The sequence below is a fragment of the Macaca fascicularis genome, chromosome 5 (assembly GCF_037993035.2).
Source record: "Macaca fascicularis isolate 582-1 chromosome 5, T2T-MFA8v1.1".
NCBI lineage: Eukaryota > Metazoa > Chordata > Mammalia > Primates > Cercopithecidae > Macaca > Macaca fascicularis.
This window is the reverse complement of record NC_088379.1, coordinates 194,526,040-194,598,128: the sequence shown is the minus strand read 5'-3', so window position 1 is coordinate 194,598,128 and position 72,089 is coordinate 194,526,040. Positions and strand designations below refer to the sequence as shown.

At 41.8% G+C, this 72,089-nt stretch overlaps 1 long non-coding RNA gene across 3 annotated transcripts; it reads left to right on the top strand.

Moving 5' to 3' along the window:
• Window positions 1-20,770: 20,770 nt before the first annotated feature.
• Window positions 20,771-53,214, top strand: LOC123573678 (uncharacterized). Of its 3 annotated transcripts, none has more exons than XR_010587114.1 (4): window positions 20,771-21,553; window positions 36,214-36,406; window positions 44,812-45,039; window positions 52,963-53,214. It is a non-coding gene; the product is annotated as an uncharacterized lncRNA (long non-coding RNA). The 3 variants fall into 3 exon arrangements; XR_006698416.2 differs by lacking the exon at window positions 20,771-21,553 and adding an exon at window positions 30,479-30,606; XR_012413525.1 differs by lacking the exons at window positions 20,771-21,553; window positions 44,812-45,039; window positions 52,963-53,214 and adding exons at window positions 30,479-30,606; window positions 38,350-39,807.
• Window positions 53,215-72,089: the final 18,875 nt, after the last annotated feature.

Below are 72,089 nucleotides of genomic sequence, written 5' to 3'. Positions count from 1 at the left end.
GAAATGGGGAAAATATTTGTAAACCATATCTCTTATAAGCAGTATACACATCAATACTAAAAATACAAATAACCTAATTTCATTTTAAGGCAAAGAACCTAAATAAATACATCTCAAAAGAAGAAATTCAAATGGCTAACAGGTATATGAAAATGTGCTCAACATCTCTAAACTTCAGAGAAATGTGAGTCAAAACCACAATGAGATATCATTTCACACCTGTTAAAATGGCTATTATCAAAAAGACAAAAGATACGTGTTGGTGAGAATGTGGAGAAAAGGAAACCCTTGTACACTATTGATAGGAATGCAAATTAGTAAAACACGGAAAACAGTATTGAGGTTCCTCCAAAGACAATTGAAAATAGCACTGGCCTGGTGTGGTGGCTCACACCTGTAATCCCAGCATTTGGGGAAGCCAAGGCAGAAGGCCAGGAGCTCCAGACCAGCCTGGGCAACATAGCAAGACCCTATCTCTGAAAAAAATTTAAAATTAGCCAGACATGGTATTGTACACCTATAGTCCCAGTTACTTGGGAGGCTGAGGTAGGAGGATCGCTTGAGCCCAGGAGTTCAAGGCTGCAGTGAGCTATCATCTTGCCATTGGACTTTACCCTGGATGAAGAGTGAGACCTGTTTCAAAAATAAAAAAAAGAACTACCACATAATCCAACAATTTCACTTCTGGATACACATCCAGTGAAACTGACAGAAGAATCTTAGAGAGGTACCTGTACTCCCCTGTTCATTGCAGCATTACACACAATGACCAAAATATGAAAATAACCTAAATATCCTTTGGCAGAGGAACAGATGAATGGGTAAAGAAAATGTGGCATGTATATATGAAATGAAATATTATTCGACCTTAAAAAAAGAAGGAAATCCTGCTATTTGTGAAAACGTGGATGGAGCTGGAGGATATCGCACCAAGCAAAATTGCAAGACCCAGAGACAAATACTTCGTGATCTCACCTACATGTGGAACCTACAACAGTCAAATTCATGAAAACAGAGGATAGGACAGTGGTTGCCGGGGGCTCGGGGAGGGGAAATGGGGTGATGTTGATTAAATTGTACAAAGTTCAAGTTATAATAATTTCTGGACATACAATGTACAACATGGAACAATGTTCTGCTAAAGGACTAGATCATAAATTAGTGTCAACACACACACGATGGTGAACGTGGAGAGAGAATAAATATGCTGATTTGCTTGAGATATCAAAACTTTAAGTTACCTTAAATTTATACAATTTTTAGATGTCATGTTATCATCGTAAAGCTGTTAAGAAAGGTTTAGTAAATCATGTCTACAACCTGGGAATTTTCTCATAACTGGGAGGGCCAGAGTAGGAAAATGGAATTTTACAGCAAGGACAGGGTGAGGGACACGGGAAATGATGGATGAAGTAGTTAAGAAATGACCTGGGTGGAAGCTACATCAAAGAATCTGAGCTTTAGAGCATCAGTCCTCAAACTTCTTGGTTTCAGGACCACTTTACATTTCTAAAAGTTATTAAGGACCCCAAAGAGTTTTTATTTATTTGGATTATATCTATCTATATTTATCATATTAAATATGAAAACTGAGAAGTTAAAAAATAATAAAATAATATACTTATATGTTTACATAAATCACATTTTTATTTAAAATTGTCATTTTTAAGCAGTAAAGTTGGTGAGAATGGTGACATTGTTTTATATTTTTATGTATGCCTTTAATGTCTGGTTGAATAGAAGAAAACTTGGTTCTCCTTTCTGCTTCTCCATTTAATTTCTTGTGACGTCCCATGTCAGGAAGCCTCTGGGGAAACTCCAGTTATACTTGTGAGAGCATGAAAGTGGAAAAGGTAAACAAAACCTGTGTATTTTTATGAAAGAGTTTTGACCTTGCAGAGCCCCTGGAAGGGACCCAGGGACTTCTCAGGGTTCTCTGGTTCATATGTTCACAGAGTAGAGGGTAAGTCCACAAGAGAAAGCAGTGGTTGGCTGTGGGTCTTGCTGAGTGGTGGTAGAGAAGAGGTTGGAGGTATATAGAAAGTATGGTCATTGCTGTCATTTATTTTCCCTTTCCTTTGGCCTCTTGTTGCTGGGATTTCCTCTTTAGATTATTGTATCATAAACTAGAAATGGATTAATGAACATTCTTGATACTGCCTAAAGAAAGTTTTTGTTGTCTTTCTGAGTCTTGATACATTTCAAGAAGTCTTCTCATTTATTTTTCCCACCCAAATTTGGAATTTAGGAAGAGTCCATATAGCTATATTTAGTTGAGTTATTTCCCTGAAGACATTTTGGGATCATTTGTAAATCTCTACAAGCAATGCTCTGATGTCCCTTTATTTTGTTTAGAGACTGGGTCTTGCCGTGTTGTCTGGATGGAGTGGCTCAGTCATAGCTCACAATACACAATACAATCAAACTCCTGGGCTCAAAGCGATCCTCCCACTCAGCCTCCACAGTAGCTAGGTCTACAGGTGTGTGCCAGCATGCCTAGCTTTTTATTACTATTATTATTGTTATTATTATTGTAGAGATGTGGGTTTCATTATGCTGCCCAGGCTGGTCTTCCAGCTCTTGGCTTCAAGTGATCCTCCTGCCTTCCGCCTTCTGAAGAGCTGAGATTACAGGTGTAAGCCACCATGCTGGCCCTGATGTTGTTTAAATACAAACATGATACTATATTCCTTGTAGAAAGCGCTACATAAACATATTTTTTTTGAGATAGGGTCTTGCTGTGTCACCCAGGCTGGAATGCAGTGGTATGATCACACTCACTGCAGTCTTCACCTCCTGGGCTTAAGTGATCCTCCCACCTCAGCCTTCCAAGTAGCTGGGACCTGAGGTATAAGCCACCAAGCCCAGCAAATTTTTGGTAAAGATGGGCTTGTCACTGTGTTGCCCATGCTGGTCTTGAGCTCTCGGGCTCAAGTTACCCTCTGCCCAAGTCTCCCAAGGTGCTGGGATTTTAGGCCTGAGCCACTGAACTGGGCCCTAAAAATTCATTCACTTTCTTTGTTTGTACACAAGGTGGTGCTGTTTCCCTTCTAATAACATGACACAGCTAACTTAAGAACACATTTTCTAAAAAATATCACCACAGTTCCTTTTCCATAACCATTAAGTTTTCAAGGTGTTATCAGGTTTATCTTATAGAAAGAATGTGTAAAATTTTTCATGTAGAAACGTAATCTTTTAGCAACGAGTTAGTTAAAAAATTTGGCATTGTCCGAATGATTTCCTTTTCCCTATAATTTTATTTATTATAATTATATTTTTAGTGATATCAATTGCTTTATAAAAACTCATTACATGGCCAGGCGCGGTGGCTCAAGCCTGTAATCCCAGCACTTTGGGAGGCCGAGACGGGCGGATCACGAGGTCAGGAGATAGAGACCATCCTGGCTAACACGGTGAAACCCCGTCTCTACTAAAAGATACAAAAATATAGCCGGGCGAGGTGGTGGGCGCCTGTCGTCCCAGCTACTTGGGAGGCTGAGGCAGGAGAATGGCATGAACCCGGAGGCGGAGCTTGCAGTGAGCTGAGATCCGGCCACTGCACTCCAGCCCGGGTGACAGAGCGAGACTCCGTCTCAAAAAAAAAAAAAAGAAAAAAAAAACAAAACAAAAACTCATTACATTATATACCCAATGACTGTGAAATCGTCTGCTTTGAAGCACAGGGAAATCATCAATCAGCAAACTGGGTCTAACACATTTCCTTCCATTTTAAGAAAGCTATTTACACTCCAATTTGCAAGTTGGACTTTTAAAAAATTAAAATATTTATAAAATATACTAACTATGATTGTTTAAAAAAGTAATGGTTTTTTTATGGTGAGGAAATAAATTGAAGCTCTGAGTTGGAAAGTGCAGAAAACAAATCAGCATTCTTTATAGATTTTACTGCTGGTTTACAAATTACCTTATGTGCTTTTTAGATGATGGAAAAATGAAATCAGCTGCAGTTAGCACTGTGCATGCATCGTACTTGCTGTGTCACTTTCAGAAAGATTATGGAATAGTGGCAGGTCAGGATTCTCAAAATGACAAGTTCTAAGAAGAGGCTAAATGAAAAAGAATTTTAAAAGCAAGCCTAGTTGTTTAATATATACATGGACGAGTTAAGAGGAAATCCTGGACTGGGAACTAGCAGTTCTATGTTCTGACTTACTAAGTCATTGGCTGCTACAGCAGGCGAAGCAGACATAACTGCCAAGACTGCCTGGGAGTTGGGTTGATTGGCAATTGGCACAGGGAGAGAGGACAGTTGCCAGAGTAATGACCAAATATTCAGGGTTTCGTGTTCAGTGCATTTGTATCCCAAGGGCAAAACTGATGCTAGAATCTGGGCCTCCTGGCTGAATCTTAGTCCACAGTCTGATGAATAGGATGAAGTAGCCTCAGAAATCCAAGCCAGCTAGAACCCATGAGGTGTGCTCTGCAGATATTGGCTGGCGAGCTGCATTTAGATGTTTCATTCCACTGAGCAAACATTCCTTGATTGGTTAGGTTAGCATCCCACAGGAGCAGAGACAAATTCTTCAGAATTTGTCCATGAAGCTATAGTCCCAGAGCTTATATTTCGAGGGAGGAGGCAGGAAACAGCATCTCAGGATGGTAGGCGATTACAGCTAAACCGAATTCTGAAAATAAAAGGACACCTATGTGTTTGTCTGCTCAGGCTGCTGTTACAAACAACTGTAGACTGAGTGGCTTAAACAGCGCATACTTGTTTCTCACAGTTCTGGGAAGTCAAAGATTAAAATCTGTGCCAGCAGAGCCAGTGTCTGGTGAAGGCCCCTCTTGCTGGTTTGCAGGTGTTCTTGTTGTATCTTCATATGGCTGAGAGAAGAGGCCTCTAGTCTCCTTCTCTTTTTACTAGGATGTTAACCCCATCGTGGGAACTCCATCCTCATCGAAACCAAGTTACCTCCCCAAGGTCCTCCTTCTAATGCCATTCAACTGTTAAGAGTTTCAATATGTGCATTTGTTGATGCAAATATGCAGCTCACAGCATCTTATCTAATCAAATCAGTTGCCCCTTGAATAAAATTCTAGCTCCAATAACATGACTTAAAACTATGACTTGATTGTTGCCAAAACCGTCTATCTGGATTTGCTAAAAACCAAGCATACTTGAATATTTCCTCTAAAGATTTTCTCATTCCTACTCTATTATGTATATTTACAGAGTTTTTAAATAATTACATACACAAGGCTTCTATTAGCTCTGACTAAAGCTTCTGTGAGCTTTGACTATCGCGTGCAGCTTTATAGCACTGTAGGTAAAAGCATGTGCTTTGAAATCACACAATAAAATTTATTAAATGCTAATGCTAAGCACTTTATATTTGTTATTTAATTTTATCATTTTGATCACCTTCATTATTACCTCCATTAAACCCTATTTGTTGGCTACTTACGTTATTCTGATTTTGCACAACTAAATTTGAGAGGCTTTCCCAATGTCACGTAAGTTAGTAAGTGGCATAGCTGGGGTTTGAATTAAAGTCTACCTGATTCCAAGACCTATTTACCATTGTTCTACAATATGTACTTTCTAGGTCCCTGAGAATGCTAACAGCCATTCTTTTGAAATCTGCCTTTTTTCTGGATATTAGCTTTATTAATATGTAATTAGGGCACCACATTTCAGGCAACAAATTCCTTGAAACCTTTCATTTCCATAGTGAGATGAGGATCAGTCCTGGCATGGTCAGTCAGAAAACATCACTTAGAGGTCATCTTGTACAAGAAGTAGAGGACACAGCAGGGGGCCTACAGAGGACAGAAAGCTCACAGCTTCTGCCCATACCTCCCTTTCACTTTCTCTTCATGGAGATGGACCTCTGTGGTTGGTCAAAAGCTGAAGGATCTTTTATGGGCCACAGCTAATGGTGAAATTTTCCTAACTCTAGGTGAAGATTTATGGGCAAGATGGAGAGTTAAGGTAGCTTGTGGCTGCTCCTTTTAGAAGAAAGTCTGATCATTGCTTGCTTATTTGTGGAACCCCTCTGTTCCCCCAAATGCTTGGTAAGACACACCTGAAGACCAATCCTGTGTCAGTAGACTTCATATCTACTCTCTTCTACTAATCACACAACTACAGACAAATAAGAAAAATAAAACAAAGCTCAGACACACTCCCCTGGCACGGAGGCCACTCTCTGGCTGGCTGCTTTTCTCTACCCTGGCGCCTGCTGGGTGTTTGGCTCTTTCTTAGATTAAACCAAGACATGGGTTTGGGATTAAAGAGAAGTAGGTGAAAGGGGTCTCTGGCCTGTTTTGGCATTAGACCATATAAATAATAGAGTTCTTCTGGCTTAAGCTCAGCTCCGTAGAGCTTTCTCTGTGTTTGGGGAAAATCTCCAGATAGTAGTGAAGTGGTATTTTACTGTGCTTTGTTTTCTGTATATATATCTCTTTCTTAGGTGTGTTGTGGGGAGGTTCATTCCCTGGACAAATATCATCTTAATCACCTTCATTATTACCAACTTTATTTTCTTTGCAGAATTAAAATTGAAATGGACATTCAGGAAACAAGTCTGGTGAGAAAATTATGTTATGAGGTAAATCTTTCAGCATCTGCCTTAGGGACGTTGATTATTTTCCCCCTTGTTTTTTTACCAAGCTCCAGGCTTGCAAAAGAGTCGTGATGTGGTCTGAGCAAACTTACCGATGGGCTAGTGGTAAGTTAAACCATGGCCTGTAGGACCGCTGGGAACCATTGCCTGTCACCGGCCAGAAATCCACTGTTTGCAGGTGTGCACTGGGAAGGCTATTCATGCTTACTGATACATGCTTTGTTCCTGGTACTATGTTAAGTACTGGATACATGCAACGATGTGGAATATCGTTACACTCAGCCCTCACAATAGTCTGATGTATATGTTATTAGTCGCAAATTAGAGAGGAGTAAACAAGACTACAGAGGAAGAGAAGCCAGAACCACGCAGGCAGCACTGGGATTGGAGTCAGTTCCGTCTCACCCTGGACCACCATTTCTATGCTGTGTCTCCACTAGAGGATCCTTTCTTAGTTTCTTCTAAGTCATTAGTCATCAATAATTTATCTCCAAACTGGAGGTTTCACAGGAGGAGATGCCACTGGAAGCTTCATGGCTTAAAATGGAGATGGAATGTGGCACATGGTGGGAAGCATGGGGGAGGGGCTTACTGATAAACTTCAAGTACTTCGTGGGGCTCTGAAAGGCTGGCTTCAAATTTTGTCCTGCTACCGCTTTCATATTAGCTCAGATGTCATATGGGTGTATCTTTTGGGTTAAATTAAGGAAAATCTCCATGATAAGTAAAAAAACAAACAAAAAAGCCCCTAAAGAATAGAAAGAGATACTATGAAAAATCAACTCAGATTTCTCAGAGTTTTGCTAACTCAAAGAAGCCTTGGTCCAGTTGGAAGAAGACAGAATTAATTTTGACAATCTCTAGCAAACTCTTTAGTGTTCAGTGCCCTTTAGACCATGAGTATAAAGAAGTTCACTCAATAGGTTCACCAAATTAGTTAGTGTGTGTAGTTCAAAGGGAAACAGATACACAGGACAGTGAGGTTTTGACGGGGGCAAAAGGCAAATCTGGGTCCAGTGAGCCCAGGCAGGTCATGAAGGGGTAGGGCAGGAGGAGGACGGTGCTGGGAGGCTATGGAACTGGCTACCTCTGTGCTGGCTGAAGATCACAAAAATCAACGCAGCTTTCTCCAAATGCTGCCCGTGCCTGATGGAATTAAACAGAGCTCTGAGAAAGACAGCACCGGGGCTGAGGATGGGTCCTGAGCTGCCTACACTCATCAATATCTTGGCCAGTGGCTATGCACTCAGGGGCAATTTGCCTAGCTTTCTTGATCCACACCAGAAAACTCGCTTTTGAAGTGGTTTGGGAAGCTCCGAAAGGGACGTGCTTCATGCTATTGGTATTGCTGCCAAAAAGAAAAGATTCTGCTTTTCATCAGCTGTTGAGTTTTGCTCTGTGTATTTCTCTAGCATCTATTGCTGGTGGCCCTGGTTATGCTAACAAGTAGATAGTGAAACTGCAGCAGCAGAACAGAAAAGACTCTCCTGGATTCTCAGTTCCAGGCTGGCCTGGGCACAGGCTTAGGGATGTTTGGATGCTTGAATGCAGGCAAGCTGGAGATCTGTGGCAATTCTTTTGACATGAGGCTGGACATTCTTTATAGCTTCCCCAGACACAGGAATTGGCAGGGCTTGAAAAAGAATCATTGGCAGGAAGTTCATTTTCTTTATTGCTACCTCCCCAGCCATAAAACTAAAAGCTTTTTACCTAAATCATGTTAGCCATCTCGTGGGAGTAAGAGATCATTTCCTGCAGAGTCTTTCCCGATTGGAGTCTAGTCTAGGATGGTTTGAATTGTCCGTTTGAATTTGAAGAGCTTTCTAATTGATGCTTCTCATCCCCTCTCCAACCAGGCTTCTTATTTGGTGTCACCTGCCTTTCCCCCTTCCTCCCTACCAAACCTCAGAGTCTTGAAACAAAAATCTTTGTATTGTAAACTTCATCATGCTAATTTCATCACTTCAAACGAACCTTCCCTTGTTTGAGTTTCCTCCAACTGTGTGACTGAGGGCTGTTTAATTCCTTCAAATACACAGGAAAATGGAAACCTCTTCTGGTGTTTAGTGTTCATGTAATAAAACATTTTCAGATGCTAATCACGTGCTTTGTGCTCTGTTAATGAAAATCTAAGGATATTCTTATTTGAAAGGTTTAAAAATATAATAACTGTCATTATATCTAATTCTGTCTACATTTTTGGTGTGAAATGAGAAGTCAGGAGCCCTGCCATCTACACAGTGCATGGTTCTACCAGCCGTTTCTGTGTGACTTCAAGCAAATCACTTCTTTTCTGCCTTTTCTTTCTTTTTATGTAAAATGTGGATAACTGTCTGTCTCACTGAATTCACAGGGTGACTGTATCATGTACAACAAAATTTATTGAAAAGTGTAAAGCTCCATAATTAGGTGGAATGTTATCTGTCATTTATAAGCTTTTTAAATCCTGGGGCAGTGGAGGAAGTATTCCTCTTACTGTAAAAGGACATCCCTCTAATAATCTCCCTTCTTTTCCTGACTTTTCATGGATTCTGTTAATTGCTTTTCCCTTTGTCATCTGCGTCTTCAATCTCTCCCCTTCTTGATGCCTTCTGTCAGCATTTTAACATAAATTTTTCATTTAAAAAATCTTCTATCTTGGAGAAACCTTACCTTTGACTCTGTGTGTCTTTCTAGCTATCAAGCCATCTCCTCCTTTCTTGGCAAATATTCCTCAAGGATTTTCCACACTTACTGTCTCCTCTTGCTCATTTTCCTTTCACTCTTTATTCAAGTCAGTTTGGCTTTCACTTTCACCAAGCCTATTAGACTGCTTGTGCTAAGGTCACCGTATAAGACTGCTAGGGGCTTCCCTCACAAGCTGCCACAGGTTGAGTGGTTTATCTTCTCACAGCTCTGAAGACTGGAAATCCAGGATGGAATGTCAGCAGGTTTGCCTTCTTCTGAGAACTGCTGCCTTGCAGATGGCTCCCTTCCTGCTGTGTCCTCAGGCTGTGTTGCCTTTGTCTCAATCTCTTTTTAGATGGACACCTGCCATATTGGTTTAGCCACCCATATGGCTTTATTTGACCTCACTTACCTTTTTGAAGACCTTCTCTAAATCAGTCCCCTCTGAGGCAGTGGGGATCAGTTCTTCAACACAGGAATCTGAGGGGACACAATTTAGTGCCCCCAGAATTGGTGATTCATAAACTTCACGAATACTCTCCCTCCCTCTCTCTCTCTCTTTTTCTTCCTTCCTTCCTTCTTTCTCCTTCCTTCTTTCCTTCCTTCCCTTCCTTTCCTTTCTTTCTTCCTTCCTTCCCTCTTTCTCCCTTCCTTCCCTCTCTTTCTCTCTTCCTTCCTTCTATTTATTTACTTTTGTTTATATAAAACTTATGGGATACAGGTGCAATTTTGTTCCATGCAGAGTGGTCAGTTCAAAGCTATTAGGGTATCCATCACCCAAGTAACATATATTGTACATATTATGTAATATATAAGTCCAGTGGGGTCTCAGGAACATTCAGTAGAGTAGACCTCTGACCTCTTCCTCTAGCTTGAACTATTTGCTTATCAGCTCCAAACTCTTTGCCCAAACTTTAAATGTTGAAGTTCCTAAATCCTGGGTCCTCTTCTGTTCTTATTTCATACTAAGCTTGTCCAACCCGTGGCCTGTGGGCCACATGTGGCCCAGGACAGCTTTGAATGCAGCCCAACACAAATTTGTAAACATTCTTCAAACACTATAAGATTTTTAAATGATTTTTTAAAGCGCATCAGCTATTGTTAATGTTAGTATATTTTATGTGTGGCCCAAGACAATTCTTCTTCTTCCAATGCAACCCAGGGAAGCCAAAAGATTGGACACCTCTGCCTACACAGACTCTAGACAAGGTTTTATTAATTCCTATGGCTTTAGATACCATTTATATGCATATGACTCCTACAGACTCTCCTCCCAAGCTCCAAAACATTATGTGCACCTGCCGTCTTAAAATCTCCACCGGAATTTTCACAGGCATTCCTAAAATCAGAACTCGCAACTCTTGAGTTCTGCCCCCAAATGTATGTTGCTTCCTCAATCATTTCCCTTTTGTTAGTTTATTTCTTCTTCAGCCTTACCATTCTTCATAAAAATTATCTCCATTTACCCATTTGCTTCTTCCAGAAAGCATCATCATCCTTGATGCTGTCTTCTTCCTGCCACCCCCTACCATCACAACTTGCAACCAAGTCCTGTTATTTCCCCTTCAAAGCATGTGCTAAAATAATCCACTTCTGTCATCCCCATCTTTCACCTGGTCTGCAAACATATACTCCTCTTTCCAACGTTTTGCCTCTCCAATACCTTCTCTATGGCACATTCAGAGAGGTTCTTCAAAAATTTCAATTAGATCATGTCTCTCCTTCGTTTAAAAATCTCTAATGATTTTCTACCCATGAGGTAATTCTGCTAGACCGCAAGCTCTAAAGATGCAAGGACTAGGTTTGCCTTATTTCTGTTTATGCAGAGCCTGGCCTTGCATTTAGTAGGAATTTAACACATTGACCTAGATCTTGTCCACCTTCTCAGCCTCACCTCTCATGGCAGCACTCATACACCTCAGTCCAGTTACTCTTTTCTCAGATCCCTGAGCTGGCCTGGTCCAGGGCTGCCTGGGCCGTGATGCGTTCACTCTTGCTTTGTTGACTCGTATCTGCTTATATTCTTGCTATTGTAACTGGTGCCCCAGGCAGTCACATAAGCATCCCTGGGAGCTTGCTAGAACTCAGGCACCACCCTAGATCCCATGAATCAGAATCTGCATGTTGACAAGGTCCCCAGGTGATTCATTTGCACATTCAAGTTTACAGTGCTTTGTTCTAGATCCCAGCCTGAGTGTTAGTTCTTTAAAGAGACCTTTTCCAACCAGCCAAATTGTATTAGATCACTTGATGGATTCACACACACGGTCTGTGATACAGATGGGAAAAGGAGTTGTGGCCTATTGATCAGACGCTGTCCACTTTAGAGTTTTACCTAAGGGTGATTCTATCAAAAGTTCTGGATTTTGTAGAGAAGCATACAAAGTATGTGAATAGTTCAATTTGAGCAAATTGAAAATTGCCAGTTTTGTTTGCTTTAACCAATATGTTTTCATTCCCTCTGAAAATTCCTTGTTACAGGTGCTTAGTTTCAGTTTGCCACATTATGACGCCATGGGAATAATGCACAGCAGTGATCCTCAGTTGGTTTAGGTTTTCAGTACATCATTGATCCATGGTTGTGGCACGCATTGTAGAGTGTCCAGCTAGAACACTAGAACACCTATTCTTTCAATTATTTTCATTACTTTCAATGGCAAAACCACAATTACTTTTGCACTAACCTAATAGCTTTGCTACGACTCAATTGTTCAGTGGTGTTTTTTTAATTTTTTTTTTAATTTTTTTAATTTTTTTTGCAAACACTTTAGATGCTGCATACTGGATGGATTGGTTTGTGGTTCCTGGGATCTTCTGTGTATTCTGTCAAAGCTCAATAATCACATTACTGCAGACCTTCAAAATTTTACAAAGGACTGCATAGTGAGTATTCAGCCGATAAAGTAAACCACAGCTTATTACCGTGAGATGAAAGAAAGCACACCAATTAAAAGTAAACAGTGTTTAAACTTATCTCAATGCATTTCTAAAGTGTCATACATTTTTAAACTAAAATTTTCATCATTGCCATGTGGCCTGGCCATATGAAGTTCGGACAAGGTGAAGGGTCCCTAAAATCCTGCCACCTAGTCAGGAACTCAGTTGTCAATAATTTCTTTGTGATACAAGCAGGGGTGGGAAAGAGAAATGGACAGACGTGGAAGCTTCTCCGAGGCCCTAGAGAAGACCTCTGGGCTCCAAAAACCAGATGCCAGGAGCAAGGAGGGTAGTCAATGACTCCCCACTCCTTCTCCAGCCCCTGCTCCTCTGTTTCTCCCCTTCACCCACTGCAGCTTCCCCAGGTCCTGGGTCCCGGGCCATCATCTCTTCCAATCACCTCCCTTCTATCCCCATTAATAAAGGAGCATCAGTTGAGTGAACATGCTGATTTGCATTCACTTACATTGATTCAGAAATTGTGTTTAGTTCCACACAAGAAAAGCAATGTGGATCTTTTTCACTGAGAAAAAGGTCGCTATGTATCATCTTAATCATGTTTTCCTGGGATATAACCTATACATGACACCTATTTAAGCCTTCGTTGCATCTGTGCACATGGTTTGCTTTCTTCTCGTGTGAAATAGAGTGTTGGACCACACGGGTTTGGGCCACAGCCCAGAAAGACACAATCCTGAGCATGATAATCCCAAATGTTGAAGTCCCAAAAGATCTAAATCTCTACAGTCTAAAATCCTGAAAATTACAATTCTCAAGAAACAAAATTCTGAAAATACAATTCTGGAAAAAAGTTATTAACACATTCTTTAAAAAACATTTATTAGGCAGGCAGATCACCTGAGGTTAGGAGTTCAAGACCAGCCTGGCCAACATGGCAAAACCCCATCTCTACTAAAAATACAAAAATTAGCTGAGCATGGTGGTGGGTGCCTGTCATCCCAGCTACTCAGGAGGCTGTGGCAGGAGAGTTGCTTGAACCCAGGAGGTGGAGGTTACAGTGAGATGAGATCACACCAGCCTGGGTGACAGAGTGAGACTCCGTCTAAACAAACAAACAAACAAACAAAAAAGCATTTATTTATATTTTTCAGATGGGATTTATTTGAGAAACGTATACAAACACAACAGAACACTTCCTAGGCCACTTTACACAATCAATAGGCAATAGTAACGTACATATATTTGCAAGCATAAACACTCAGGTATACTAATGAGAGTCTTAAAGGTACAATGGTAATGAGCAGATGAGTTGTACTCATCCAGAGATGGGTCAAAAAGCAAAATGTATAAAAGCATGGTTGGTAACTGAGTGCACTCAGCTTTATAACTGAGGTCATCTGAAATGCTGTAACAGACAACCTACGTCTTTTGACCACATTCATCGAAAGCTGGGAAGGGTCACCATCCAATATGCAGTCAAAGAGCTGAGATCCTGAGAAATGTTCTCTTTCCCAGACACCAATGTGCAAAAAGGATATCTCCTCATTTATTGAGGAAGCCCTAATACTTTTATGTACATGTACAATGCTTACACACAAAGTCCGTGTTGTGGTAATGCACTCCTGTGGAGTCAAATGTGAAAAAAAAAAAAAAAAAAAGAAAAGAAAAAAAAACCCATAAAACAAATTAGAACTCTCTAAAAGTCTTTGCAAAATTTATACCTCCAGTATTGGAAATGATACGAAGATGAAATACATAGCATAGCAAGTTGTAAAAAATAATGCCAACAATTTAAAATAGTGGAAAAAATGGAAAAAGAAACAACTAAAAAGAAAATTGACATATAAAGAGTATATTACAAGGATAGATTATGGGAAATTGCAGAGTTCATAATTGCTGGCTGACTTTCATGATCATTAACTATATTTTGAAGTCTTGCATCACAATGAATAGTTGCCTTTTTTGTTTTTAGGATTTGACTCTCCTCATAAAATAAGTTCACATTCATTTTCTATGTGGCACTGCTCTTTTTGAAATTCTCTATAATTTGATACACACTGACATGAGCATTTCTTATTACATTTTCCAATCTTCTATGCCATTCTTCTCTATTGTTTTGAGTATGTGGAAATCCATTTTGCAGGCCCTTGTATACAGGCCACACATTTGGCAGAAACAATACTCTTGATTGAACAGCAACACCGTTGCCTAGATGATTTCTTATCCTTCCTTGCACGTCATTATTTCCAAATCAGTCCGTAATTTTTCTGGTTTCTTCAGGCGATTGTGGTTTTAATTTATCAAAAGCTCCTGGAATTTTATCAGGTGGAAGGAATGCCAATACAGACAAATGATACATTTTTAAACTAAAATTTTCATCATTGCCATATGGCCTGGCCAATCCACTCACCTGAATTTTCTGGCAAATGAACTGGGTTGAATGGAAGATACAAACTTTACTGGTAACAACTTGCAGTTCACTTTTAGAAGCCTTGATCACACCTAATTAAAAACTTGTCATTAGAATTTGGGGATCCAATTGAAATCTATTTTCTTCTGCAAAGCCCATCAAATCTTCAAGTAAGTTTTTATAAAGTACGTCACTTATCCAGTTATTAAACCATAAACACGCAGATTAAATTATAGAATTTTGTAATCCAAGGGGGGCATAAACTATAGAAGGTTGATTAAAAAAAACCCACTGGGGGCAGTTTTGAAAGTGCTATTCTTTTTTTTTTTTTTTTTTGAGACGGAGTCTCGCTGTGTCGCCCAGGCTGGAGTGCAGTGGCCGGATCTCAGCTCACTGCAAGCTCTGCCTCCCAGGTTTTTACGCCATTCTCCGGCCTCAGCCTCCCGAGTAGCCGGGACTACAGGCGCCCGCCACCTCGCCCGGCTAGTTTTTTGTATTTTTTTTTTAGTAGAGACGGGGTTTCACCGTGTTAGCCAGGATGGTCTCGAACTCCTGACCTCGTGATCCGCCCGTCTCGGCCTCCCAAAGTGCTGGGATTACAGGCTTGAGCCACCGCGCCCGGTCTGAAAGTGCCATTCTTTAGCCAAAGTGAAACATGCACCGTTTTGTTATGTTAGACTTAGTAGTGAATAAATACGTTCATCTTTTTGACGTCAAATCCCTAATCAAGACTAGTTCATGATTTAATATGTCTTGTAGCTCTGGAGAAAGCTCTGTGCCAGGAGGTGTCTGGCTCAGAAGGCCACTGAACTTGTTGAACTCTTTTTATTATCTGATGAAAGGCATTTTGTGAAGGCAAGCAAGGTGCTACATGTAGAGGTGCTTTGTGCATGATCACATACTTCAGCAGACAAGATTTTGTGCATTTTTTACTTTCATGTTCACTTCTTCTGTGATATTCAAGACATTCAAAACATTGACAGCAGATCTTCCCCACCTAGTCCGCTCAGACCCACACACTGATCTCTTCTGAGAAAACCCTCACAAACGTACCCAAAATAATGCTTTCCCAGCTTTCCAGGGATTCCTTAATACAGTCAAGTTGACACCTGAAATTAAGTCCACAAGTCCACCCCTTGTAGATTTGGCACCCATATGGACCCCTCAAACCATACATAATTTCCAAATAAAGAGAAGACAAAGCAACAGTTATATCTAACACGATGCAACTAATGTGGTACAACTATCCTGTGACTGTGATTTTCTGGATTTTACATGTTAAGAATTTAGACTTTAGGACTGGGCACAGTGGCTCATGCCTGTAATCTCAGCACTTTGGGAGGCCAAGGCTGGAGGATCACTTGAGCCCAGGAGTTTGAAACCAGCTGGGGCAATAAAGCGAGACCCAGTGATATGGTCTGGCTGTGTCCCCAACCAGATCTCATCTTGAATTGTAGTTTCCATAATCCTCACATACCATGATGGGGATCCAGTGGGAGGTAATCAATCTGGGAGGTAATTAATCATGGAGGCAGTTACCCCCATGCTGTTCTCATGATAGTGAGTTCTCAAAAGATCTGATGGTTTTAGAAGTAGCTTTTCCCCCTTTGCTTGCACTTCTCCTTCCTGCTGCCTTGTGAAGGTGACTTGCTTCCCCTTCGCATTCTGCCATGATTGTAAGTTTCCTGAGACCTCGCCAGCCATGATGAATTGTGAGTCAATTAAACCTCTTTCCTTTATAAATTACCCAAGCTTGGGTATGTCTTTATTAGCTGCATGAGAATGGACTGATACAGTAAATTGGTACTGAGGTAGTGGGGTGTTGCTATAAGGATACCCAAAAATGTGGAAGTGACTTTGGAACTGGGTAACAGGCAGAGGTTGAACAGCTTGGGGGTTCAGAAGAAGACAAAAGAAATGTGGGAAAGTTTGGAACTTCCTAGAAACTTGCTGAATGGTTTTGATGAAAATGCTGATAGTGACATAGACAATGAAGTCCAAGCTGAGGTGGTCTCAGATGGAGATTAGGAACTTGTTGGGAACTGGAGTAAAGGTGACTCTTGCTATGCAAAAAGACTGATGGCATTTTGCCCCTGCCCTAGAAATCTGTGGAACTTCGAACTTGAGAGAGGTGGTTTAGGGTATCTGGTGGAAGAAATTCCTAAGTAGCAAAGCATTCAAGAGGAAGCAAAGCATAAAAGTTTTAAAAATTTTGCAGCTTGACGATGAGATAGAAAAGAAAAACCCATTTTCTGGAGAGAAATTCAAGCTGGCTGCAGAAATTTGCATAAGTAACAAGGAGCTGAATGTTAATCACCAAGACAATAGGAAAATGTCTTCAGGGCATGTCAGAGACCTTCACGGCAGCCCAAACCATCAGAGGCCAGGACGCCTAGGAGGAAAAAATGGTTTCATGGGCCTGGTGCAGGACCTTGCTGCTCTATGCAGTCTCAGGACTTGGTGCCCTGTGTCCCAATCATGGCTAAAAGGGCCAACGTACAGCTCAGGACATGGCTTCAGAGGGTACAAGCCCCAAGCCTTGGCAGCTTACATGAGGTGTTGGGCCTCTGGGTGCACAGAAGTCAAGAATTGAGGTTTGGGAATCTATGCCTAGATTTCAGAGGATGCATGGAAATGCCTGGGTGTTCAGGCAGAAATTTGTGACAGGGACAGAGCCCTCATGGGGAACCTCTGCTAGGGCAGTGAATACAGAAGGGAAATGTGGGGTCAGAGCCCCCACAGAGTCCCCACTGGGGCACTGCCTAGTGGAGCTGAGAGAAGAGGGCCACCATCCTCCAGACTTGAGAATGGTAGATCCACTGACAGCTTGCACCATATGCCTGGAAAAGCCACAGACAGCACCAGCCTGTGAAAGCAGTCAAGAGGGGCCTGTACCCTGCAAAGCAACAGGGGTGGAGCTGCCCAAGGCCTTGAGAACCCACCTCTTGCTTCAGCATGACCTGGATGTGAGACATGAAGTCAAAGGAGATCATTTCAGAGCCTCAAGATTTGACTGACCCATTGAATTTTGGACTGACATGGGGCCTGCCATCCCTTCATTTTGGCCAATTTCTCCCATTTGGAACAGGTGTATTTACCCAACGCCTGTATCCTCATTGTATCTATGAAGTAACTAACTTGCTTTTGAGTTTACAAGTTCATAGGCAGAAGGGCCTTGCCTTGTCTAAGATAAGACTTTGGACTTGGACATTTGGGTTAATGCTGGAATGTGCTAAGACTTTGGGGGACTGATCATGTTTTAAAATGTAAGGACATGAGATTTGGGAGGGGCCGGGGGCAGAATGATATGGTTTGGCTGTGTCCCCACCCAAATCTCACCTTGAATTGTAGTTTCCATAATCCCTACATGTGGTGGGAGGAACCCAGTGGGAGGTAATTAAATCATGGGGGCAATGACCCCCATGCTGTTCTCATGACAGTGAGCGAGATCTGATGGTTTTATAAGAGACTTTTCCCCCTTTGCTCAGCACCTCCTGCTGCCTTGTGAAGAAGGTGCCTTGCTTCTTTTTCTCATTCACCATGATTGTAAGTTTTCTGAAGCCTTCCCAGCCATGATGAACTGTGAGTCAATTAAACCTCTTTCTTTTATAAATTACCCAGCCTCGTGTATGTCTTTATTAGGAGCATGAGAATGGACTAATTCTCCCTGTCTCTATTTAGAAAAGAATTTAGACTTTAGGAATTTTGATCTTTCAGGATTTCAAGATTCAGGGTTATGGTGTTTGGGATTGGGTCTCCTGGGATTATGATCCTCACCTGGATTAAACAGCCTCGTAGCTCTCTTCAAACTATGATCCTATTCTCCCACTGCCTCCTGAGTTCAGCCTCTTTCTTCAACTTGGCTAAGCCTGCTTCTCCTTTCCTATCCATCCACTTTCTTCCCTCTGATTAATCCAAAGTAAAATTTGACTTTTTTTCATTCCAACAACTCGAGCTTCTATCACATATCTCCTTTCATGGAGGTGGCCCCTGATAATGTTTTTGTTGACAACAGTATAATACAGAGAACAATGCATACAGTTAAAATATGTATTTTATTTATTTGGTGGCAGCATTCTGATAAGGAATTAAAACCATTTCTTTTAAAATCATAATTTAATCACCAGGCAGAGCAGATAAAGAGAAATAAGTTCCAGAATCTCACATCTGTCAAAAGTAAATGCTGATTTTTATTGAAGACTTCCTTATTTCTGCCACTAGTTGACTCTCAAACTGCTTGTCCCCAGTAGAATCTAGTGTGGAATTGGCAAATGAGGTGTCATACATGCAGTGCTCTACTGGAGCCGATAATTAGTACCCAGGAATTTTGTGAAGTGTTTGTCAAACCATCAGTAGAAATATTTACACAATGGAAATCAGCAAATTCTACAAATCTGGGCTTCCCCCCCCACCCAACCAATAGGTTTACTAGCATACCACTTTTATTCGTCTTGTAAACATTCAAAATTTCTATAAATATTCATGGACTCTCCCATACTCTGTGTCTCAGAATAACCTAAAGTCCTTACAATAGCCAGTGAGGCTGAGTGTGAGTTGACCCACCCAGTCCCTCTCTCCAACCTGTCTCCTGTTAGCTTTGTGATTCCCAGTGTTCTCTACCTCATGCACCTGGGCTAGGCATGCACTCTGCTGTTTGCTGGCCTTTTCTTCCTGGACTGCTCTTCCCCACATATCTGCATAGCTGGTGCCCTCGCCTCCTTGGAATCTTTGTTCAAATGTCATCTTCTCAGTGAGAACTTCTGTATAAGTTTCCTGTAACTGCTGTAATAAATTAGCACACATCTAGTAGCCTAAAAGAACACACACTCTCTCTAGGGGAGAGAGACCACTTTCTTACCTTCTCCAGCTTTGAGAGGATGCCTGCATCCCTTGGCTCCTGGCCCCCTTCCAGCCAGCAACTGCATCATTCTGACTCCAGCTGTCATGCCTCTTGCCTCTGACTCTCCTGCCTCCCTCTTTTGCTTTTAAGTACTCTTGTGATGACATTGGGCCAACGTGAGTAATCCAGAATAATCTCCTCATCTCACGATCTGTAACTTAATCACATCAACAAGGCCCTTTTGCTATATAGGGATATGGACATGTAGAAAGGTCATTCTTCTGCCTCCTACCCCCTCCTTGAGCATTTTAACTATCTTCACATCTACCCACTCCCAGCATTGCTTGGCTCCCTTCCATGCTTAATTTTTCTCTGTGCCGCTTATTACCTTCTGGCATATTATACATTTTACATATTCATTTTACTAATGATCTGTCTTTTCTCACCGGAATGTTATTTGCATGAGGATAAATATTTTTGTTTTATATCATTGCCGTATTTTCATTATGTAGAACAGTGCCTTGCTGTTAGTAAGGATTCAAAAAATATATACGTTTTGGCTGAATAAATTAGGTTGAGAATTTTGGGGGAAAATCCTGGCAATGATACAGAAGACGGTTCCCAGTGACGGGAAAGGGCCATGTGGTGGGACCTCTACAGGAAGCTGGGATGCTCCAGAGGTCCCCCAAGGCAGAGCTGCTTTGCTCACATTGAACTCTTTGCCCAAGCTCTGATTTCTAATGTTTTCTTTCATATTTGTTTTTGCTCTGCCTCTTTTTAATTTTTTTTATAGAGATGAGGTTTTACTATATTTCTCAGGCTGATATCAAACTCATGAGCTCAAGCAACCTTCCCACCTCGGCCTCCCAAAATGTTATTATAACAGGTACAAGCCAACACACCCGGCCTGCTTTTGCTTTTTCTTTGAAACATACTCAAAATATTTATATTGGTTTCTAACTATAGATAGTAAACTTCTGAAGCGAAGTAACCACTTTGTTCTTCATTATTTCTTTCACTCTTCTACTCTGCACATTGCCAGATATTGGACACATAGGTGCCAAATATTTGCTTTTCTGATTTCTTACATTTTATTTCTTAAAAATCAGCCTAACCACGTTGTAGAGAGGGCTGATTTCCTTCCTTTGTTTTGAAAATTTGTGCATGCCCAAGGCTTCCATTGTGCAGTTCAATGCCGCTACAGTTTTTTTTTTTTTCTATTTTTGCCAGACTTTCAAAACTCTTAAAACTTGCTTGCGGTCAGCACAGCAAGGAACACACTTTAGCTTTAAAAAAAACCTTAACATGGAAGAACGCACTGGCATTGTTTTCAATTAACATAGGCTAGACTTTACCTGTGTTTCCACATGCTGAGAACTGTCCCACCAGGCTGACGTGTTCACCTCTTCAGCTTGGATCCTGTTGTATTTATTTACAAACATCAGTCGCTTTCAAATCATTCTTTTTTTTTTTTTTTTTTTTTTGAGACGGAGTCTGGCTCTGCCGCCCAGGCTGGAGTGAGTGGCGGGATCTCGGCTCACTGCAAGCTCCGCCCCCCGGGTTCCCGCCATTCTCCTGCCTCAGCCTCCCGAGTAGCTGGGACCACAGGCGCCGCCACCACGCCCGGGTAATTGTTTGTATTTTTAGTAGAGACGGGGTTTCACCGTGTTAGCCGGGATGGTCTCGATCGATCTCCTGACCTCGTGATCCGCTGCCTCGGCCTCCCAAAGTGCTGGGATTACAGGCGTGAGCCACCGCGCCCGGCCTTTTTCTTTTTCTTTTTTTCTTTTGAGGCGGAGTCTCGCTCTGTGGCCCAGGCTGGAGTGAGCGGCGCCATCTTGGCTCACTGCAAGCTCCGCCCCCGGGTTCCCGCCATTCTCCTGCCTCAGCCTCCCGAGTAGCTGGGAGCACAGGCGCCGCCACCACGCCCGGGTAATTGTTTGTATTTTTAGTAGAGACGGGGTTTCACCGTGTTAACCAGGATGGTCTGATCTCCTGACCTCCTGATCCGCCCCCCTCGGCCTCCCAAAGTGCTGGGGTTCTAGGCAGGAGCCGCCGCACCGGGCCGTCCTGTCTGCTGTGTGTTTTCTGTGTTTTGCTGCCGACTATAGGAGATAATGTGGAGAAAAAAGAGATGAGAGGAGGAAGGTAATGAGAGACCTTGTCGAGGTTGTGACCTTGGTTTTTTTGAAGAATTTGCTGCCTTTCTACTATGAAGCGAAGCAGCATTTTGTTACTGACCCGAAAACCACGTAATCTCAGGTGAAGGCGCCACTCACTGCGCTGTGGGAATGCCGTCTGTGTTTTGTTGCACTGTTTCTTGGTTGTGTGCTTGGCTGGCTTTTTGGAGGGGAAATGTGGAAAGGGGAACTACACAGAAGGGCCGACCCGCCCACATTCTCTTATTATCTTCCAGACAGGAAGGAACAAGCAGAGCTAAGAGTGGAGTGAAGAAAGGAGTGTGATAAGCACCAGCAAAGAGCTGAGGGCTGTTGCTCTCTAAAATTATTATTTGATTATTTTGAAAGTATGGAAGTTTTCTAGTCACTGAAGAAAGGAGCGGAAAGTGCACTTACTTTTATATAGAGTTATTTAACTACCTCCTAAACACATATGTGAAATTTTTTTTTTGGCTGGTGCAAAGTATTTTAATCAGTAAGAATTCACATATTGAGATTATGATTAGAGAACTCAATTTATACATTTGCTATCTTGCTAAAGCCTGACATGGCCACAAAACCCAAGTTTACTCCAAAATATATAGCTCCAAAATAACAAATACTGGAAAGTTTGGTGTGGAAACTATTTTGTACTTTCGCACAAAAAACCTGAAGAACAAATTACCTAAAGAACAATTTGCTAAACATGAGAAATCACTCACTTTGAATATGTACAGGTAAGATGGGAACAGTGACCAGACCAGTAAATTATAGTTTATATTGAAGATAATATTCAATTGACTCAGAACAAATTACCAGCATTCGTGATAACATCTTAGCATTTCCAGAGTGCCAAGTGTACCGATTTTTAAAAATATATTTTAGAAGGAACTTAGATCTGGTGTTTTTAATGAAAGCCAGCATCTCTGATGTTGCAACATGTATGTGAAGTGGATGTTACGTCTATCCTGCCCTTTAACCCCACCATTAACAAAGTGGCTGAAAATAACAGTAAAAAAAAATCAGCGTAAGGGAGAAAAGGACTAATGCTCTCAATTCTCTCTGTGTGTGTGTGTGTGTTAAGGGGGATGACAGGAGGCAGTCTTAACTCTTGAAAGAAACCTTGTGCGCAACGTGCAGGTTTGTTACGTATGTATACATGTGCCATGTTGGTGTGCTGCGCCCGTTAACTTGGCATTTACATTAGGTATATCTCCCTAGAACTTGAAGTATAATAAAAGATATATATAAAATAAAAAGAAGAAATTGTCTTTGTATAGGAAGCTTATTTTGGTTTAGGTTCAATGATAAGAAAGTTTAATTTTATAATCCATAAGACCAGATACCTTCAGAAATGATTTTTCCCTGTGGGATTTCCATGACTGGTATTCCACCCAGTGTGAAATGACAGGTCTGGATGTCTGTGTCTACACCCATCAAAGCATCAGAGCTTCATGCACTGCTATAACTTTTCTGTTAACTCTGGGTAAATCAGGAGGCTGGTACAAGGAATAATTTTAACTTCAGATTTTACAGTTTGTTTCTGTTAAGGGCAGAAGGATCTACTTTTCAATGATCTGTATTTTTAGATGTTGACTTTTCCTGATGCTATTTTTTTGATTATGGAGAAAATGGAATTCTTATTAGAAATCTCAACTCTGAATTGAGAATAGATGTTTTGATACTTGTACTGCTGTGGCCGGAAACTTGGAATCATGAATTAAAAGAGACCCTGGTGTTTATCTACAGATTAGGACACACAAATAAACATCAGTGTAATATCCTCACTAGCATTCTGAGAGTTACATTTACTTATTCCAGAGCAAAATTAATATATGATAAGAAGTGGAATATTTTCTGTTGATATCTAGGGTATTATGACAAGAACCTTCCTTAGAAAAGTAATAGTGTATTAGGAGGACACTGGATGCTACCACATTATTTGCCTTCAAGGCCTTCAGGGCATTGCAAACAACTGCAATCAATCTAATAACCTTATCAAGCACAAGCCAACAGTGAAATGAAAGTCATTTATCTGAAACAGCAGGTGAGAGCTTCATTGGTACCCTTGGAAAGTGGCTCACTAACCCTGCTGAAGCTTTGCTCCATCTGTTCAGGGCATAATGTTTCATTGGCCCAATAATCAAGGCCTTTAGAGTTTCACAGCGTTTTCCCTCCAATAGCTAATACGGGGAGCACTGCTGACGTTCTGCCCACGGTTGCCAAGGCTGAAATCAAACTTGCTTTGAATAATACTGTAAAAGCCTTGAAATGAATCTTTGCCATAGGAACCAATGTTCAATTGTGGGCTCTCTACAAAGCTGCTCAAGGTGGGAGGGAGCAAACTTTTTGAGTTGGTTTTAGGTAACAGAAACAGACGTCTTTATTGGATTTATCTGGAAAAAAGTAAGGAAAATCCCAACATTATCTGTTCTGGTCAACAAGTGTAAGGCTCAGTCCCGTTTTACTTCTCTCCTTCCCCTTTAGATCCTTTTTCCTTATTCTTGACTCCATGTATGGAGAAAAAATTCAAGTGCATTTACAGCAGTAATGCTGGGAACTTGTCACTTATTCCCATGATGCTGCCACTGCTTATAAAGCACTTTGAGGATTCTTCTATTCAGAGTTAGTGATAAGCCTCAAGAGCAAATCAGCCTTGCTGGTGTACAGCTGTGTTTTGGGCTCATGTGTAGAAGAAGAGCTAACATGGATTTCAGAGTCTCCCAGGTGTTTGGAATCCAGGCTCTGCTCTCAGGACCTACGAGGTCTTAGATAAGTTGCTCAATCTCTTTGAGCCTCAGTTTTCTGAGTACAATGGCACATACCTTACAGGACTCTGGTGTGAGTGAATTGCATGATGTGTATGGATCCAGCTAGGGTCTTCTTTCCTTCCTTCTCTCCTCCCTACCTCTGAATTTCCAGCACGCTCTTCTTTCTGAGGTCTGACTCCTGAAAGGCTAGACACAGTGAAGCTGGATGCTTGCTAGAAAACTGAGGGGCTAGACTTGAGTGTTAGGGAACCAGGGAATGACATCTGTCATCCATCCGGTTAGGCCTAGGAGGAAAGTGAGGCAGGGCAGCAGAGTGGGAAGTGGTGCCCATGAAGGCCACTTTTGGGCAGTCACCGGAGCCTCTGCTCAAGGCACTTTAGTTCTGAGTTATTTGGAGCCCAAGGTAGGGGCAGATATAAGAGAAGGACGACAGTTATCGCCTGGTCAGGAGTTTAACAATTTCTACCTCCTTTCAAACCTCATTTCGTCCCTTCCGTCCCAGTCAAATTCTCAGGCATCTGTGAGCAGGCCTATGCATCATCATTTCTCCTCTGCGAGGGTGTCTTCTTCGGGCATGTGAGAAGGTCTTAGTGCACCTGTGGTATTTAGGGACTTGATTCTCTTTCCTCTTTATTGTCAAAGTTGTGACTTGCCGAGGTCGGGACAGAGTCTGGTTATGACGTGTTAGCAATCGTCACCTCTCGTTTTTGAATAAATACGCCTTTATGCAGTTTGATCTCCCATTCATGTCATTTATTAATTTGTTCAGTCATTAACACATTCATTTGTGAAACATTTGGCCTGGTAAATAGAAGAAACCCTTCTTTGGCATTAGGGGAGAGAGAACAAAATGCACAGAGATACACGCTCAGCTTTGTATAACTTTTGACAGTTTCTAACATCAAATAAGATCGAACTTGGAAAACCAAAGACTTACCACTGAGATATTTTCATAATCTAAAAAGTCAGTTTCAAAAGAACTTCCTAAATGTTTTTTAAAATGACTGTCCTTTAGAATAATTATGTAGTATTCCAAGGTTTTAGTGTTCAACCAGCATTTATTACCACCTGCTGGGTGCCTGAGGTAGGAAATTGTAATGAGAGCCACAAACATGAATTGAAAAACTGCTGCCTGTAGGTCCTCAGTTCCTGTCAAAGCATAGAGCCCCCTGTAGATAGAGCCCCCTGTAAAAGGTGCCCTGCGTTCTGGGCGAGAGGATACACTCAGTCAGCAGGTATATCTGGTGGGCAGAACAGGAAAGGTGTCACCGAGGAGGTGCTATGTGAGCTGGTTGTGAAAAATGAATATGGGTTTACAAAGCAGATCTGAGAGGCACTTTGCCAAAGTTACAACTCCTACCCAGGCATTTGTTTGAATTTTCTGTTTCATCTGCTCGTTGGAGATCATTTGTTGGTACACTTATATCTTCTATGCCAGGCTGAAAAGAGAGGAGTGATATTGTGTGTGTGTGTGTGTGTGTGTGTGTGTGTGTAGTATTTTTCACAGAGTTTCTTTGTGTTTCCAAGCTTACTTTAGAGCTGAAGCTTGTCAGAGTTCTCATAACAAATGCGTGATTGAACTAAATTACAACCCGCCGCCTCTGGTGTTGCAGCCTTACGGCACCTCAGTGTTTTCATGGGGTGTGCTGTACCTTCATGATTTATTTAAAGACCAAATCATAATGAATAACAATTCTTAGGCTTAAACCTATAGCAGGGGTAGGAAATAGTTCAAACTTTCAGACTTACATGAACAAATGCAATCTTCAAAAACTACTGTTTTCTAATCTGCATGAATGTACTGAACTCATTGCCGCCTTCCTTTAAATGTGATGTATCAAAAGTGCCTTGCAAACTGTTAAATTCCAATGTTGATATTGTTATAGATATACTTTATTAAATACTGGATAATGATTTTATAAAGTACAGGGTTTTTAACTGTGAAATTATTCTAAAATATGTAGAAAAATTTGGAATAATCTTCCCATGTTGAACACAATTATTGTTTTTAAAATTCTCTTGATTTATATGTTTATATGTTGTGGATTCTCAATTGAGTGAATTAGTGTCTTTGCAGTATAGTAAGATTTTGGTATAGTTTTTAATCTATCAGGGAAAAGGCTAGATAATTAAGTAGGATCTCATTTGTCTCATAGCCCATTGTTTGAAGGATGATTTAAGACCATAGGAAATACTGAGCCACCTTTTCTAAAAAGACAACTGATTTTCTTATGCTTTTAAGTTCAAATTTATCTTATCTCCTTTTGACTAATTGAAACAACAGGTTATCAAAAACCGTAACAGAAAATATTCTTCTTATTTATTGAATCAGAAGAGAAACAGGAAATACTGTGCTTTCTTGGGCCTGTTTCCTACACCCCAGCATCACACAAATTGTTGCTTCTGTAATGTTCAGCTTCAAATTATTTTGCTTGATCAGTCAAAATGAATTACCTGAATTTTCTCCTCGTGTTCAAAATGGAACCGCATTCATCCACCTACCCCCAGCCCTAGGACTGTTTCTTTTATTCCAATAGTATCTGATATCCTTGACTTCACAGTAGAAAGCTGTGAGTCTCCCAAACCCCTTCACTCAGGTCCCATGGAGCCTGCCTTCTAAAGTCTCTTCAGCCTTCTTTCTTTGCATGTTCATGGCCACTTTGTCGTTTAGACCCTTATCCCTGACTGTAAGGGATCCCTTGGGTCTTCCTGCCTGTGGCCATGCCTAATTTATACCCTTCCTAAAATGCAATGTGATCATGTCGCTGCCTTGCTTAGAAGCCCTGCACTGACTTCCAACACGTGCAGAATCAGGTGCTTACTGTTTAACATGGTCTACCCAGTCCTCCAGATTCTGGCTTCCAGTTATTTTCTCAGCCTCAAAAAAGCACCTCACTCTCCAAACATATCAAATAGCTTGTGCCCTCCTGCCTCCGGTTCACACCTCCATTCCCTCCCCTCTACCTGGATGCCCCTCCCGCTGTCAGCTCCCACAGATTGACTGGCGCTTGAGTGTTTTATTGCACTTTGGACCTCCCGCCTCTCACTCCTGGCTTCTGTCTGTCTACCTGTCCTGACCTGCCACTTGTGTAGCCTCTGGCTTATCTGCTTAATTCTGGATGACAGTGTTATTTGTTAGCTTCATATCTACTTGTTCTCTCAATTATTTCGCAGCCTCCCCACACCAGGCTCCTTGCCCCGTATTTATAAGCTGCTATTGGCTTGAGGGTGACTGTGCCTTTCTAATAAAACTATTTTATAGACTGATAGTTACAATGGTACAGTAGAAAAGAAATGAATCTATCTTTGAGTGTATTGCAATACATCTAGTGATCCATAAATATTTTCTTCTTATTATTATCATTATTGTTATTTTTGAATAGACGATCAGGGAAGGCAGAGTCTAGGCCACCAGTCTGAACTTAGCTTTCATCTTTATTAAGATATTTGGGATGTCTGCAAGTATTCTGAATTTTAAATGGCATTTGGTGATTTGATAAAATTTTGTTTTACTCTGAACTGAGCAGAGTTTCAGCAGCTGGCTACTGTGTCATCATTTCTGTAAATTCAAAATGTAGAAGGAACATTTACCTTTTAACAAGGGAGTATCCTGGGTCTCAGTTCTCAACCGTTTTTCTAGGTGTGCTCATACCTCTGTGACCTCAGAAAGCCTGATGGCATTAAATTCTATGTACGTGTGCACGGTCGATGAACGCATATTTCCAGCTCCTACCTCTCCTCTAAAATTTAGGCTCGTATCTAATTAACTGCTAATGATCACCACTTGGAAGATGAACAGACAACTCAACTATCACACATCCATAAGGAAGTTCTTGATCCTCCACCTTCAACCCCTGGGCCCAACACTCCTCAGTCTTCTCTGTCTTAGTAAATAGCACCTCCAGCGTACCAGCTGTTAGGCCGGGAAACTTGCCCTGACCCCTGTTTGTCTCTGACACCATATATCAGCATACACTGTTGAACTGAGTTCAGAATCTGAGCTCCCTTTGCCCCAACCATTGTGTGCACCTTGCTTCACTTTACATCATTGCTTTCAAGGATTATCAAAATAGCCTCCTGACTCCTCTCCCACTTACTCTTTCTTGCTCCCTGCACTTTGTTCTTCACTGAACAACCAGAGTAAGTCTTTATTTATTTATTTATTTTGAGACAGAGTCTCCTCTATCACCCAGGCTGGAGTGCAGTGGCGCGATCTGGGCTCACTGCAACCTCTACCTCCTGGGTTCACGCAATTCTCCTGCCTCGGCCTCCTGAGTAGCTGGGACTACAGGCATGCACCATCAAGCCCTGCTAATTTTTGTATTTTTAATAGAGATGGGGTTTCGCCATGTTGGCCAGGCTGGTCGCGAACTCCTAACCTCAGGTGATCCAGAGTAAGTCTTTTAAAGCGTAAGGCAAATAATGTTTTCCATCTGCTTAAAACCTTCCATGGCTAGGAAGGTCTTAAACCATCTTGTCCCCTGACACTTCTCTGATCTCTATTCCCATCAGGCTCCCCTCTGTTATTGCAATCTTCAGAGAAACCAGGCAGATGTGCTTCTACCCCAGGGCCTCTGCATGTGTGGTCCCCTTTGCCTGGAATGCTTTCTCTTCAGGTAGCAGCATGGCTTACCTCTCTTATCCAGGCCTTTGCTTCATTATTACCCTGTCATGAGAAGGCTCTTTTCTGACCATTTAACTTCAAATGGCACCTTCTCACTCTCTATTTTCTTATTCCACTTTATTCTTCCTTAAAGCACTTCTTACCATCTGACCTATCATGTATACACACTTCCAGATTTCTTCACTGGTTGCTCCCACTCCCACTCTGTCCTGTGCAAGCTCCATGAGAGCAGAGACTGTTTTGTTCATTGCTGCATCTCTATCTCTTAAGATAGTTCTTGGCATAAGTAGGCATGCAGGTTAGTATTGCATGCATGAGTGAGGACAATAACGGTCCCAAATTCTTCTGGAAAGTTTTTCCTCAATCTTGAGGCTAGTTTACTGTCATCAAATTTCTTGATTTCTTGACCATTAATGACTCATTGTATCTCTGTCCTATTTACAGTCACAGTTTGGAAATATTGCAGGTTCAGTTCCAGACTACCAAAATAAAGCAAACATTGCACTGAAGTGAGTCACACAAATGTTTTGGTTTTGCAATGCATGAAAGTCATGTTAGCACTATATTGTGGTCTATTAAGAGTACAATTTCAATATGTCTAAAAATGCCAATGTACATGCCTTAATTTAAAATAATTTATTGATAAAAATGCTAACGATCATCTGAGCCTTCAGCAAGTTGTAATCTTTTTGATGATGGGGCTCCTGCCTCTCTGTTGATTGATGCCAACAGATCAGGGTCGTGGGTACTGAAGGTTGGGGTGCCTGTGGCAATTTCTTTTTCTTTCTTTTCTGAGATGGAGTCTTAGTCTGTTGCCCAGGCTGGAGTGCAGTGGCAGGATCTTGGCTCACTGCAACCTCTGCCTCTGGGGTTCAAGTGATTTCTCTTGCCTCAGCCTCCCAAGTAGCTGGGATTATAGGCCCCAATACCATGCCTGGCTAATTTTTATATTTTTTGTAGAGATGGGGTTTCACCATGTCGGCCAGGCTGGTCTCAAACTCCTGACCTCAGGTGATCCACCGGCCTCACCCTTCCAAATTTCTGGTATTATAGGCATAAACCACCGTGCCTGCAATTTCTTAAAATAAGACAGCAGTTTCTTAAAATAAGACAGCAGTGAAGTTTGCCACATCAATTGACCCTTCCTTACATGAAAAATTTCTCTGTGGCATGTGACGCTGTTTGATAGCATTTTACCCACAGTAAATCTTCTTTCAAAATAGAGTCAATCCTCTCAAAGCCTCCTGCTTCTTTATGAACTAAGTTTATTGAATATTCCAAATCCTTTATTGTCATTTCAACAATGTTCATAGTATCTTCACTAGGAGGAGATTTCTTCCCCCCAAAACACAACAAATCAACAACAACAACAAAAAACCCCACTTTTTTTTCTCATCCATAAAAAGCAAGTCCTTATTTCATCAAGTTTGATCATGAGATGCAGCAATTCAGTTACATCTTCAGGCTCCACTTCTAATTCTAGTTCTTGTGCTCTTTCTACCACATCTGCAGTTACTTCTTCCACTGAAGTCTTGAACTCCTTAAAGTTATCCACGATGATTTTAATCAACCTCTTCCAAACTCCTGTTAATGTTGAATTTTGACCCCTCCCATGAATCATGAATGTTCTCAATGGCATCTAGAATGGTGAGTCCTCTCCATAAGGTTTTTAGTTTACTTTGCCCAATCCATCAGAGGAATCATGATGACAGTGAAAACCCTATGAAATGTATTTCTTAAATAATAAGACTTGGAAGTTGAAATGACTCCTTCACCCCTGAGCTTCAGAATGACCTTGTATTAGTAAGCATGGAAACAAAGTTGATTTCCTTGTATGTCTCCATCAGAGCTCTTAGGTGTCAAGGAGTACTAACATTTTGAAAGAAATGTTTTTCTCTGAGCAGTAGGTATCAACAGTGAGCTTAAAATATTGAGTAAACCGTAGTGTAAATAGACGTGCTGTCATTCAGGCCTTGTTGTCCCATTTGTAGGGCACAGGCAGAGTAGGTTTAGCATAAGTTTTAAGGGCCCTGGAATTTTTGGAATCGTAAGGGCAAATCGGCTTTAACTTAAAGTCGCCAGATGCATTAACCCGTCATGAGACTCAGCCTGTCCTCTGAAGCTTTGAAGCCAAGCATTGACTTCTCTCTAACTGTGAAAGTCCTAGATGACATGCATTTCCAGCAGAAGGCTGATTCATCTACACTGAAAATCAATTGTGTAGTGTGGCTACCTTCATCGATGATCTGAGCTAGATCTTCTGCTGCAGCAGAAGTAACTTGCTGCAGCTTCTCTGTCACACTTCCCGCTTCACCTTGCACTCTTATGCTATGAAGAGGGCTTCTTTCCTTAAACCTCATGAACCAACCTCTGCTAGCTTCAAACGTTTCTTCTGCAGCTTCCACACTTCTCTCAGCCTTTATAGAACAGAAGAGAATCAAGGCCTTCCTCTGAATTAGGATTTGGCGTAAAGGATTATTCTGGCTGGTTGGGCCTTCTATTCGGACCATTAAACTCTCCATACCAACAACAATGCTGTTTCACTGTCTTACCACAGCGTGCTCACTGGATTAACGTCCTTCAAGAACTTGGCCTTTGCGTTCACAATTTGGCTCTCGGTTTTGTCCGAGAGGCCTAGCTTTCAGCCCGTCTCATCTTTTGACATGCCTTCCTCACTAAGCTTCATTTCTAGCGTTAGATTTTAAGTGAGAAATGCATGAGACTCTTCCTTTTACAGGAACAGGTACAGGCCACTGTAGGATTATTAATTGGCCTAATTTTCTTATTGTTGAGTCTCAGAAAATAGGGAGGCCCAAGGAGAGGAAGAGATATGGGGAAACAGCCGGTTAGGGAGGCAGTCAGAGTCCATACAACATGTGTCAGTTAAACATGCCATCGTACATGGATGCGGCTCATGGTGCCCAGAACACAGCAGTAACGTCAAAGGTCACTGACCACGGAGCACCATAACAAATACAGTGATAAATTTTGAAATATTGCTAGAATTACCTAAATGTGACACAGACACAAAGTGAGCCCATGCCATTTGAAAAAAAGCACTGAAACTTCCAGTTAGCTGAACACGTGGAGGTGAAATGTGGCTGAATTTTGTGAGTTGAATTAGACAAGTCCCTGATCTTTCCTATTTGTTAAAGTCAGAATTTAGGATACTTTCTTTTATGAATTAGCATTAACTTAAACAAAAGAGCTTAATGAGATTCACCTGGCATGACTGGTAAGGTAATTATGTTTCAGAATTTACTGATAAAGAAAGGTTCTTTTGTTTGTTATGCTTTCAAGGAGTAGAAAACCCGCAGTTGAAAATCAATACCGAAAGGGTCAAAGTGGGCTGGGGCGTGGTCGAGCTCCTTTGAAACAGACTGGTGGGGAAGAACTTTGTGTCCAAGTTCGACCTGTGTCAGCAGCTGAGCCTCCAAGTGAGACACACACTACAGAAAGAACACACGGGCTGTGGCCATTCAGCAACTGAGCACCTATCCCAGGCACTGCCACTGCAAGGATGAGGAAGACACACACAGTCCCTACTGTGCAGATGTGTTACGCTGGGGTTAGCAGAAAGTGGAAATGCAGGATTTTCTCATTTCAATACAGGATGATCAAAGCTCGTACGCAGGATGTTCGGGGTGCTGTCAGAGCACATTGGGGGAGCACCTAAACTCGTTAGAACTAACTGATGATGAGTACAGCTTATGTTTGGAACTGTTAGCAGGAATGATATAAAAACGTTGGGTAAATGAAAATAGTGTACTATTTAGGTTAGTTAGCACAGAGTAGTAATGTAGATGAATTACTTAGCATCAAAATTAATTTTTAAGGCCAAAGAAGAGATATGAGAAGATTTTAGTCTCACTGTTGAAAAGACACATTGCACACTACATAATTCTCATAAAAAACATAAGAACATATGTAAATGCAACGCGTAGGAAGCTGTAGAAAGAATAATATTGCACATTATTCACTTATTGCTCTTTTTTGTTTTTTTTTTTAAATGAGAGTCTCCCTCTGTCGCCCAGGCTGGAGTGCAATGGCGTGATCTTGGCTCATTGAAACCTCCACCTCCTGGGTTCAAGTGATTCTCCTACCTCAGCCTCCCGAGTAGCTGGGACTACAGGCGCCCGGCACCATGCCCAGCTAATTTTGGTAATTTTAGTAGAGACCGGGTTTTGCCATGTTGGCCAGGCTGGTCTCAAACTCCTGACCTCAAGTGATCCACCTGTCTTGGCCTCCCAGAGTGCTGGGATTACAGGTATGAGCCACTGCACCCGGCCTCACTTGTTACTCTTGATAGCACAATTATAGGTACTTAGTAGACATTTAGTTACTTAGTTATTAGAATTCAAGGAGATTCTGAGGGGTATAATTAGTTGAAATTGCAATTAAGCAATTACTATATCAGAAAACCACTTTCATTTAACTTACTTCTAATGACCGAGACAGAGGAGCTGTACCAGGGCTGTATCCCACGTGAGGTCCCCATCAGAGAATCTGGGGCGGGACCATCCAGCCGCTTCCCTTACAGGGAAATAGGTTTCTCTTTCTGGTGAACTTCCCGACAGGCCCTTTAGGTTAGTGCTTTTGGTAAATCCAAGGAATGGAGTCTATTTTGGAATCCTGAAATACTCAAAGAGGGCTTTGTCTCCCAGGAAGGGCATCAGCTGAGATAACTCAAGTGGCATTTGAGAAGAAGCAGAAGCAGGCAGGTCACTCTCTGCCTCCCAGGAGCAGATCATAAGACTTCCTTTCAGAGGAACAGTCCTTATACCCAGAAGAAAGAAACATCCTTATCTCTGAAGACACAAGGACACAGAGAAGAATCTGAACACACAGGTCTTGCTAAGTTCCCCCAGTTCATCTCCATGACAGCATACCTACTGTGTCCAATTGTACCCCCCCCATGGCGTCCACTGCTCATCAAACCTAACTAAGCACAAGATACACAAGGTTTCCTGTTTCTTTGGGTCATTTTCTTATGAAGACTCCTGTGCCACATAAAAGTTTTTAAATAAACGTGTATGCTTTTCTCTCCTTGATCAGTACTTTGTTACAGGGGCATCGGCCGCAGGCCTAGTGATGGGTGAGGAAAAGAAACCTTTCTTGCCCTACAAAGGAATGAAAAAGAATATTTGGGTATATATATTCTCAACCCAACGAGAGACTCCGTTCCATGGGCCTTATTTCCTCCCTATGTTTTATTATTCATGGACAGACCCTCTACTCTTGATCCATTTGATCAAAAAGTCTGTGAAGACTGCGTCCTGGACTGTGGCCGTGGAGTGGAGTGTCTTGCAGCTGCGTGTGAAACTGGATACTTGTGGACTAGAGCTGCCGAGGGAGGAGAAGGATTAATGACCCCCCGCAGAAGCCATCCAGTGAGCTCTTAGGATGAGCTGATAAAGAATTTGGGAGGACTCTAGCTCTAGACTTTCTGGGACGATTTCCTTCTTCACAGCAGAGTTCAGGCCTCTTGCCCTTTGCCGTGGGAAAGCCGTACTCTCCTGTTTCTCCTGCGAGGCTGTCTTCCTCATGGCTCAGTGGCAGTTCTTTGGCACAGTCAAAAATCAGGGCAATTCCCAGTATTTTATATGTTGTGCTGAGAATGAAGCTGTACACTCTGGGCAAGTAGGAATTAACTCGTAGGCACACGGGGCCTTTGAATTTCTAAAAGGCTCTCTTCTGGGCAACACTCATTATGGATTGTGATCAAGTTACAGAATGTTCATGTTGCTTTGCTTTCTTCATCAGCCTTGTTTGTGACTTCCGATATCTTTGATCAAGATTGCAAATTGACTTTAATTTTTGTGCTTATATGTTAAGGAATGGTCTCTTTATTATTTCAAGTGAGCCATTTGTAGAATGAATTTAATCATTCAGATCTACAGACTACAAAAATGAACATTATATAGATATAGACACTGCGTTCATATAAAAAATTTCCAAATAGATACATCTGGGCTGCAATTGTCATGAAAGGAAGGCTCACTTTTAGTGAGCTAACTTTTAGAGGAAGCAAGATAATATGTATTATAGGTTAAGAAAGATAAAATAACGGAAAAAAAGAGAATGGAAATAAACTGCAATTCTTACTTTCTTGTTTCTTTGTCACTGGGTTTTGCAGAATCCAGCCCCATGAGAACGTTTTCCCCATTATTAGTCCCTAGTAGGCTTTGTAATTGGGAAAAAACCTCAAAACTTCCCCCGCCCTTTGCTATGTTTTGGTTGTATAATCTTATTCTTGGATTTAGTCAAGATAAATTTAATAAATTCAAATCAAAGTTGTAAAATAAAATATTTCTTCTGTTAAATTTGCCTCATAGTCTCCATCCCTCTTCAGATGCCAAAAATAATTCAGATGGTGGATATAGGATTTGTTCTTTAAATAAGAAAACAAGCCTTGTTTTCTTACAAATGAGTAGAAGCTGCTGAAAGATAGGGCCCCTGCCTCACACTTCCATCTTGTGTTCCTGGGAGCACTGTGGTGCTGAGATATTATCCATCCTTCTCCCTGATTTTTCTAAAGGTCCCTTGGCCTCCATGTGCTAGAGAGTGAGAGAGGATTTAAAGTCTTTCTGAGAGTGACTCCTCACGTTACTATGGTTTTCTGTTACTTACTTTCCCAGCATCTGTGACAGTTTTCTCTTCCTGTCTTTCTTTTCTCTAAGGTAATGAACACAAGGTAACTCCTCTTAAGAACAGGCAGTGCAGCATCAGGCGAGTATCAGATGGCAAGGGTTCCGATTATTCATCCTCTGATTTCCCCTTGACTTTTCTAAGAAAAGTGCAGCTTTATGTTTACTAGGACTAGAGAAATTCAGCTTTGCAGAAAGAACATAACGTCTCAGTTGCTGTAGTCTTTGTTGTTAGTTATCATTTGTAACCAGGAGCTCGAATTTTCTTTCCTGGACCTGTCTGTTGTAGAGTGCAGCAGCAGGGTCTTCTCTGGTGCTGCAGGAGAAGGGATGCAGCCGTTCTCTCTGGGTTCTTTTGACCCAAGAAGCCTTCCAAAATGTGAAATGTAGGCTCCACGAGCAAAGGTGTTTTTGCCTCTTTTGTTGGCTATTCTGTACTGATGATGTGGGGAATAGTGCTTGGCACACAGTAGACCCTCAGGAAATATTTATGGAATGAATGAATAAATCCCCCATGATATAGGTTTATCGGACGCTTGACCTCCAATGACCTTCACCTAGGGAGACAATGTTGCTAGTGAGTGTCGTGGTTGCCTTTCTATTCCAGCTCTTTGTCCTGGGCAGAGCTTGCTGCACCTTCCAGTTGCAGTAATCAAGGAAGCGGAGTCCCTGCAATTCTTCAAGGAACCTTGAGAACTCAGGAGGTCCTGGGGTGGCTGCATCAATCCTGCAGACCAATGCCAATCAGCAGAGGGGCCATTCCCAGGGCCACATGGCTGGCTGAGTTGGGCCTTGGCCAGGTAAGACGCACAGCATGCATGCCTATGTGATTTAATTCTGAATGCCATAGACCTGGCAAGTCATAAAATAGCAACCAATAATTGTAAGTTAGAGGGCTCATTTCCTCCCAGAAATCTCAGTGTATGTGAAGATAGGTTGGAATGTGTAAAGAAAAGCTAAGAAAGCAGATTTCTGATAAGAGCAGCGTGTGACTCGTATAGCAGTTCTGAATTACAGCCCGAAGGATGGAATGCTGACAGTTCCTTCCTTCTTACCTGTGATTGCTAGAATTTTATTTAGCGGATCGTTTTTGAGCCTATCTCAAAATGAGAAAATTCTTTGAGGAATTATGTGTAGTGTGAAGTATATTCTCTCCCTTGTTGCCCGTGGAGATGCCACTGGTGACAGGGCAGATTTCCCACTGCAGGGTCGATGGAGATGCTGCTGCTGTCTTTGGACATAATAGTTTATGACAAAGAGACCAAAATAATTCCTTTTTAGCCATGTGGTTGTCTGTAAATTTGCCTAGTTGGTCATCCAAAGCGATGACATTTAAGATATAGTTGATACACTGTTTATCTTAATGAAACGTTTTAAAATTAATTCTTCAGACCTATGTAATATTTTATCTTTTCTGTTTAATAATATCCAAATGTGCTTTTGTGACGCACAGGACACGTGTGTTTCTTCATAAATCAGTCATATAGCTTTGAAAGTATAATATACTACAAGCATGTAGCAAAGACCCTCAAAACACAATTATTGAAGCAGTATAAAAAGGTGAATTTGCTTCAGTTTTGGATTTTTAATAGACTTCACTGTTATGTAGTGAAGACAGAAATATGCCATGGAAGTCTCTGGTTAAGAGCCAAGACTTTTTCTCGTGTATCATTTCAGATCCTGTCATCTCTATCTGATCTTTAGGGTAGACTATGTACATTCAGAGTGTTGAGTAAAATTATTAGAAAATATAATACCTGTAACATTATTCTTTATACCCTTTAAGTAAATATGCTGGCACATGAATTCACAATTTAAAACTCTGACTTTGTAAGACATTTGCATGTATCTCCAATGAAGATATTGTTGGACTTGCATTCTTTGTGCATGATTTGTGACAAAATTATGAGACCTTTACATTTGTGGAAATAAAACACATAAAGGTATTTCAAAATTCACATCAAGTCCATCACTGTGTTCTGTCAATCTTATCTCTAAATATTTCTCAGGTTTCTTCATTTACTTTCATTTCTACTCCCACAACCAGAGTCCAGATCACCATCATTCCTCACTCTCCAGACTCCTGGAATATAGTCCCATTCTCCATGCCTCCAAGTAATTAATGACACAGAAAAAGCACATTATGTAAAAAAAGTAGGAGTCCAGATTCAACATGCACGTGGATTGTAATGAAAACACACTAAAATGTTAACAGTGAAAGAATCAGCAGTTATATTTATTTTGCTCTTTTATACTTTTTAATGTTTTCTAAATGTTCTATAATAAGCATGAATTATTTAAGAAATTTTATTAAGGTGCATTCTCATTTTAAAAAATTCAAGGCTGTACATGGTGGCTCACGCCTGTAATCCCAGCACTTTAGGAGGCCAAGGCAGGCGGATCACGGGGTCAGCAGCTGGCCAACATGATGAAACCCTGTCTCTACTAAAAAATACAAAAATTAGCCAGGCATGGTGGCACACGCCTGTAATCCCAGCTACTCAGGAGACTGAGGCAGGAGAATGGCGTGAACCCCAGAAGTGGAGCTTGCAATGAGCCGAGATCGCGCCACTGCACTACAGCCTGGGTGACAGAGCGAGACTCTGTCTCAAAAAAAAAAAAAACCGAAGTGAAAGTGAAAACAGATACCATCTAAAATCTACTACTTAGAAATTCTCCTTATGAAATTAGGTGAACGTCATGTCAAACATCTTATTGTTTCTCTCCGTATATCTTCTCACAGGCACGTGCATACGCTTACAGACACAGAGAGGATGAAGAACGGCTACTTAGCGAGTTCGAGACAGGCAAAAAGTAAAATTTTATATATACAAGATCAAACTATGCATCATCTTAAAAAGATTAAAATGTATTATGTTAACAATTTGTACCTAAAAAATTAAGCCTTATGCAAGGTGTCAGCTATTGAAATGAAAGCATCAGGTGACCTCAGCTTTTTATGTTGTGGACTTAGCCACACGCTGTGCCCAGCTCTGTTCCAGTTCTTTCCTCTTGCCTTTGGCTCCTACCACTCCGTCGTAGGCTTGACTTCTAGAAGAAACACAGCTAACCTGCCAGGGCTTTAGACCTGATCTGCCTTTCTTAGGGAGAGAGAGATGGAAAGAAAGAGATGGCTGCTTCTTTGCAGAAACACATCAGCTGCCTTCTCAATTTCCCTGGACAATATTTATGTTCATTCTTCACCAGTGAGCAGGTAGGTGCCTGCATGGGTAGCCCATTCTCACGGGTAGCCCATTCTTACTAAAATGTTGAACTCCTTACGTAAAACATTTTGAATAAAAACAATTGATCAAAAGGAATAAAAAACATTTTTGAGTGAAAACAATTGATCAAAAAGAACAAACTGTGCAGCTTTTCAAATTCTGCAGACCAGGTGAATTTAGTAGAGAATGAACAAAGTAGTTTACAATATAAAGATTTCTGAATTCAGTGGTGTGTGTGTTCACTGCCCCGAAGAAATGAAAACAGAAAACATTGAGAACCAGTTAACGGGACAATCAGCAGAGAGTCACTCTGTTTCCTTTTCACCTGCTACTTGGTCTTCTTCATAAGACTGTCTCAGTTCCACCATCCTGGTCTGAAAGCCACTTTGTTGCACATGGCAGTGTGTTGACATCAGCAAGAGCCAGCCTTTGCAGATCTTTGCTCTGCAAATTACTGCCAAGTGTGACTGGGTATAGCCCTTAAGCACTGCACCCCAATTCCCCAGTCTGCAATATGGAAATAATAAAATCTAACTCTGAGACATAATTTAAATTATGAAAAGGTACATTACAGTAGGTTATAAACAAAGGTTCGTTCTCTTTCCTGCCTTTTATCATCTAATCTAGTTTCTTTGGAGGAGAGAGGGAGCTTGTGTGTTTCAAATATGTAACTTATAAATAATATGCTACTGAATTAAAGACTGGGTCTAAAATTTTGTTTCTAAATTGATGATTTTGATCCACATATTTTATATGATTTCTTTCAGAGTTGGATTTATTGTCATCATCTAGTTTTTACGTTTTCCTCCTGTTACTATATTGTCCTTTTCTTTCCTTTTTCTTTCCCTTTCCCTCTTTCTTTCTCTCCTCCCTCTCTCCTTCCTCCCCTCTTTCTCCCTCTTTCTCTCCTTCCTTCCTTCCTTCTTTCCCCTTCTTCCTTCCCTCCCTCCCTCCCTCCCCCCTCTTCCTTCCTTCCTTCCTTCCTTCCTTCCTTCTTTCTTTCTTTCTTTCTTTCTTTCTTTTCTTTCTTTCTTTCTTTCTCTTTCTTTTTTCTCTTTCTTTCTTTCTTTTCTTCCTTTCTTTCTTTCTTCCTTTCTTTCTTTCTTTCTTCTTTCTTTCTCTTTTTTGACTAAATTTTGATTTTAAAATTATTTTTACCCTCTCTACTCATTTGGAAGCCATAAATCCTTTTTCTAATCATTCTATGGTTGCTCTTAATCTTAATAAAATCCAAAATGAATCTGTTCTCCTCCCTAGCAATGTTGTATCTTAATTCCCATCAATTGCCTCCTGCTTCACATTGTATTTTTGTGCATTATTTAGATTCTGCCTCCACATATTTACACTGTTTTTATTATTTCATTTATACCAGTTTCCTTGTTTATTGTTCCTTTTTTTCATCCCAGATCCTTTTTATGGAATCATTTTACTTGTATCTGAAGTATTTCCTTTAGTAATTCCTTTAACAAGAGTCTGATTATATTAAACACAGATTCTGCTTGCCTAAAATGCATTTATTGTGTCCTAATTATGACGCAATAGTTTGCTGAGCAGACATCTTGAGAGGGATGCTGTCTTCTGTCAGAATTTTAGGCTAGGGCTTTGTTCCGGATCCACTGATACTGTTGGGAAAAATTGTTTTTCATATAACTGCTATTTCATGGAAGGTAAAGTTTTTACTCTGGCTGTTTTTAAGATCTTTATTTTTTTTTTTTTAATTTTGGTGGCCTGGAGTTGAAGTTTGTGCCTAGATGTGGGTTTCTTTTCATCTAATCTGCTTAGGAATGTTTGGTTTCTCTTATTTCTCCATCTTCACCTCCTTTTTTTAGATTTTTAATTTTTAATTTTATAGAGATGGGGTTTTACTATGTTGCCTGGGCTGGTCTTAAACTCTTGGGCTCAAGCAATCCACCTACCTTGGCCTCCCAAAGTGCTGGAATTACAGGTGTTAGCCACCACGCCCAGCCAATCCTCGCCTTCTGGCCACTCTTCAGAACCTGTCGTGTCTTTGAGGGCTGCTCTTCATGTATCTTAACCTTCTTTCATATTTTGCATTTCATTATCTCCATTATGTCTCTGAGCTTCGTTCTAGTAATTTCTCTATCAGTCATTATTTTCTTAGCTACATTAATCTTTTGTTTATCTTACCTATGGAATTTTTAATTTGAGTGATTACATTTTCTGTTTGAGAGATTCTTTTTGATTTGTTTTTCAAATAGCCTGATTTTTTTGGTATAGCATTTTGTTTCTAGTTCATAATTTCAATTTCTTTTTTGAATAATTTTTAATATACTTATTTTATCGTTTGTATCCAATATTTTTATACATGAAAGTCCTTGGTGGTTTATTTCTGCTGTTGGTTGTTTCTGCTAACTCTTGTATTTTGCTTTTTTAAAAATATATTTTGGATTAAGCTCACATTTAAATGTCTGGGCTTTATGTGCAAGAATCTGTCAAGGTTTAGGTTGAGGGTGCACCTTCTGCATAGAATTTGCATTTTCGTTTATTGAGCATTCCAAAGCATAACCAAGTCAAGGTTCTGTAAAATAGTTTCTTGGTTTGAACTTTCCTGGAATTACCAGGTAGTATGATTTTAAACCCAACTCCAGAGTGTGTCAACTGTGTAGTTATTGTCATGAAAATCATCTATTTTTGTCACTCTGAGTCCAAACTAAGAATGGCATTTTTGGGTCATCTTTTGTCATTTTTTTAAACAGTGGATCTTTTGTCATCTTTTTAAACACCTGGAATTACAGGTATGAGCCACCACGCCCAGTCATCATATATCTTTCTATATAATCTATATAAAATATATAAACATTTACATCAATTTTATGGGCGCTGGCTTTATTCGTAGACCTTACTTGTAACTTCCTCTTTGGGCTGAGATCATGCCTCTCCTCCGGTCCCCTGTACCACGCGAAATGCAAGCCTTCAGGCCCAGAGGCTGCTGCCTGATCACTCCACAGCCCAATGGTGAGTGATAGCTCACCATTCGGAATTTAAGTCTTCTTTTTATTTTTTGGCCTGTAAATATTTTTATTCCCTTTAAAGTTAATTATATTATTATTATTTCTTGCCTAGCTAAATGTTTTAAAGATTTAGAAATATTTATTTCTATATATTGTATATGGCGAAAATTTTTCAGAAAACTTTTACCAAGATGGAATCCAAAATACAAAACAGTCTCTCAATCTGTCTCACCCTCTTCTTTAGCCTCTTTCCAATCCATTTTCTGGCAAGCAGCCAAAGTGATGTTAAGTGAAAATAGGATTATATTGTTACTGGAAGGAGGGCCTCGAGTTTTGTCAGTTGTCCAGGTTCTTTGGTGTTTTGAACAAGGAATTGGACAAAACCCACAAAGCAACAAAGGAATGAGACACAAGAACAAAGCAGTGACAGCTGAATTCACTGAAGCAAGACAGCCCTCCACAGGGTGGGGCAGGAGCCCATTTTCTGGGTTTGAAGTACCCGTGTTGAGGCTCCTGTCAGTTGCCTCTTGTCTGGATGAAGGGTTTGGGGACCCTGTCTAATTAAGGGCTGAGGTGAACTGGTGGCCTCTGCACATGGAGGGGTGGCCCGTGCTTGGCCAGTCAGGGCCCTCTCCCTTTCCATCTGAGGTGTGCTGGAAGCGGGAGGGCTGCAGGGAGATTTGATCCTTTGTTGCTCGGTGTGGAACGTGTGGAGAGATGGGATTTCTCGTTTTGGTTTATCTTTAGGAAGTTCATGTTCACTGGCCTTAGGTTCCCTGCCCCCAGACCCAGGCATCCTCCTTTTGATCCAGCTTTGAGAAGTCAGCACCAATTGGCCTCAGATCCCTTGACCCCACACCCTGGTGCTTTTCCTTGATTCAGCACAAATCAGCCTTAAGTTCCCTCCTCCAGACCCTGTTTTCCTGCCTCAATTTTACTCCCTTGGTAAAAATCCTTCAATAGCTTTCTATTGGTGATGAAATTGCATCCCTCAAAAAGACTTGTTTAAATCCTAACCCTGGGTACCTTGACTATGACGTTGTTTGGAAATAGGATTTTTGCAGATATCATCAAGGTAACATGAGCTCATACTGGCTTAGGATGAGCCCTAGCCCACAGTGGTATCCAAAAGACGGAAATGTGTACACAGAGACGGAGACACTCCAGGAGAAGCCACGTGACCAGAAGGCAGAGATTGGACTGACAATGCTACAAGCCTGGGGACGCCAGGGACTGATGGCAACTGTCAGAAGCTGGGAGGAAGGCAGGAGACAACTCCTCTCTCTGAGTCTCCAAGTAAGAGTCAACCATACTGTCATCTTGCTTCCAGACTTCTGCTCTCCAGAACTGAGACAGAATAAATTCCTGTTGTTTGAAGCCACCCAGTTTGTGAGTTTTGTTATGGTTGCCCACTGGTAAATGAATGAACTACTGAAGAAAAGTAGTACAGCAGACCAGAGAAAACGGAAACACAAGTGCTTTCACAGGGAGGCCTGGAAGTGAGCTGATTGACATTGCAGAACAAATGCACTTCCCCTTATAATTAGTATCAAGGAAAAGATCATTAGCATTGCCTGCGATGTCTGTTTCATCTTTCCGCTCTTTACTTTCGAGCTTCAGGTTGCTGTCATTGCTTTCACTGGCCTTTTTTCAATTTCTTGAACAAGCTAAGCTCTTGCCTGACCCAGGAATGTTGTATATGCTGATCCCTCTGCCTAAGAGACTCACCTGAGGTTTGCTTGAGTCACTACTACTTATCAGATCTGACTTCCTTGAAGAGCTTTTTCATAACAGCTTCCCTCGTCCGTCTCTAAATTACGCCCCTTATTTTTATTTCTGCACATTCTTTGCCTTCACAGCATTTATCACAGATTATGACTAGAATATGCATGTTGTTTATAAGATGATTTTGAAATGTCTGTCTTCTCTGCCAGACTATACCCCCATTAGGTAGTGATGTGCCTGTTTTGCTCTCCTCTGTTTCCCGGCAAACAGCACAGAGGTGGGTATGGAATAAATATTTTTGAAGAAAGGAACACACATTTTTTAGGCTTGTAATCAGAAGGATGGATACAAAAAGAGAAATACCTATTTTCAAGTTGTTTTTATATTAAGGCCAGAGTGTTAGACATGTTGTTCTAATCATTCTTATTTAAGCCGCTGTTCTGACAAGTTAATAATAAATGCCACACTATTGAAAAAGCAACCACCTTTCATTCAAGCAGAGTCACACCTTGAAATACACTTGAAATGTCGTATGTTAGTGCAATCAGTATTATTTCACCAGTTACTTACAGCAGGTACTGCTTAAATACTTACTGACTAGGTTGGTTCAGTGTTCAAACTCAATACTCTGCTTGTCCCAAGAGAGCAGAAACATTCACTAAATGTATTCTAAAGCATGTGCTTTCTTTAAAGTATTAGCATAAACTTGTCATTTTATGCTTAATTACAGGCAATATTTAGGGTCATTTGGCATCTTCTAGGTAACAATGTACAAAATATCTTCTAGCATGTGGTTCTTCAGGCCTCATCACGGAATTCTCTACTTGCCTTGGTTTGGCAGAGGGCTAGCTTACTGACCCTCAGAGCAGACTGCAAATTCATCTTTTAGACCATGTTTATTTCCTGACTGCTTTCTCTGTACTTGTGCCCTGAGACAGGTAAATTATGAAGAGTGCAATTCTATGAATCCAAACATGTCACAAATAATTGTGACTCCAGAGCCCAAAGAGTTATGAGAGAATACAATGGAAGAAATAGTTACTACGTTTGCCACTCCATTAAAAAAAGAACCCATTCTCGCTAGCCTCATTTAGTAGGCCAACTTTGCAACAGTGTTGAAGAAAGTAAGAAAACACATAGGCGACCACACGTGGAAATGCCACTTTTCTAAAATGACATTTTGATCTATTCCTTATGGAATACTGTGGATGGTCCTTAAATCTGTTAGAGACTTATGGTCTAATAATGTTATATGCGCTCAAAATTCTGGAAATGTTTTTACAGTTGTAACTTGCATTCAGCAAAATTGATAATTGTGATTTGGAGTGACACCAGCAAGACGGCAGAATAAGAGGACCCAGGCTTCGCTCCCATCTCCTGCCCCCTGCCACATGCAGAAAGTTCAGCTAGCAACCACCTGCAGACAAGAATACCTTGGTGAAAACCCTAACATATGGGAATAAGCCAGAGTCAGCTGTGTGGTCCAGAATGGAATAAACACTACATTAAAGGGTAAGAAAAACAATCCCATGTTGACCATGTCACTCCTCCTCCTCCCCTAAGTCAGCACAGCACCTCACGGATAGAATTCCCCAGAAACTACTGTTCCTACAGAGCAAAAGGAGAATCAGAGGCAGACACCAAGCTTCCTTAGCATTCTGAGATGCTCCCCAGGAAGCTCACTCTGATCTCACCTCAAGGGGAATAGAGGGGAAGTGGCGTAGCTAGACCACCTTGGGTCCGATTCTCACCTCAGGAGGAATAGAGGGAAATGGCATGGCTGGACCACCTTGGGTCCGATTCTCACCTCAGGGGGAATAGAGGGAAATGGTGTGGCTGGACCACCTTGGGGCTGATTCTCACCTTGGGGAACAGAGGGAAATGGCATGGCTGGACCACCTTGGGTCCGATTCTCACCTCAGGAGGAATAGAGGGAAATGGCGTGACTGGACCACCTTGGGTCTGATTCTCACCTCAGGGGGAATAGAGGGAAGTGGCGTAGCTAGACTACCTTGGGTCCGATTCTCACCTCAAGAGGAATAGAGGGAAATGGCGTGGCTGGACCACCTTGGGTCCGATTCTCACCTCAGGGGGAATAGAGGGAAATGGCGTGGCTGGACCACCTTGGGTCTGATTCTCACCTCAGGGGGAATAGAGGGAAATGGCATGGCTGGACCACCCTGGGTCTGATTCTCACCTCGGGGAATAGAGGGAAATGGCGTGGCTGGACCACCTTGGGTCTGATTCTCACCTCAGGGGGAATAGAGGGAAATGGCGTGGCTGGACCACCTTGGGTCAGATAGAAGCAAAGAGAGGAGGCAGAGTCCACAGTGACAAGCAGACAGATCCTGGTTGTAGCTCTGTGCACCTGCCAGCAGTAGCACCCAATCAATAGTACCAGCTAACCCCATACCCACCTGCAAATCTGAGCTGGTCACCCTCAGAAGTGGTGGGAAGTTCTGCCTGGCTTGAATCCTCAGATGACCAACCTCAGACCCTGCCCTGAGAACATGTCCAGGGAGCGAGATAACCACTGCAGCAAATTTTGGCAAAGACCCAGGGCTAGTGTTGTCGTACTCAGGAGTTTATCACTGTTATCACTATCATTTGGGATAGGGTCTCACTATGTCACCTCAGCTAGAGTACAGTGGCCTGATCACAGCTCCCTGTAGCTTCGACTTCCTGGGCTTAAGTGATCCTCCTGCCTCGGCCTCCCAAGCAACTGGGACTACAGGTGCACACCACCACACCTAGCTAATTTTTAAACATTTTGTAGCCATGGGGTCCCACTATGTTGTCCAGGCTGGTCTTGAACTCCTGGGCTCAAGCAATCTTGCTGTCTCAGCTTCCCAAAGTACTGGGATTATAGGGGTGAGCCACCATACCTGGCCCCACCGAGGAGCGTTTAAATAGTACTTTGCATGGCCTCAAAGCCCACACCCATACACCACCCAACAAAGGGGACAACCACCACAGGAAATTTCAGCAAAGAGCTGGTGCTTGACCTCGCACACCCAGGAGTTTAATGCTCAGCCTAGTCTCAAAGCCCACCCCAAGACCTCACCTAAGCAGGTAGGCAAACCTCAACTGCATTTCTACCGAGCACAGAAGCTGGTCCCATCATCCTAGTCAGAGACTCCACCTAACCGCAGAGTGCTTCCTGCAACCCTGTTTAACTGCTGACTTTAAATTGAGGGACCATCTGGTCAGAGAATACTACACTTCATGGTTCAGTCTAGTCAGAGGCAAGTTGCAGTGCCCATCCAGCAGTCCATCCTGATTGCAGAGTTCAGCTTAGTGGTCTTGCTTGGGAAGCAGATCCCAGCCAGTTGCCCCACTCAAACTCACAGAAAAGGCAGCATGCCATCAATGAAATAACCCCCAAAGAAGCTCCGCATATTCAGGGTTGTTATGAGCGGACCCACTCAGAACCACAGGCTACACTAAACTGTGAAGACTATTCCTGTCAAAGAACACCTGCCAAAGCTGGGAAAGGTGGCTGTCACCTCAAATATGCAGACACAAATGTAAGGATAGAAAGATAACATCCTTACAAGGATAACAAAGACTCAGGAAATCATGATACCTCCAGAAAGAAAAATCAACTAAAATAGATTCAACAATGAACCCCAAGGAAAGGACAATTTATAAAATGACAAAGAGTTTAGAAAAATCCTCTCAAAGAAGATCATGAACTACAATAATATAGGGATAGAAAATTAAATGAAATTTGGAAAACAATACATGAACAAAATGGGAACTTCAATGAAACAGAAATAATTCTTAAAAACCAATAGAAATTCAAGACTTGAAGAACACAATGACTGAACTGAAAAGATGCAATTGAAAGCTCCCACAGCAGGCTTGATCAAGCTAGAAGAAGAATCAGTGAACTGGAAGACAGAACATTTGATATTACCCAATCAGAGTGGCAAAAATTAAAAAAAAATAAGAATGAAGAAAGTCTGCAGAAATATGCGCCACCCTCAACAGACTGAATATATACATAATATAAATTCCAGAAAGAGAAGAAAGATAAAAAAGGGTAAGAAAGCATATTTAAACAAAGAACGGCTGAGAATTTTCGTAATATGAGGTATATATATATAATATGAGGGTATATCCCAATACCCAAGCACAGAGGTCTCCAGTCAAATTCAACCCAAAGAGGAGTTTACCAAGACATATAATGATTAAACTATCACAAATAAAAGACAAGAAAAAATTCTGAGAGCAGCAAGAGAGAAAAAGCAACACAGCACATAGAGTAGTTTCAATAGACTCTCACCAGATTTCTCAATGGAAACCCTGAAGGCCAGGAAAGAATGGGATGATAGATTCAAAATGTTGAAGGAAAAATAAAAATAGCCAACCAAGAATATTTTACTCAGAAAATCTGTCTTTCTGAAATGAGGGAGAAATAAAAATTTTCCCAGACAAACCAAAGCCAAAGGAGATCATCATCACTGGGCCTGCCTTACAGGAATTGCTAAAGGGAGTTTCTTAAGCTGAAATAAAAGGCCAATAATTATTAACAGAAAATATACAAATGCACAAAACTCAATGGCATAATAAAGAGTCATACGTAGAATACCCTAGGACTATAATGTTGATATGTAAAGCAATTTTATTCCTAGTATGGGGTTAAAAGACAAAATTATTAGTAATAACTTAGCTAAAATACATTTTCAAGAGATACATATTATAAAATAATGTAAATTCTTATATCAAATACATAAAATATCTGGGAGATAAAAGTGGAGGGTTGTGTGACTTTGACTATGTACAACTGTTACAGCCTAACAGTTATGAACTGTCTAAATAGACTGGTATACGTGTAAGTTGTAAGATGTTCTACGTAAGCTTCATACTAATCACAGAGCAAAAATGAACAGTAGGCCCACAAGATAAAAATAGAAAGAATTCGAAGTATACCACTAAAGAAAATCATCAAACCACAAAAGAAAACAGAAAGAAAGGAAGATGGAAACAAAGTATCTACAAAACAATCAGAAACCAATTCACAAAATGGAAGTAGTAAGTCCTTAACATTCGTAATTACCTTGACATTCATGTAACGTTCATAATTATGAATGGTAAGGACTTACCACTTCCATTTTAATGTGAATGTATCACATTTAATGTAAATGTATCAAATGCTCCAATAAAAAGACAGAGTGACTGAATGGATTAAAACAAGACCCAGTTATATGCTACCTACAAGATACTCACCTCACTTTTAAAAACACATATCAACTAAAAGTGAAGAGATGTAAAAAGATATTCCATGCTTGTGAACTAGAGGAATTAATATTGCTAAAATGTACATACTACCCAAAGCAATATGCAGATTCAATACAATCCCTGTCAAAATTTCAATGCCATTTTCACAGAAATAAAAAAAAAAACTACAATTCACATGGAATTGCAAAAAACGTTGAATAGCCAAGGCAATCATGAGCAAAAAGAACAAAGCTGTAGGCATCATACTACCTCATTTCAAACTATACTACTACAGCAGCTTAATACTGCCATAAAAATAATCACATCAAAAAACAAAAAAAGAAAACTAGACACATCAATGAATGGATCAGATAGAGAGCCAAGAAAGAAGCTAACCCAACACATGTATGATCAGTTGATTTTCAATAAGGTAGCCATAGATAATTATTAAATAAATGAGTCTGGCTGCATTGATAGACCAAATAAAACAGATGATTATCAGAATTTGGCCAGTGGCTTGAGTTTGCTGACCCCTGATCTAGGCATTGAGCATTAAAGACTGCCAACATGAAACAGGGAGAGTCAACCAGATAATACGTGATTCTTGATGGGAGAACACACTACAAGGTATATTCTGGTCAAATAAACCTCTGGATTCAGTAAACAATTGGCAACAGAATCAGAGTTCGGAAGGCAATCAGCCAAGTCTAAAACCACAAGCCCTCTCCAGGTTCTGCAAAGGATCAATTATAAAACTAAATAAATGCAAAGGATTTTAAAGGATTTAAAAAAAAAAACCTATAAGTGTGCCAAGAATACACAATATAAAATGAATAATATCTTTAATAAATTTTTTTTTGGAAAATTTGATATCTATATATAGAAGAATTAAATTGAACCCTTTTCTCATGTGAAAAAATTAACTCAAAATGGGTCAGAGACTTAGGCATAAGATCTGAAACTGTAAAACTACTAGAAGAAAACAGGGAGAAAACTACCTGACATTCGTTTGTAGTTTAGCTATAGAAGTTTATTATTCTGTATGTCAAAACCACCAGAAAAATCTTAGACATCACCTGGCACTTTAATGATCAGACTTCCCTACGAAGGGAGTCAGGACCCTTTAGGACATGTATAAACCCACAACAATAGACCTCATGTGCCTGGAGGCTTAACTGGCCCAGGTTGTTGCAAATGACCAAGCCTCTTTCTCTGATATGGCTGAATGGTATTTCACTGTGTGTGTATAGACCATGTTTTATTTATCCAGTCATCATAATTAAAAACACGTATGTTTTTAATTTTACTCTATAACCACAGACAACAAAAGCAAAAAGATGAATGGGATTTCATGAAATACAAAAGCTTCTGTATAACAAAAGAAACAACAGAAACAACCTACAAATTAGGAGAAAATATTTGCAAACCATACATCTGATAAGAAGCTAATATCCAAAATGCATAAGGAATTCAAACAACTCTAGAAAGAAAACAAATAAGACTAATTAAAAAAATGGGCATAGGACCTGAATAAACATTTTTCAGGAGAAGATATACAAATGCCTACAAATATATGTAAAAAGAAAAAACTCTATCACTAATTGTTAGGGAAATGCAAATTAAAACCACAATGAGACGGCACCTCACACCGCTCAACATGACTATTAAAAAAAAGAGAAGAGATTTAAAAATTTTGGTGAGAATATGGAGAAAAGAGAACTCTTGTACTCCATTGGTGGGAATGTAAATTAGTACAACTTTTATGGACAACTGCACAAAGGTTCCTCAAAAAACTAAAAATAGAATTACCATATGACCTGGCAGTCCCACTTCTGCGTATTGACACAAAAACCATATCTACACCAAAGAGACGTCTGCACTCCCGTGTTTATTGCAGCTCTATTCACAATAGCCAAGTTATGGTATCAACTTAAGCGACCATCAGCAGATGATTGGATAAATAAAACATGGTCTATACACACACAGTGAAATACCATTCAGCTATATCAGAGAAAGAAACTTGGTCATTTGCAACAACCTGGGCCAGTTAAGCCTCCAGGCATATGAGGTCTATTGTTGTGGGTTTATACGTGTCCTAAAGGGTCCTGAATGCCTTCGTAGGGAAGTCTGATCTTTAAAGGTCTAGGTGATGTCTAAGATTTTCTGGGGGTTTTGACATATAGAATCATAAGCTTCTATAGCTAAAGGAATCTTCTCTTATATTTCATTTATTGTTTTTCCCCTAGTTTACAGATTAGATCTAAAGAGGTTCCTTGACTTGCCTGAAGCAATGCCTCTGGTTAATGATGAACCAGTATTGGAACCCAAGTCTCCAAATTACCAGTCAGGTCAGTGCTTTTGCACTGAGCTCTGCCACATCTGAAAGATGCCTTGTTCCTGGTGTTCAGTAAAGAGTGGTCTGTAGATTAGACAAAAACGGACACGTTTATAGACAAAAATAAAAACACCAATAAACAAAAACATTTTGCTGCCTAGAGACAGGCAGGCCCTGTAAGTGCTGTTTGGTTTAGGATACTTTGGGCTTGTCCTAGACATGAAGCAACTCACCCCTCGACAGGAACAAGACCTTGTGAAACACCGTCTGTAAAGGGTAAGGCTGCCAGAATCATCACTTCCGTTGTCAGTTGAGTTCCTCTGGTCTAGACAGTCATCTTATAAATTCCTTCACCAGATTTTAAAAGGCAATAAAAGGACCAGTAGATAGAATGAATGAACCTAGATGTAGAATGAGAACTATATATGCATACATTTTTTTCCATACAGGAAACTTAAATATTAATAATCAACAAACTAAATGTACATTATGGTTATGGTAAAATGTTAATATTCAACGAACTAAATATATTTTGCATCATGGCTGTGGTATTCACTCCGAATCTTCCTTACTTCGTAATTCATGAAAATCAAAGCCAAAACGGGGGGAAAAGAGAGGTCTCTGAGGTATGTCATTTCTTCGTCATCTAGATTGCATGTTGCAGGAAGACCTTTCTGTTTGTCCTGCACTGAGCTGTGTAGGATTAGTTGCCCACGTGTATCCTAGTGTTCAGTACTAATTGTGCAGAATTTTTAGAACTTTCTGAAGGGTTTCACATTCTAAAGTTAAGACAGCTTCTTTTTAATCAACTTAAGGGTATATAATTTATATACAATAAAAGGCCTACATTTTAAAGATCAAGTTCAGTGTGGTTTGACAAATGTGTGTGCTGGTGTGCCCAGGATGTGGAACATTTGTGTGACTCTGGAAGTTCCCTCTTGCCCCTTGTCAGTCAGTCTTCCCCAGTAATTTTTCAGCCCCAGGAAATCACCAATTGCTTTGTGTCACTATAGATTGGTTTTGCTGGTTTTCAAGCTTCATATAAATGGAATCATACAATATGTATTCATTTGTGTCTGAATTCTTTTCTCAGCATAAAAGATGGCATATTTTATCAAACATTTCTAAGGAAGGTGATTTCATTCAGTGCATCCTGAAAATACAGGTTGGCCATTGTATCTTGTCAATAACCAACCGCTTCTGCTGGGTCTCTTCTCCAAGCAGCCTCTGCCGTAGTGCCTGCTGCAGCTACAGGGGTTGTTGATCGGGACTAGACCTTCAGAGGTGAAGGTCAATTATGAAGAAAAAATAGATTCCCCACCAGAAACTATTCTAGCCCTTCCCATATGTGCTGATTAAACACCCCACGGCTGAAACTGTCCCGACGTTTAATGCGCCACCATTTTGCTGCGACTGGTGAGCACTCAGACCCTTTTTACCTTAGACATGTTGGGCCTGCGAGGACGGCCTTCCTCAAGGGGAGGCCCTGGTAAAAACTGCAAAGCAGAAGAAACCTGTCCTTGGTGCCTTTCCCATCACTCTGCTAGTTTACTGCTTTTTCCTTGTCACTTCCATCAGTCCCTCAGAGGTCAGCAATCTCCTGTTGTCATTCCCATTAAGGCCTGTCTTCCATCCCTTTCTCTGCCAACAAAACCTTCCTTTTCAGGGTCTTATTTCACCACTGCTCCCAGCGACTTCCCACTCTAGACAAGATCATTGATCGAGTCACCCTAAGTTACAGGCTGCAGCGTGTGTCCAGCACCGTGTTAGGCACAAAGGGCGAGGAAAACAAGGCCCTTGTTCTCGGCGAGTCCCCAGGGTGCTGGGGGAGACGCACACAACTCTCATCGACAATGGTCTTTTCTCTTCCCCTTAAGGGCCCCTCTCACGGATTTGAAGAGAGACTTGTGGGCCACCCGCATTGAGTTTCTCATTTGGCCACCACTTCTCCAAGTCCTGTGCTTTCCCTGCGTGACTGTGGACCCCCATTCACTTTGCCAGTGGTTGTGGTCTGGAACTAAGGATATAAACCTCTCGTAGCCATGGTGATGGCACTGCATGCAACTGGGGTGGGGGGAATGTGTGACTGTAGGGCAGGTGTCAGTTCTCCTAATGAACCCCAGGGTCCTGTCTCAGGGTCACCATCATTGACAGTTATGTACAGAAACCATCGGAATTGCAGTGCGCTTGGGTAAACTTAAAAATCGTCTCCCAATTATTATTTATCTTATTGTCGGAGACGAAGTGCCCAAGAATTAAATGGGAGGTGGGGTGGTGTGTCACCTTATAGCCCAAGAATCATGAGTCAGGGGAGGTTATTTATACAAATAGCTTGCTAAGAGGATTTTTAAAGACCATAGAACACTACATTTCTTCACTAGTTTTACTAAAAGTGTAAAAATTAGACTTTTAAATAATTTGATTCCAGAGGAAGGTTTTTTAAAAAATGTAGTTTTTGAGAATTATAAGAGGTATGCTAAAAATGTTTAAGTTTGTCTGTTTTTTTTGAACCTGAAAATTAATATAATACTATTCTTGTCAACCGAAATAAGGGAAAGCTGAGGGACACAGCATGGAAAATAGGAAAATAGAGAGCCAAGGGACACAGCACGGAGAATAGGAGAGAGCTGAGGGACACGGCACGGAGAATAAAGTAGGAGAGAGCTGAGGGACACGGCACAGAGAATAGAATAGGAGAGAGCTGAGGGACACGGCACGGAAAATAGAATAGGAGAGAGCTGAGGGACACGGCACGGAACCATAGTTCCAGTGATCCGAAATTACCTGACACAGTTTTAAGCTCATGGAATAGGAAGAGATTTGGAACTTGAGAATGTATAAGGATATATTAACCTTTTCTCAGGGGTTATGTAGCAGATGAGACCAGTTGTACAAAAATTACTGGCTTTAGTGCAGCGTATTCAAATACAAACTCCAAAAATGGGACCTGAATGAATAGATTGGCCAGGAAATTGTGGTTGAAATGAATGCTGCTGGAAATGATGAGTTTGGAAAATGAATGTGTTTTTATTAAGATGTGAAGGGAAGAAAAAGGGAAAAAGTCATATGACTCATAAAGATTTTGTGATCTGGTACTAAGCAATGTGAACTGGTTCCAGCAATTCGGCCTCTGTGTAGACACTGTCCCATCGTCTGGAGATTCGGCCTCTGTGTAGACACCATCCTGTCATCCGGCGATTCGGCCTCTGTAGACACCGTCCCGTCGTCCGGAGGTTCGGCCTCTGTGTAGACACCGTCCCGTCGTCCGGAGGTTCGGCCTCTGTGTAGACACCGTCCCGTCGTCCGGTGATTCGGCCTCTGTGTAGACACCGTCCCGTCTCGTCCGGCGATTCGGCCTCTGTAGACACCGTCCCGTCGTCCGGAGGTTCGGCCTCTGTGTAGACACCGTCCCGTCGTCCGGAGGTTCGGCCTCTGTAGACACCGTCCCGTCGTCCGGAGGTTCGGCCTCTGTGTAGACACCGTCCCGTCGTCCGGAGGTTCGGCCTCTGTGTAGACACCGTCCTGTTGTCCGGAGGTTCGGCCTCTGTGTAGACACCATCCTCTCATCTGGTGATTCGGCCTCTGGGTAGATACTGTCCTATGATCATTTACAACCAAGGATCTGGGACTGAATACAGGACACTATTTGTATTGATCACATAGTCTTATTTCATCAGAATTTAGATCTTTAAAATAAATGGAAGGCATTTGATCACATTTGTATAGAAAATTGCTGAGATTTGATTGCAAGTGATAAAATAGAAAGAGGTTGAAAATGAACTGGTAAAAAAGATTAAAAAACTATAATTGCCAGTGAAAGTAAAACTGGTTTATGTAGCTCTGGACTCAGGCTCTATTTTCTTGTGGTTTGACAGGCAATCGAAACACAAAATTAAACAGTAAAGGATATGCCTTTAAAAATAAATGAATCTAAAGAGCCATCTTTTTTTTAATCTGAGAAGGAATCCAAACTTACTACAAATCTACTTTGTTGTCCCAACATTCCTTTCATGTCGTAAAAGTTTTTGTTTGCAGGAGGTTATGGATTTCTTATAAGATTTCATCACTGAAGAGCAGCTTTAGTGAAATACACAAAGTGATTTTTGTTCCTGATCTTCCATCAAAAATCTAATTATGGCCATTTGCAGAACCTACTTTGAGATTTTTGGGGGGTAGGGGGTATTACAGTTAATTAAATTATTTAATTAATTTATTTTGAGATGAGTCTGTCGCCCGGGCTGGAGTGCAGTGGTGCGATCTTGGCTCACTGCAACCTCCGCTTCCCAGGTTCAAGTGATTCTCCTGCCTCAGCCTCCTGAGTAGCTGGGATTACAGGCGCCTGCCACCATCCAATCCCGGCTCACTGCAACCTCTGCCTCCCCAGTTCAAGCAATTCTCCCACCTGAGCCTCCCGAGTAGCAGGCACGTCACCATGTCTGGCTGATTTTTGTGTTTTTAGTAGAGACAGGGTTTTGCCATGTTGGCCAGCTGGTCTTAAACTCCTGACCTCAGGTAATTCACCAACCTTGGCCTCCCAAACTGCTGGGATCACAGGCGTGAGCCACCGCAACGGGCAATTTTATTTGTATTTTTGGGAAGTGCTGCCTATGTTTTCCTGCCAGTCCCCGCTCTCACAGAGGCAAACAAAAGATGGGTTTCCAGGATTTTTTTTTTTTTCCTCAGTGATCGCCCAGAAGAGTCCCTGGATGTTAGGGCAATGATGTGTTTTTGTGCTAAACCTGGGAGGCAGGATTGGTGTTGCGAGTGTGGGGCCGTGCTCTCACAAGTGCTCTGTGCTCAGCAGGGCCCTGTACCTGATTTAATGGTGTGTGGCTATGGTCTTGAAATGCTTGATGATGTTTGAACAAGGGGCCTTGCATTTTCGTTTTGTCCTGGGCCTCACAAAGTGGGTCATTGGTCTTGCTGATAGTAACATAGTAAAGTGACATTGATTGTGTTCTTAGCAGAAACTGTTTTCAACTCCTTACCTGTATCAGTTTATCTAATATTTGTAACAATCCTCTGAGTCAGGTGTATGGCTCTCAGGTGCAGATGAGAGACTGAGCACAGAGAGGGGAAACTGCAGAACTCTTAAGCTGTGGGGCAGATTCCAACCCAAATCACCTGCTTCTGGAGCTGGTGCTAACCGCTGACTGTGCTGCCTCTGCCCCGTTTGCTTTCTGAACTTCTCATGGCTTGTGTGTGCTGGAACAGGTACCACCTACAGCAAACTGCACAAGGTTTGTTTGCTGAGAATGCATTCAACAAACGCAAATATACGACCTGAAGAAGTCAAGCAGAATTCCTCCATCTCGTTTAAAATTAACTAGCTGTTACCTTGGGCAGGTTTCAGAAGCAGTGGAGGGAAGAAGGGAAATGAGCGAGGGAAAGAGGTTTAAAAGATGTGAAGGTCAGCATGAGCAGCAGAGTGAGATCCTGTCTCAAAAAACAATAGTAAAGGTGGGGGCATAGCTGCATCTGGCAGGGCCCCCGGCGGTCAGCTTGGGAGGAGTGAGTTAGGGTAGGAGGGGGTCAGGCTGGAGGACAAAGGAAAACAGGACTGAGTACAGCCCATGCTGCCAATTAGCCGTTTGGTTACCGCGGATGCTGGAGACAAGTCATGCAGTTTTAAATTGTCTCAGGGACCGAGTGAGAAGAACATTTTTCTGATTTGCAGGTGACTGCACATGTGAGTGCTGGTGGGTGAGTGGCTGGAGGTGGCTGATGGAGCCCAAATGTTGAAAAATGCAGTGAGACACCTTCCGGCAGGGGCGGCGGGGCCTGGGGTTTACAAGCCGTTGCCAGGCTGCCAGGGAGACCTTGTTTCCACCCTTTAGAACACACCACCCAGTAGGCGACACAGAGTAGGCACCTCATAGCATGTGAGCAGTGAGCACATGAATCTCACAGTTGCCCACCCTGCTAGTATTTAAGGTGTGTTCCGTGTTCAACAATTCTTGTTCTGACTGACTGATTAGATCTATCAAGAAAATTTGGGCCATGTGCGGTGGCTCCTGTCTATAATCTCAGCACTTTGGGAGGCTGAGGTGGGCGGATCAGTTGAGGCCAGGAGTTTGAGACCAGCCTGGCCGACATGGTGAAACCCTGACTCTACTAAAAATACAAAAATCAGCTGGGCGTGGTGACGTGCCTGCTACTCGGGAGGCTCAGATGGGAGGATCGCTTGAACTGGGGAGGCAGAGGTCGCAGTGAGCCGAGACTGCACCACTGTACTCCAGCCTGGGAAAAAGAACGAGACTCCATCTCAAAAAAAAAAAAAATAAAAAGTTACAATTTGTTGTACTTCTTATCACCATTGTTGATCCACAGAGTAGAACAGGGTCCTTGAGCACGTGAGTTTTGTTTGATGTTACCATCGCAGTGCCCAGCATACTGACTCTGTGCTTGGGTGTTGTTAGGATGGGATAAAAAGAAAGCCAATCTTTAGGTCCCGAGTTTCGTGTTTCCCACTGTAGGCTAAACGTGACGCCTGAATCTCAATATCGCGACGTGGTGTGTTCATTCCTACTAGACTCAGAGGAAGGCTTCTTGCTTCGAGCTGCTGTCGTGCTAAACAGCGGTGTGATACTGCAACATCCTGAGGAATATATATTTGACCTTCGTCCCAGGTTCTTTGCACAGAGTTCCCACAGCCCTTGTGATTTCCTAAGAGATGGGGTGAGAGGACCATCTTTTCTATTCATAATAAGCCACTTACAACCGTGTCTGGGTTTATGGCAGTGACCCCTGATGGGTCCATAGATAGCTTCGGAATGGGGCTGGTTGCCAGGAGAGCCAACTCTGTGATTAGAGGGTTGGGTGGACACATTAGCTTTGAAGGAGAGTTGATTTTTGAGGAGGATATAAAGTACCTATTTTGTAGTCAGTGACCTCCTTGGAAGAGGGTTTTTTCTTTTTAATATCGCCCAACGTGGAACTTAAAGAAGCAGTAGCCATGTGATTATAGTTAGGTATACTAGATGTCTGTGCCATCCCTGCAATAAAGTACATCCCAGCATTCCCACGGCTGTGTTTTAACAAGGCAGCCCCAGATGCTCCAGGCGTTTGCCTTCTTTCTGGAGATTTTACCTTTTGTTTTCCTTTTTTCTTTTCACATAAGACCTGTATTTCTGATCAGAGAGGTTAAGGACTGTTGCTTATCACTGTTTTAAAGTGTGACCTTGCTAGGCCACCTCTGCTTATTTTCAGAGCCAAATTCAGGGATATTCGGTCCCACTTAAGATGGGTCACTGCCCACCTCTGGTCAGAAGTGTTCTTTTAAATTTCTGCATTGATCTAAAAGGCATGATACACTAAATATAAAGAAGTATAAGCAAATACTAGGCATTTAAAAATCTCAATTGTACCGTACCAAAAAATACCTGTGTGTGGTTTAACGTGTTTACACACCTTGAAAATCTAAAATTCAGACATTTTATACATGGAGTTCCTGCTCCTCGTGAGCAAGGATCTTGATCGTGATATTTAATGCCCTGTACCACTGCCTAGCGGTGGACCTGGCAGATCCTTCCCATCTTAGCATTCTCGACCTTAAATTTTGAAGATAATCAAAATTATTGATAATTTTTAAGGGACACATGTGTTATTATCCACCTCCTAACCTGTGCACTTGAAGGGGTGATAGATCAGTCCCTAGACATTCTGAGCAGTGCTGCTGGATACGTTGACAGAGGGTGAGAGGACAGAATTCACAGGACAAGAATTGCTATCACCCGTAGTTCTCCCTGTTTCCCTATTGAATATGGGGCTAGCGAGAGGACTAGGAAGGGAGTGCTTTGGAGGGGAATGTGGAGGATGGAAGGACGGGTACCACTGAGGTGCAGGTGTAGTATGTCTACCATCTACTCTAGTCATCTCCTCTGCAGAAACACCAGGAGAAAGGATAGTTTCTGAAAGAACATCTTAGGAATGCCATGAAAACCAAGGGTGTGCATCTGTCCCTGTGTGGGTGTTCTCTGCTAATGAGTTTGGAAATGAGAATACCTTTGGAATAAACAGACCACTGCAACCACCCAAGAGGTTCTTTTTGCCCGCTGCCAAGATAGAGCCCATTTATCAAGACCAGGGGATTGCAACTGAGAAAGCGTTTAATACACGCAGAGCCAGCTAAAAGGGAGACTGGAGCTTTCTTGACTCAAATCAACTTCCCTGAAAATTCAGAGGCTAGGAATTTTGAAAGCTGATTTGGTGGGGTGGGGCTAGGGAATGGGGCGTGCTGATTGGTTAGGCTGGAGATGAAATGACAGGGAGTCGAAGCTGCCCTCTTGTGCTGGGCTTGTGCCTGGGTCGGGGCCAAAAACCAGATGAGCCAGTTTACCCTTCCATGTGGTGCCAGCTGGTCCATCAAAATTCGGAGTTTGAAAACTACCTTGAACACCAATCTTAGTTTTACAATAGTAATGTTATCCATAGGAACAATTGGAGAGGTGAGCGATTTTGTGGCCCCTGGCTGCATGATTCCTGAGCCATAATTTCTAATCTTGTGGCTAATTTGTTAATTTTCCAAAGGTCATCTGGTCTCCAGGCAAGAAGGGGGTTGTTTCAGGGAAGGGCTGTTGTCATCTTTGTTTCAAAGTTAAACTATTACCTAAATTCCTACCACAGTTAGCGTGGCTTCCACTCAGGGATGAGCAAGGGCAGCTTGGAGGCTAGAGGCAAGATGGACTCGATTAGGTCAGATTTGTTTTGCTGTCATAATGTTTCTATGTCACAGTTTTCTCGTGGTCAAAATTTTTGCAAAAGCGTTTTCACTACGAAGTCCTAGGAAAACATTTTCTCTTTCTGTAAGAAACCTCAGGAGGTTATGTACTTATCTATTTGTTCTTCCGCGGTATAATTCTAGGTGTCTGCTAAAAGGTTAAAAGTGATCAGGTGGAAAATATTCATGTGGGCTTAGGGCACAGAGGCAAAGCGCCCGCCACCTCCAGCAGTTTTCACAGTGCTGGCATCTGCTGGCACTGTAGGCAGCAAAGAATATTACGAGTAATTCTTCACTCCCTCAAGTATGTTAGAAGGTAAAAATCTTCAAGAGAAACTCCAGATTTTGGGTGGGTTTGAAACTGCATTATAAGTTGGTTCTGCAAAATCCTTGTTGCCCGTAAGCTACAGCCTTTGAAAGGAAACACATCTCACAAATTGGGCTTTGCCAGCGTTTCTTTCAGGGAAGCAGCTGTCCTGTTTCCTCTAAGAAGGTAATACGCCTGAAAATGCAGTGGAAGCCTCCAGGGTCAGTGATTAGACGGGTTTTGCCCACACAGGCTGAACGGACCCTCCGAGCCACTGGACGGCCCCTCGGTCAGTTGCAGCAGCTCCTTCGCCTCCGTGGAGAGGGGGTTCCACTGATTCTGTCTCCTTCTCCTCCGTGGAAAGGGGGTTTGGCCTCCGTGGAGAGGGCGTTTGGCTGATTTTGTCTCCTCCTCCGTGGAGAGGGCGTTTGGCTGAGTCTGCTGTTCTGTTACGTGGTGGGTTGGGTGTGGGGAGCGTTGACTTCTAAGAGCAGGGCGAGGCTGCGAGGAACCGCTTTCAAATGTGTAGGCCTGTTACACTGAAGCACTGGTTCTGACCCCGCAGAGCACACCCTGGAGTGGAATTATCGAAGGACTGTTCGACTTACAGACTGGACAGACTCACTGCTTCTGCGCGTTGGAGTTGGGAAGGAATTCCATCCAGAGAGATTCTAAAGAGAGTCAGCACGACGCCAGAGGAGGAGAGAAATGACTGTGAATGGAGCCTGACTTTCCCTGGAGTCCTGACTTTTTTCAGGATAAATGCTTCTCTAGAGCCTGATATTCTGCAAGTTTCGAGGGGCTGCTGGCCTTTCTCCCCTGAGCCCCGGCTGACTGAGCTCCTAGATAAAGTAGGGAGGAACATTTTGTGTGACGATTACTGCCAGGGAGCTTTATCTGTTGCGAACGGACATGGTGAAACAATTTGCACAATATGATAAGAATAATAGCTTTCGATTCACGAGGGCTCCCCTGAAGCCAGGTCAGTTCCAGTGCTTTAGAAAGAGGACGGCGCTGCTAGTGCTTTCGCTTACCACATGAGATGGGTATCGTCGCTTTCATTTTAAGTATGAAAAAGTGGAGGCTTAGGGAGGTTAAATGCCTGGTCTAGGATCAAACAGCTAGGAAGAGGCAGAGCCATGGTTCAACAGGCCAGTCTCACTCCAAAGCTTTTGCCTATAACCACTGCCCTCCAAGATGAAAATAAAAACGGGACGGAACTGCATAATATTTGTACAGTGTAGTGGTTTCAATCTCAGGTAAACGCTCAATATTCTAATTCTCCCCTCCCTCTTTCTTGCCATGACCCATTGGGAATTACTGGTATTACACATATAAACCTATAAAGGGCCTTCATGTACATTTTCTTATTTACAAATTGTGATTTTTCCAGCTGCTCTATCCCTGACAGCTGTTTTATTTTCTTTAATGATGGAGCAAGTTCTAAAATACCATGTAAATCATCAGTGAGTAAAATTAGAGTAAGTTACCAGGTAAAACCCAAAACATCAATTAAGCTGAATTTCAGGTAAACAACACATACTTTTAAAAGTTGTAAGTATTTACTAAATAGCGCATGGGACATACACTAAAATATTTTAAATCATTTTTTGAAATTAAAATTAAATGAGGTAGTCTATATTTTTATTTGCTGTGTCGGGTAACCCTGCATTAAATTGGAGAGGTGTATGTCCAAAGAATGAAACTTGGATTTGGCGTTTCATGATAATCCACAGAAGTTAAGGGAAAACTCCTGGGAAATGGGTAGAAGAGAAACATTGGGAAAGTAAATAGTTGAAACGACTTGCCTTGTATAATTAGTCTTTTCATAAAATCTTGCTGACGTCAAACGGTGTTTTCAGTCATTGATATTTTGTGTAGAATGGTAACGATTAGAACCATCTCAAGGATGATTTTGTCTTTATAAATAGTTCAGCTGAAGCTCCCCCAAGGTAGGACTCAATGCAAACCTTGTTTTAATATTTCCTTGTTTACTTTTTATCTGAGTGTACTGCAGGTCCTTTGAGGGATTCTGGAAAAAAGTCCTTCCATCAGCAGGAACTTGAAATTTTCCATTGCGATGAGCGTTTCTGCTCTGGAAAGCAGGCATAAGGACTCCTAAGGCTGTCCCTTTAATTCTCGGTTCTGAGCAGCTGACTAGACACAGTAAGTTCTCTACTTACTTCCCTAATAGCTCTGACTCGGTTTCACAAAAGCTACCTCTTTCCTTGTGTAACGAAACCATGAAGTCTTGAAGAATGCCTGATTTCCTGGGCAAAGGAGCTTCTTGAGTAATAATATTTAGGGGGAATTGAGGTGGTGGGAGTGCTGGCGGCAGTGGTGATGTGGTGGTGGTGTGTGTACTAGGGGCAGCGGTGGTGTGGTGGTAGTGGTGTTTTTGTTACTGGAAGTTGCAATGTGCTTGTTGTGGTGGTGTGTGTACTAGTGGCAGTGGTGATGTTGTAATGTTGGTATGTGTAGTAGCGGCAATGGTGATGTGGTTGTGGTAGTGGTGGTGTGTGTAGTAGCAGCAGTGGTGATGTGCTGGTGGTGGTGGTGTGTGTACTAGTTTCAGTGGTGATGTGGTGGTCGTGGTGGTGGTGGTGTGTGCAGTAGCAGCAGTGGTGATGTGCTGGTGGTGGTGGTGTGTGTGCTAGTGTCAGAGGTGATGTGGTGGTGGTGGTTTTTGTTACTGGAAGTTGTGATGTGCTGGTGGTTGTGTGTGTGCCAGTGTCAGTGGTAATGAGTGGTGATGTGTGTACTAGCTGCAGTGGTGATGTGGTGTTGATGGTGGTGTGTGTGCTCTTGGCAGTGGTGATGTGGTGGTGTGTGTATTAGCAGCAGTGGTGATGTTGTGATGGTGGTATGTGTACTAGCGGCAGTGGTGATGTGGTGGTGGTGGTACTGGTGTGTTTCCTAGCAGCAGTGGTGATGTGATGGTCATGGTGATGCGCATACTATCGGCCGTGGTGATGTGGTGTTGATGGTGGTGTGTGTGCTAGTGTCAGTGGTAATGGAGTGATGACATGTATACTAGCGGCAGTGGTGATATGGTGGTGTGTTTCCTAGCGGCAGTGGTGATGTGGTGTTGATGGTGTATGTGCTCGTGGCAGTGGTGATGTGGTGGTGGTGTGTGTATTAGCAGTGGTGATGTTGTGGTGTTGGTATGTGTACTAGCGGCAGTGGTGATGTGGTGGTGGTGGTACTGGTGTGTTTCCTAGCGGCAGTGGTGATGTGATGGTCATGGTGATGTGCGTACTATCGGCCGTGGTGATGTGGTGTTGATGGTGTGTGTGCTCGCAGCAGTGGTGATGTGGTGGCTGTGATGTGATAGTGTGTGTGCATCTGCATGGAGGATGGAGGGAATAAGGTGTTTATTTCCTTCGTAGAGTAATTTTGGCCAAAAAACTACTTTGCTCTGGAAATTTACTACAAGAGTATTTTAGAGATATATCTGTTTGTTGAGTACTGCATATTTTAAGCAACAAATCAGCCTGTAAACTGCATTGCAGCAGAATTTATTAAGAAAGAGTTGCACATGGTGTGTAGAGAAACATTAGTGGGACTTTGTGAAATGAAAGAAATGAAAAAAATCTTCGTTTTCGGACAGTATTTATAGGTTTTTAAGGCCCCGGTTGCTGTTGCTTTGAGTTGCCTTCGCTCTGATTGATGATGTGTCCTGGATTTGGTTACTTTTCCCCACATGCAATTTCAGATGTTTTTCACGGGGTGAATACGGATTGATAATATACAGGAGAGTAAAAACACACAGGAGAATTTTAATACACAATGAAAAGAATTCAGTTGTAAGCGATCTGAGAGCCCAGTCCTCTCACCCACTCTTTCATTTAACAACTCCCAGTCTATTAAGACTTTGCTTTACTCAACGATTTCATGTTAATCATCTTTTGTTTTATAGCCCTTTATTTTCCTGCTGGAATCGATATCCCATCAACTTCACCAACCGCCTACTCTGTGATCTATGAGATGGGGCTAGTACAGGACTGAATTTACGCCAGAGCAATTTGCTTTAAATGTTACCAGCTCTTTATCCGAAACATTTCTTCCAGCTTATTCTCATAACTTTACTACTTCTCGAAAAGCTGCTTCTCTGCTTCTAGTGAGTGGAGAGTGACAAGCGAAATGTAAAATGCCTGTATAGAGGATACAGAGGTTGGCTTGGAAGCACAAAAGTTAAATCCGTGAAATGATGTCAGTCAACAGGAGAAGTGTTGGCTGTTTTCACACTGTGTGGCTGCTTGTGACACAAACTTGATGAATTCATTTCCACCTTGCTAGCAAAACCAAATTGTTTCAGTGAGACCATATTTTAGAACAGTTTGGATCCTGCTGGTATATTCAGATTGCCTGAAAATCAAGCAAAATTAATCAGTTTTGGTGCCCTGTATCGTATGGTGATCTTGGACCCCTTTGCTTCCCTAGGGTTACCCTCATTCGGCTGGGTGGACGTCGTCCTTCAGATCATTTTTATCAATCCAGCTTGCACATCACAGGGGGCTCTGAGTTCTTTGCAAATATTAATTTAGAACTTAAAAGTGCATTATCCCCCTTCAAAAATACATTATCCAAATTGTGATACCAGCGTTTTAAATGCAATAAATGATTAGGTTACTTCACTTAATCTTGTCACTGAATATAATTGCAGTCACTGAGAGGTGGACATTGAATTCTTTCTTGATGCCTGTTAAGACATTTTATCTCATTAAAGGATGTTACTGGTAATTAGGACACCTTGTGCTTTTCAATAGTTACATTTATTTTAAAAGACACTGTTTTCTTCTTAACTGGAATAATTTCCTCTCAGCGTGGGAGGAGGTCTGATTCCCAGTGTCCACATGAGGCAAATATGCAGGCAGCCCTGTGTCCACAGGCTCCCCGTCTGCAGGTGGCTGAAGCCAGGTGGAAAATAGTACAATTGACCCTCCGCATCTGTGAGTTTCCATCCGAGGATGAGAAACCCATGCATAGCGAGGGCTGACTCTCTTTTAATTTGTTTCAAGATGTCTTTTTCCATTCTGTTTTGAGTATATAATAAAACAGTAAAAAAGCAAATTTAGTATCTGTGCAAACTCATTTTCTTGCTGAAATTGCTTAGACTTGGTCCTTTAAGGGAATGTTCGGAGAGCTAATTTTAGAGGTTAGAATCTAAGAAGACTTTTGGTTTTAGCTTTCTTCATTGTAAAACAGGAATAATAATTCCTGTCCTCATGTCTTCTCAGGGCTGCATGAAAAAATATGAAAACACTTTAAAAATGAAATTAATACAAAAATTCAAACTTATTTTAAAGAGTGTGAAGCATGTGAGGATTACATAAGACAAGGGACATGACAAGATATAGAGTCCAGTTCCAATATTGCAACTTATTATAGGACTGTGTTAATTACACTTCTACTGACACCTTCTAACTTCAACCATGTCTTTTTTTTTCCCATGTAACTCTTCCTAGCATTTGGTCTATCTATAAGAATATTCCTTTTGTAATTGTTTCTCTACCTATCACCCTGTTAACTCTAGAACTTTTAAATAATATATTACAGCTTGTCATATATGGTGGTCAGAAGCAGATGGTGCTTAAATAGGTAGTTGACTTCCAATTACTCTCTGAGCATCCGAGCACTCTGGGTGTCCGGCATGGCCACCCTGGGGGATAGTCCCCCTTTCTGGAAGAGAAGGTTGCTTTGTAAGAGGGTTTCATCTTTCCCTAGAGCATTGTGCGGAGTAGATTAGGCCACCTGCAGACTCTCTGCCAAAGCTCATTCATTTCTGACCTTGAACCCAGTGAAGTCCTCATAGACATCCTGAGGATGACTGCCAACTAGAAACGAGTCTATTTGGTGAAGGTTTTGTCTCTCACTAGTAAAACATGGAGGAAGCCAGCGCTATTTATTAGGTAGCAATTACTCAAAGGCAGTGTCACACATTTATAGGAAAACTCTCATAAATCTAAGGAAAAGTGATTTGCCCGCAGTGGGAATAGATTAAGCAGAGATTAGAAACATTATTTCCTCCTTTTCTGCCTTACCTTTTGTATTTTATAAGAGGTTAACAACGGCTCTAAAGTATTACTCGTGAGTGTTTTATTTTTACTGGCAAAAAGAAGTTTTAACCACATGTGAAATTCCACCACTTACTAATGACGTCTGCCTTTGAAGCATAACTCTTTCGTTGAAGGCATGAATTATATTATGGATGTGATGTTGTGCTACATAAATGTGAATTTTTGACATGCTAATTTATAATGACTGGCAAATGAGAAGACCATAGGGGAAAGATAAGACTGGCATCCAGACAGCTAAAATGCAGAAGGATGATTGATTTAAAGATCGGCTTTAAGGGAAGAATTATTTTTAAAATGTGTATGTAAATGTGAGTAGGTAGACCTTGATTCCTTTTTAGATTGCCAGAACGATGAGGTTGAGGATCGGGTGACTTGGGAGACTTCGGACTTATCCTAATTTGACTGTGAACTTAGCAAAAATAGCAAAAACAAAACCAAAAACGGAATGTCTGAGGGAATGGGTATCAGCAAGGCCACTGGGCTTGGGCAGGGCTGCCGGACGTCAGCTGTGCAGTGTTAGGCAGGAATCTAGACCCAACATGGCGGTATCACCTGGCATGGCAGGCCCTTTGTTCGGACTTCCTGCCCTTCACTTCCTGCTAAGACTCTCAGCCTGTGAAAAAAGCCCGCGCCGGCCAAAACACCCCCGCTCTGCGCAAGCTCCTGGACACGTCATTCCTCAGAAACTGAAACCTACAAACCCCGCCTACCTCGCCCTATAAAAGGCCCCCGATACCTGCCCCGAGTGCAACTTCCTCGGCCCTCCTCCTAGAGGACCGGTGAACCTCGCCCGCAAGCCCAATAAAGGCTACCTCTGTTCTCGTCTGCCTGGTGTCTTCTTGCTCGGCTCCCCATTACATTACACGCAGTGTGGTGGCTGGTCTCCTGAGACGGTCCACAACATTCCACCTCTCTCTCTGCATGTGCTTCCTGCCCTTTCTGTCAAAAGCCAGAGCAGATTTCCCATCACTAGAATCCCAGCAGGCCTTGTGACTGCTTTAGGATAGAACGTGACAGGGATGTCATTTGGAACTCCTAAGCCCAAGCCTTAAGTGACAGCTGCTTCATTTCTCTTAGAATGCTTGCCCTTGAGATCCCTAGTCTTGGGAGCCTGTCTCCATACTGTAGGAAGTCCAAGACGCAGGGAGAGGCCATGTAGAAGGGGGTGGAAATGCTCCCTTAGATGCCCTGGATAAGCTCACAGCTGATAGCCAGCACCAATAACAATCACATGAGTGAACCGTTTTGCGTATTTCAGCCCAGTTGAACCCCAGACAACCACAGCCCCAGATGCTATCGCATGGAGCAGAACCCACAGAACTGGAGAAGGTGCCGCAGGATTGCTTCTGCGGAAGAGAAGCTTTTCTCATTCCCTGAAGGCCCTTGTAGACTGGGCGTGGCTTTTGGAGTTCACGTGAATCAGGTCACAAGTTACGCCACCAGATAAGGATTCTGTGTATCTCAAGTTTACCAGCCCACAGTGAGCTTGCACCTTCCTGTTTTTCTTTACAAGTGATTTTTGCGTTTTCAGTGGGTGATTGGGGGTGTGCTGTGCTGCTGACAGCTCAGGGAGACAGGGCCCCAGGGAGGTTCAGACGGGGAAGGTTGGAAGGTAGAAGTTGTTGCTCAGGTCGAGGCATCCTCAGTTCCGCAGGAAACGATGTTGCTTGTGGAAGAGACAGTGGGTGAGATTTCCTCACATAGATCTGAAGGAACCTTGATCTTCATTTAAGCAGGAACTACCATGGGTCATGTTCTATTCCACATGGCAAGAAATGCAGGCTTTGTCTAAAAGTTACTTACAAACTTGTGCTTTGTGTTACTTTTACTTTTTACGTGTTTATGTTATGTTTTAGCTTTTTGACATACTTTATTTTAGCTTTTTTCTTTTAAGCCAGTTTATTGTCAGCTGTCTTACAGGCAATAACCACATGATAGCTCTTAAGAAACTGGGAGTGGGCTTTACCTGGTGCAATTTCAGGTTGCAAGAAATATCTCCCCAAAATAATCACCACCTACCTTTTGGACCTGGAAATTCTGTTGAAAGAATTTCATTGCATTTCTTTAAAGTTTTTATCCCTGCTAGAACACAAGATTTAGAATAGTAAGATATTTTCTTTATTTAAACATGAAATTCACCACATCTTTCTCTTTTGAAAATACATAAAGATACCAGGCATCTGAAGAGAGAAAATAAAAGGTTCACCAAAATTCTGAAAAAAAGTTTTAAGTTTCTGAAACAAAACTTTAAAACTTCATAGAATCGAAAAGAGGAGTTTATTATAACTTGCCTATTAATCCACAGAAAACAATAATTCCCACTGACTAAAAAAATCGTGTATTGTGTTTACACTAACAACTTGATTCCCTGTAGAAATACATTTTATTCTATTTTGACAGTCTAGAAATATCTGTGAATTGAAAACACATGATTTTGAAAAAATATGATGTGAAAATATGTTTTATAATCTCACTCTCTGCATAATTTTAGCTAAAGAAAATGTTCCTTTTTATTTTTAAACTGACAAAAATTTTGCATTTTTCATAGTTTTAATTAGCTTTTTTCCTGATCAAATCAGTGATCATGCTTTTATATGTAAATCTGTAGTTTATTTTTCAAATGTTTAATTTGCTGCTTACCTTTATTTTTTTTCTTGTTAAAGATTATTTGAAAGCATCATAAAATTTATTTTATTTATTCATAGACCAGTCTAATATTTTCAGAAATTGCAGGTTGTAATAAAACCACCAAATTATACAATACATGAAAGGGAAAGAGAAATTAAAAACAACAACAACAACTTTGATTTGGAAATAGTGTCACATTTACAGAAAAATTACTAAAATAAGAATAGTACATAGGACACCTGATTACCCAGATTAATCTACTTTTAGCATTAATTTCCTTTTTCTCTCTTATTTGCTTTTTTTCTCTCTCTCTTTTTACTTTTGCCCTCTCTAATTGTATGTACGTTTTATGGGTGTTTTAATCTTTTTCTTGGTATTTTTGTCCTGTACCATTTCAGAGTAAATTGCATTCGTCATGGCCCTAAAACTTCAGTGTGTATTTTTGAAGAATAAGGATATCCTCTTTAGAACAGTTGATGTTGCTACAGTGATTCTATCCAACTGCCATCGGCGTTCCGTTTTTGTCAGCTGACCCCGTAATGTCCTTCCCAGGCTTTTCTCTTCCTCCAGTACATGGTCCAGTCTAGGAAGAGATTGTCGTGCATTTTTCTAGCCTCCTGGAACATTTCAGAGCCTATTTTTGCCTTTTATGACGTGGATATTCTCAAGAATACAGTCCGTTTTAGAAAGAGAGACGGTTTGTCATTTTGAGTTTGTCTGACAGCTCTGCGTGGTTAGGTTCAGGTTCCTTTTTCCGGGTCAGAAGTGATGTGTGTTTTTCTCTAGGGGCATGCGATGTCCATCTGTCCCTCAGTCTTGATGGTAACTTGAATCGCTGTAATCTCTGAGAGACGATGCAAATCATATGAGAATTTACCCCTAGATGTGGCATCTGTTGGTGCCTGAACTGATGTTTACCACGGTGGCTGCAAAATGATGGTTGTTTCTCCACATTTCCCAATCAACACGTAGCACTATAAGCAAGATCCCTCTCTTCCCTGCACTGATTTGTTACCTATTGATTATTGGCTTGGACTCATTAACAAGATCTTATAAAAGGTCTATAATTGGTTACTGTCCTTAATTATTTTGGTGTTCAAATTATCCCGTATTAGGCCTACAGGAGCACCTTCCAGCTGCCTCCTGAGTCTGTGTGACATGCCCCTGCTTTGGAGTCTACCTCAAGCCGAAAAGCGAGGGGCTAGAGGGGTGGGAATGAGTTTTCTAAGTTTCCTTCACTTTCTTAGCATATCTGTGATCAGCCTGGATCACAGAGTTGTATTGTGAGCCATGGGATGGAGGGAGCCACAGTCCGACCTTAGGGAAGTACTTTCCCTGCTGCAGAGGAGGTGGAGAGCCCTTCCGTCATGGGCAGGCATCGCAGCCCGGTGAGGGGAAGACAGGCAGGTAGACGCGGCCAGGGCATCGCAGCAGGTAAGGGAGACAGAGGCAGGTAGACGCTGCCAGGCATCACAGCAGGTGAGGGAGAGAGAGGCAGGTAGACGAGCGAATGAGCATCGTGGCTTCTGTTCCCAGCTGAAATCTCACAGAGGAGTCGAGGCTGAGGGGACAGCCCATGGCAGGAGGCCTGTTCTCCTGTTCACTGTTTTGAACTTTGGTGGGAAGGAGCTGCGATCACAGAGGGAACGTGCTATGGCAGGGCAGAGGGAGCCTGGTTAGCCTGCTGGGGCCCCGAGGACACAGGGCAGGTCCACAGTCACCAGCTCTGCTGGGAGCTGAGGCCCTTCTTGCAGGGGCCACCATGGTCAATGGGTGTGACCCTGCTGCAAAGGTCATAGACAAACAGCCCTCCAGGAGACAGACGTGGCCATGGAAGAGATTTGGGGTGGGGTGGCGGGGAAAGGGCCCACATCCTCACAAGGCACTGTCCCTGAAAATAAAGACAGCCTCACCAGGCACACCTTAGCAGGATCTACCAGGCACCAGGAAACATGGCCAGCTGGTGGCTCTATAACAGAAATTAGCGAAGACAAAGGACCCAAGCAGACCCAAAGCCTCTTCCTTGCATCGCATATGCCTGTTGCCTGGGCCACTGCTGTGGGTACCTGAAAGTTGGAATATTTACCCCAAGAGACACAGCCGGTTGCTACGAGACTGTTTGAACAGTAGGAGAATGAGACGCCATTAAATGCAAAGCTGAAAGGGTTTCACTCCAAGTCCCCCCGGGAGTCAGCCCCGTGAGGCTGGCTGGGAGAGTCAATCCATCATAGAAAACGAGATGCCACTTTTTCTTTGCCTGAGTAAAAGTGTATATGACTTTTGATTCCATTAAATACTCTTTGGCCGAGAGACCCTTCCAGAATTCTGGCAGGCAGTCTCTCACGGGACAGTCTCCCACTGTGGAACTCTGATGGCTGCTCCGGCTGGTTTTGCAAACCTGCAAGTCAGACAGTCATGCTCCTTGCCCACGCTGTGTGACAAGGCTCCGTGGAGAGTCCCACGTATGCATTTTTCAGTTTTCCTAGGTGAGCTGTCTGGAGTATTCAGTTTTGTGTGAAATAGACTCGGTCCTAAACTATTTGAGCCTGGGAGAATTAACTGGAATTGGTTCACGGAGATAAAACATATCTCCCAAGGAGTTGATGATTTTGAAAGGGTATTTTTTATCCTGGGCCAGATAGACATGAATCATCAAATAGGTATACAGCGTAGTGTCCTTATTTCTGACCATCGAATCCAGATGGAGGCTCTGACTAGTGGTTCCGGGTATCTGGTCAGTCTCACAGGGTTAATAATAATTACTAACATTTGGACGGATTGTTAAGGTTTCACAGCACCTTCTTGTGCATTTATCACATTAGATGGTGGTGCTGGGTGTGAACGACGTGTGCCTTCACCTGCTGACGCAAACACCGTGCCAGCAGGGTTTTGTCTCTTTCTAAGAATGTCTTCAGGAGGCTGAGTCAGCTACTCAAAGCTACTTTAGAATAAGACAGAAAATGAATAAATCTTTCTTGTCTAGAAGATTCAATTCCCTGTTTATGGTCATAGAAGATAAACTGTGGCTGGTATTGGGAAGTGTTGTTCCTCTAACCTGACTGTCTAAGCCTATTCTTTGCTTTGCTATGAAAATGAAGGGAAATATTATTGTCGCAATTAAAGATACAAATATACACAAGCACTAAAGAGGCTAAATGACATATCTGAAGTCTCACTTTGAAGAATGAGCAATTAAAACTCTGGGTCCAGCTCACTTTTCCAGAGTAAAAAATTTTTTGAAAGCCTTATAATTCACAGACACATCTGAAA